General features: G+C 37.5%; 1 long non-coding RNA gene across 3 annotated transcripts; it reads left to right on the top strand.

Annotated features, from left to right (window-relative positions):
* Positions 1–19,889: 19,889 nt before the first annotated feature.
* On the top strand, positions 19,890–31,948 carry LOC134760534 (uncharacterized). 3 transcript variants are annotated; one of them, XR_010138147.1, is made up of 3 exons: positions 19,890–20,121; positions 22,731–22,877; positions 31,730–31,948. It is a non-coding gene; the product is annotated as an uncharacterized LOC134760534 (long non-coding RNA). The 3 variants fall into 3 exon arrangements; XR_010138145.1 differs by lacking the exon at positions 31,730–31,948 and having other exon boundaries at positions 22,731–23,519; XR_010138146.1 differs by lacking the exons at positions 19,890–20,121; positions 31,730–31,948 and adding an exon at positions 22,293–22,642 and having other exon boundaries at positions 22,731–23,519.
* Positions 31,949–72,089: the final 40,141 nt, after the last annotated feature.

Genomic DNA, 72,089 nt, shown 5'->3' with positions numbered 1-72,089 from the left:
TTTGCTTTTGTTTAGGATTTTATTTTTTGCTTCATATTTATTAAACACATTTTATTTTATTGAGAACAAAATGTTAGATTTTTGGAAATTCATTTAGTACTTGTAAGTGTACTCTAGCAATGAAATTCTTAGCCAAACAGTTTAGACTCTAGTTTATATTTTATTGGTCAGAAATATTGTGTAATTTTAAAAATCTTGGTATATGTCTACATATGTTTAGTTGCAATTTAACTTTACCTACAGTCAGGTTTAATAGCTATCCTTTTGTGAAAGGATGATATCTTACCCTTTGTAGATCCACAGTGCCTATCAACAATGTTTACTTGCAACATGTTGACAACTAACAGAAGCAAGGTATTAATTTGCTAATAACTTATTATCCTGGGGGACAGTACTATTCATTCCCAGGCACTTAAATTTCTACCAAGACACATTTATATATAGCTGGAAAGAAATTAAAGAAAGCACAAAAAAGGAAAGACATCCAGGACTGTATTATTTTAATTAATTAATTATTAAATTAACGTTTCAATTATCTTGAGTGCTTTCTCATATGAGATTTGTCTGGAATAGTAACATACCAGGACTTCTGCTTTGGAATTTCCTTTTTTCTGAATTTCTTTTTTTTGTGTGACAACTTAGCATTTTTTTTATATCTTTCTAAGTTGATACTGTTTTATTATTTCCTTCAAGAATTGAGAATGTACTTACATATTGAGCATACGAAATTTCCCGTTATATCAAATCTTTATTTATTACAAAATTCAAATAAGCTAATAGATCCTAATGTTGCCATTGTTTGCACTTTCCTCTAGCCTAAAATTATTTTTATTTCAATTTTTGGAAAATTATAACTGTTGTTTAATATCATCTCCCAACTCAAAACCAGATAAATAAAGCAATAAAGAAAACAGAGGCCAGGCACAGTGGCTCATGCCTGTAATCCCAGCACTTTGGGAGACCAGGAATAGTTGATCACTTGAGCCCAGGAGTTCAAGACCAGCCTGAGTAATATAACAAAACCCTATCTCTACTAAAAATACAAAAATTAGCCACGTGTGCTGGTGCATGCCTGTAGTCCCAGCTACTTGGGAGGCTGAGGGACAAGAATCACTTGAACTTGGGAGGCAAAGGTTACAGTGAGTGGAGCTGGTGCCACTGTCCTCCAGCTTGGGTGGCAGAGCCAGACCTTTTCTCTGAAAAAAAAAAAGAAAAGAGAAAAAAATGTTTCCTAATTAGTAAAGATAGTTTATAGACAAGATCAATAATAAACAAGATGTTTATAATCAAGATCATCAATAAACAAGATGTTTATGAACAGCCACAATTGCATAAGTTGGAAAACAATCATTTAGGTAAAGTTCTGGTGGTGTTGTATGTGCCTGTATGTGTGATAACATTTATCTATTAATCTTAATGTCATGCAAGGACAGTATCTTGATTTCTGCACTCCAAATTATTTCTTATTAGTAAATAAAAATAAGTTTATCAGGTAGCAAATATTGCTTAAAAACTTGAAACACAAAAACATTGATATTATATGTATATATTTGTCAACACATAAAATATTCTGCATTTGTCATTTGCTCAAGTCTGAATGCTTTGGTTAGAAAAAAAGCTTCTAAATTTTATTTCTAGAAGATCACAATCTAAATTTCATATTCCCAAAGTTAATAAACAAACATAGTTGATAATTTTTCACAGCTGAAAGATAGGCATTATGATATATAAAATAGAAAAAAGTGAAGATTTATGTGGTTTAGCTGAGTCAATGAGTCAAAAATGTGGAATGCTGAAAAAAATAATGAAATATTTTATCCCATTCATAGAAGCACTTCTTCAAATTATAATTTTCAGAGATGATCATAGTACATTCAAAATTAATTTTTAAATTTTGGTAACTGCTTTAATAAGGATGATTGAGAAACTGCAGTGTATTAAGAATATAATAGTAGGGAACTAGGAACATCAGCCCTGACTCAGATTTCACCCGTAACTACTGAAAATGATAAAGAGAGGTTGGGGTGACATGATTCATATATTTGAATGTCTATCATGCTGAAAATTTCATTTTATTTTAATTTCTTAATTGAAGGATAAAATTTTATGTATTTATTTTGTACAACATGATATTTTGAGGTATATTTACGTTGTGAGGTGACTAAATCTAGCTAATTAGCATATGTATTACCTTATATGGTTATGAATTTTGTGGTAATTAACATCCAAAATATATAAGAAATTCAAACAACTCAATAGCAAGAAGGCAAATGAACTGATTAAAATATAAGCAAAAGATCTGAGCAGACATTTCTCAAAAGAAGACATACAAATGGCCAAGTAGGCATATGCAAAAAATGTTCAACATCACAATTATTATGGAAATGCAAACTACAGCTCCACTCTGCTGTCATCTCACACCTATTATAATGGTTATTATCAAAAATACAAGAATTAAACGTGTTGATCAGGGTGTGGAGACCAGGGAACCCTTGTACACTATTGGTGGGAATATATTCACTTTGTGTAAAAGTAATTGCAGTTTTGCCATTACATTCAATGGCAAAAACTTCAATTACTTTTGCACTAACCTAATAAATTAGTACAGCCGCTATGTATTAAATATTAAGTTTTAGGCCGCTAAGTATTATGGTTCTCCAGAAATTTAAAAATTGAACTACTATATGATCCAGTGATCCCACTGCTGGGTATCTACCTATCCAAAGGATATAAAATCAGTATATGGAACAGATATCTGCACTCCCATGTTTATTGCAGTATTATTCACAGTAGTCATGATATGGAATCAACTTGTGTCCGTCGACGGGGGAATGGATAGAGAAAATGTGGCATATACATACAATGAAATACATTCAGCCACAGAAAAGAAGGAAATTCTGTCATTTGTGAAAACGTGGATGAACCTGGAGAATATTATGAGCTAGGCCAGAAAGACAATTATCACATAGTCTCATTCATATGTGGAATCTAAAAACGTTAATAAGTAGAGAGTAAAATGTTTTTTTGCCAGCAGCTAACGTGGTTGGGAATGGAGTTTGGTAGATGTTGGTCAAAGGATACACAACTATAGTCAGAGAGAAGGAGTAAAATTCAAGAGATCTATTGTGCAATGTGCTGACTATTGTTAGCAACTTAATGTATTTTTGAGAAATTCTGAGAGTGGATTAGTGTTCTAAACCAAAATGATAACTATGTGAGATGATGCTGGAAACTAATGGAAACATTTCTTTTTGTATGAAGACAGGACTGTGAACAAGGGTGATTGTAGCATTGTTGGTTGAAATGCAGATGAAGGCCATTGACTTCTTTCAGTGTTCTTCAAGAGCTTTGGAATGCAAGGAACCAACGTGGTATGGAGAAAAAAATGTTACATATAGTGTCAGAAAACTCAGATGATAAACTTAATAAATGCATGAATTTGGGAAGATAATTTACATCTCTCAGGATCAGTTACTTCATACCAAGGTTTATACGTGGGTTATTAGGAAGTCTGATTTAAATGATGTAAGTGAAATGTCTGAAACTTAAGTTATTCTCAGTAATATTATAGTTATTTAACACAACATTTTAATGGGCATATGATGTTAAAGATACATTAAACTATATTTTAATATTTTAACAAAATACTTTCATAAAGGAGTTTCATTCTTGTTGAACAGGCTGGAATGCATTGGCACGATCTCAGCTCACTGCAACCTCTGCCTCCTGGGTTCAAGCTATTCTCCTGCCTCAGCCTCCCGGGTAGCTGGGATTACAGGCATGCGCCACCATGCATGGCTAATTTTGTATTTTTAGTAGAGATGGCATTTTGCCATGTTGGCCAGGCTGGTTTTGAATTAGTGACCTCAGGTGATCCACCCACCTTGGCATCTCAAAGTGTTGGGATTACAGGCGTGAGCCACTGCAGCCAGCCGAAAATAATTTTATTACATTTAAAATACTAATAAAACTTATTTAATCTACATTTTCTTATGTTACAAAAATATGGTTGCAGTATGAATTCAGATGGTTTACACGTTAAAATTACTAACCTCTATGGCTGAAAAAGTTACCTATAAATGTTCATCACCTTTAAGTGATATTCGTTCATATATGAAAATTTATCACACTAATCAAATTGCAGATGTAGTAATAAAAAAGCAAAACTGTGCTATGAGTTTTGAACACCAATTTAATTTGACAGAACTTAAGTGACCAGAAAGAAAATAGAATTATTTGCAACTGCAGAAATTGCTGCTGGGTTAAAACTGACATTGAAAAAGCCCACCTTTTGACACCCCCCTCCCCCACATTGGCAACTGTTGGAATCAATTGTCATGCTCCCAAGGCAAATTATTGTCCATAACATCACAAAAAGTAATGAGAGCAAAAGAATTTCTGTAAGAACATGAGGCTTTCCTAAGCACTAAACTAACAAAGCTTGAACTTAGCCAAGAAATGGGAAGCTGCAGACACTGCACATCAGCAAAATGTCTTGGCAGAAGATGGACATGCAGAAGTGCAATCACTGACTTATTTATTTTCCACTCTAGGGGACACCAATATGAAAGTGAGTAATATCGGATAATCATTCCCAGAACCAATTAAACATAGCATGCCATTTCTTGTGGAGAATATTTCATGCTCAGGGAAATTAAACCATTTTATTATGATTAAGTTTCCTTAGTCAAACATGCTTTAAACTTACATTCTCACACTGTTAACTAGGTGGGTATGAATTTACTTTCCTATGGTGTACAGGTGATTTCTGGAGGGAAATAGATGAAGTGCTCACGTGGAATGGAACTAGAGTGTGGTTCTTTTTGTATTCTACTTTGCATTAATTGAAATATGTAGTGTATTGATCTCATTTCCCAAATGAATAAAACGGAGTTCTGAAAGCTTATGCGATTTGCAAATTGAGGCAGAGCTGATAACACACAGTGTTGTTTTGGCAGTGCAAGTTTCTGACTTCAAATCCGTTTAGACCACACAGTGTTATCTATACAGCATAATTATGACCAGATCTAAAAAATCAAATTCTAAAACAATACAGACTATATTTTGATGACGTTTTACTATATGATCAAGAACAATAAGTAAGGATACATTTAATTGACTTTAGTGTGTTTCATCGGTTTAATTTTTATGACTGCACTGTGAATTATAGGCATTTTAAACTTATTTTAATTGTATTTTCCAAATGTGAATTGGACAAATATTTAAAATTGTTGTATTCTCACCACAAAAATGGTATGTAAGGCAATGCATATGTTCATTAGCTAGGTTGAATCATTCCACAATATATATACTTTAAAATATCATATTGTACACAACATGTACAATGGTATCTACAAATTAAAAATGAAAATAATAATAATAAATTATGTCTTAGGCAAATATTCACTGATATTGGAAATAATATTTATGCATCTCATTGACTCAATTTATACTAAAAGGCAAATAGCCATCTTCCTTAATAATAGTTGTAGTATTTTCATAGCCATCTCTGTTTATCTCTGCAGTTTACTGTGGAGCAAATTTTCATACTTCTCTTCAACACTCAGAGGAATACTTCAAAGGAAAATTGAGATATGAAAGTTGGTTGAAGGTTTTATGGGGTAAACTGGGTTATTTGTGGATAGATGTCATAGCACACAACCGTGTAGCAACTTATACTCAAGTACAATTCAAATATCTCCTCCTCACAAAACGTCTTCTGCTCCCTCGATTCCTTTCTTTAGGCATCTCCTGGTCTCTCATGGGAAGAATATATAATAATAGTCAAGAGGGCTTGGGAGGAAAACAGACTAGTATTGGCTAATCCATTACACACTCTGGGTAAATTGTTTGAACCATATTCACACCCTGTTAATAAAACCTATCCCATATGGTTAAAATGGATATTCAATAACATGTCTTTAATGTGTTTAGCACAACACCCAGCTAACTGTACCAATTGTGATAATGGTAACAAAGAAGTGGTCTGAAGCAAACAGAGAGGGAAAGCCCTTATTCCACTTCACATAATCTCCATCATTCTTGCCCCAAAGAGTATGTAACATACAATATAATTAAAAATGAGTATACGACATTTAAGATTTCCAGGCTTATCTTCTGATCAACTTGCCATTAACTTCTTCTGCTGCAGATATTATAGACACTTTATAAAGTAAGCACTCAAAATCCTCGTCTCCCTGGTCGTCCTCATGTTTGTTTGCCACTGGCATCCTAGAGAATGAACTGGCCTTCTCAATAACACTTTTTTTTTTTTTTGAGAAGGAGTCTTCCTCTTTCGCCCAGGCCGGACTGCAGTGGCACAATCTCGGCTCACTGCAAGCTCTGCCTCCCGGGTTCACGCCATCCTCCTGTCTCAGCCTCCCGAGTAGCTGGGACTACAGGCGCCCGCCATGGTGCCCGGCTAATTTTTTTGGTATTTTTAGTGGAGACGGGGTTTCACCGTGTTAGCCAGGATGGTCTCGATCTCCTGACCTCGTGATCCGCCCGCCTCGGCCTCCCAAAGTGCTGGGATTACAGGCATGAGCCACCGCGCCCGGCCCTCAGTTACATTTTGACTTGATCTGTCAAGGCGCTTTCGTCAGTGCTTCTGGGCCGCAGCCGCCACCTACAGCCTCCACAGTGCCCTGCGTCCCGGAACTGGCCCCACTCCAGCTCCTGAGCACCAAGGCCACAGAAGCTGAGGCCCCTGACGGAGGCGCCAAGGCCCTGGGGGTGGTTGCCCGAGTCCCGCACCTGTCTCCTGAAAGGCCAAGGGTGGCCTGCACCTCGCTGACGGCTGTTCCCTGCGGTGTTCAGCCCCTCCTGGGAAGCCAGTGGCAGCCCCTGCAGCATGCACTCAGCTGCTCCTGCCCCGCAGGTGGGGCTCGCTTGCCTCCAGCCCCACTCCAGCTCCTGAGACTAGAAGGAACCGGACGAGGAGGTGTGCAACCTGACCAAGGTGGTAATAGCGGGGAGCTTCGCTCCAGCGCTCTTCCGGGGAGGCTGGCTCACTTCTGGGACAGTGGCCAACCAAGGCCTGCGACCATCTGCCGAGCCGCTGCCCGACGCCGCCCGACCCTCCCTCGCCCGCCAGGGCCCAACTCCCGTTGGACGAATCCCTGCTGCACAGCGGGCTCTGGTACCTGCCGTGCCTCATTTAACGGGACGCCAGGGCCAGGCGCCTCTGGCTGTGCTTTCAGCCCCAAGATTTCTGCGGCTTGGATCCCGCTGTGCGAGCTGCTCAGTGAGATCTGCTGCTGGAGGGTTGGCCTGCATCTAGGAGGGGTTGATGGTGTCTCATCCCTGCAGTCCTATGGAAACAGGCTGTCTCAGAGAGGGGAGATGGGCAAGCCAGCTGTGGATACCCGGCTGGATGGCCTGGACGCAGCCCTCAGCAGCCTGGAGGAGAAGCTGGAGGGCTAGGTACCCACAGACGGGCTGGAAGCCTGGCCACTGTCACAGAAGTCAAGGAGTGTCCCCAAATCTCCCAGCCCCAGAAGCTGACCCTGAAGGGCTGAGGCCAGCACTGGGAGCTGTTCAAGCAAGACATGCAATTCTGCCATGAGAGCCAGGCCACGCCCCAGTGGACACCCACCCCACACCCTCGGCAGCTCAACCTCAAGGGCTGTGAGGGCATTTCTGGTGTTAGCGTTTCTGGCTGCAAGTTCTGCATCCAACTCACAGGAGGCAAGCGACTCCCACCTTCGGGGCAGGAGCAGCCAGGTGCATGCCGCAGGGGCTGCCACTGGCTTCCCAGGAGGGGCTGCACCATGCAGGGAACAGCAGCCAGCGAGATGCAGGCCTTCCAGCAGAAAGGCACCAGGTTAGGCAACCACCCCCAGGGCAGTGGCGCCATTGTCAGGGGCCTCAGCCTCTGTGGTCTTGGTACTCACTCCACACCCCTAACCCTGCACTTCCACAAAAGTTCAAGGCCAAGCAGCTCATCCCACGGATCCTGGAAGCCCCCAGAATGTGGCCTGGCTCTTGCCGACCAGGCCCAGTTGTGCCTCTATCAGGCCCGGCAATCCTTGCCTGACTTTGGCATCTACTACCTCATGGTCAGGCTCAAGAGCAGAAAAGATCCTGGGACTCGTCAACAATCAATAGTTCACATCGACTTGACCGTTGGTGATGTGGTGACCTGGCGTTTCAGTGATATGTGGTACTGGGATGTCAAACTGGGATACCAGCAGGCGGTTATCAACATGGCCTTCAGCTGCGTGTCTCCCATCTGTCCAGTTATGCACAACCACATCAGGGGCTACATTTTCCTGTTGATCCAGTGTGGGCCCCTGGGGAGGAGCTGGATGAGGGGATCTCTTCCTGCAGCTCAGGGGTGGAGGCCTTCTAAGGGCTGTCTGACTGTGCCCGTCCTGCTCATCCTCTGCGGCTAGGCTCCCAAGCCCACACCCACTGGTTCTGGCTGCCCCACACCTGCTCCAGGCAATCACTGAGCTGGGCATGTTCACCTGGTGCCACTGGCTTTGTGCAGGCCAGGGACCTGGCTGAGCCAGACTCTGCCATCATCCAGGTTAGGGACAGGGGTCCTGAGCTCATAAGGCACCCGCTTCCCTTGTCCAAGAGGCTGAGGCCAACACCCCTGACCTCTCTGTAGTCCCTGAGCACACAAAGAAATCCAACTCTAGCTATGGGATGATGAGTCCTGGTTTCAAACTGAAGTTTATGTCTTCTTACTTTTAAAGACTAGTAATCACTGTAACTCCCCAAGAAGATAAGGTGTCATGAATGTATTTTTTAGTTGTCGTAGACTTATTGAAGTGAGTTTTGCAGTTCTAGTAATCCACAGAACACATTTTAAAAAATTGAATAATCTACCTTTGTTTCAGTGTCAGGTACTGATCTTGGTATGGCATTGGAAAGTAAACATGATGTAAAAAATTGCTGGTCTTATATAATTTATATTCTAGCAGGTAAGAGAAACAAACTGTGCATTAGTAAAATATACAGTGCATCAGGTGGTTCTAAGGAGGAAAACAAAGCAGGGCAGAAAAATGAAGTGCTTAGAAAAACTTTTAGTAATACGATTAAGGTAGGCACCACTTTGAGGAAACATTTGAGCAAAATGATGAACACGGTAAATATTCATTAGGAAAAAATGGAATTTTTGTAAACTGAGAGATGATGTAGGTGAAGAATTTGACGGTTATGGATATATTAATTTTGGGATTTCCATTAAATAGTTAATTGGAGATGTTAAGTAAGCATTTAAATATATAAATCTGAAACTCAGGGGAGAGTTCTGGCCTGGATGTAAAATGTTGAAAATCATTGCTATATTGTTCTTTTGGGCATGTTCAGCTGCATGGGTGCTGGCAAGGATTAGACACACAGACAGTTGCATTTAACCAAGGTTGTAATTTTGGCAGTAGAGATGAATAAAGCAAGGGAAAGATAAATGAATTGAAGTTGCATAAGCTCTACAAATTTCAAGTTGATAATTAACTTCAATTTGTTTGAGGTAGATGGGAAGCAAAGGGATTATGGATAGTAAAAAGTTGATAGAAACAGTAGATCATTGTTTCTTTGAAGCTCACACTTTGTTTCTAGATATATTGTTTTATGGCCAAATGGAGATACTAGCATAAAAAAATAGAATGGTTTTTATTAAATAACATTAAATGGAAAAATGTATTTGGAGTTGTCACTTTATATAAAAAAGTTGAAGAGACATAAGAGTTTTAGTGATTTACAGGTTTATAAGGTATTTTTAAAGAGAGATTTGAGGAATGATGAAGGTTAAATGATTAACACACAAACTAAGATTAAATGAGCTGGGCATGGTGACCCATGCCTGTAATCCCAACATTTTGGGAGGCTGAGGTGGGTGGATCGCTTGACCCCAGGAGTTTGAGACCAACCTGAGTAACATAGTGAGACCCTGTCTCTACAAAAAATACAAAAATTAGCCAAGTGTTGTTTCATGCACTTGTAGTCCCAGCTACTGAGGCTGAGTTGGGAGAAATGCTTGAGTCTGGGAGGTTGAGGCTGCAATGAACTATGATTGCACTACTGCACCCCAGAGTGGGTGACAGACTGAGATCCTGTGAAAGAAAAGAAAAGAAGATGAGAGAAGGGAGAAAAGGGGAGGAGAGGGGAGGGAGAGAAGAGAGAAGAAGAGAAGAGAACGAAGAGAAGAGAGAGAAGAGAAGGGAAAGAAAAAGTAAAAAGGGAGAGAGAAGAAAGGAGAAAGGGGAAGAGAGAAAATAAACAACAACAACAACAACAAAAATGACAATCAAATCAAACAACACATAGATTTACTGAAGCAGAAAGAAAGACCTGAGTCTATAGACCAACAGGTTGGAGCTCCAGATGACAGTGCTGAGAAAAAAAAATCCCCATGGAATCACATGCTAAAGAATACGTGTTTGATTAGGAACTCCAGAGAAGGGGTAGATGCCAATAATGAAATGGAAAGAGTAACAAGGGAAGAAAAAGGAAATTAATAACTAGAGTGATCAATAACCAGAGGAAAAAACCCACAAGGTAAACCAATAAATGTAAAATAAGCCAAAAGAAATAAAATCAACTACAGTAGATCAATTGTTTAATGAAATGTGAACAGATGAATTCCCACTGAAAGACAAAGGTCAGCTTGGGTTTAAAAATACAGTGATAACTGGGCAATATGGTGAGATCCCCATCTCTCCGAAAGAAAAAAAAAATACAAAAAATTAGCTGGATGTAATGGTGCATGCCTGTAGTCCCAGCTACTGTAGAGGCTGAGGTGGGGGGATCACCTCAAACTAGAAGGCCAATGCTGAAGTAAGCTGTGATGGTGCCACTGCACTCCAGCCAGGGCAACAGAACAAGATCTTGTCTCAATCAACACCATCACCAACAAAAAACCCCAGTGATGTATATATACAAGAAAAACACTTAAACAATGATAATGGTGGAAAATAAAAGAATGCCAAGAGATACCAGGAAAGTGCAAAAGCTAAAGTAAAATAAAGAGTGGCCATAATAATAATAGAGGGGTGGAATTTAAGGTTAAGCACTGAAATGGGATAAAGAGGGACACCGTGTAATGACAGGCACAATTTGTAATGAGAGAACACTCGAAATCTGCATGCTCCCAACAGCATCATGGTAAATACAAAAAGCAAAATCTAGTAAAAGATGAGATTTATAGAGAAAATTATAGAGAACACTCAAAATCTGCATGCTCCCCACAGCATCATAGTAAATATAAAAAGCAAAAACTAGTAAAAGAAGAGATTTATAGAGAAAATTTGAGTGGAAGGCTAAATCTCTGTTAGAACTAGAGTAAAAGCCTCCTCCCTCAAAGGATACAAAAGAAGTGAAAGTTTGAATAACCAAAAACTTGATTTGGTATATATGGGACCTTATATCCCTTAAATAGAAAATACACATTTTTTCTATATCTATGAAAATCTGAGAAAAATCATTTGTTTGGCCACAAAGAAATTCATAATAAATTTTAAAAGTGGAGAGTTTACACATTTGGAGAAAATGAATGCTTTCCTAGTAAAATATAAAGTGCCCCTAATGAACTAGATAATGAGTAGAAACTTAATTACCACTGACGAGAAAAACATCTCCCACTGAAAAAAGTACCAGGTCCAGATGGTTTCATGAGAAGGAACTGTACAAACCTTTAGAATTCACCTTTGTCAACACCTTCCTCCTCTGGGAAGCACTCCTGGATTTCCCTCTTGCTGATAAGATCCTGGGAGAATGGCTTCTCCATCATGTCCCTGACACAGCTCCTTGAAGATGTACCATATCATATCATAACCATATGATATCATATCTGCATATCACATCCTAACTGGATTTGATGGCCATTCTGTCTGGGACAATAAGCTACCTGAGTGTAGGAATGACACTTTTTTATTGGTTCCTAGTGCCTGGTACAGCAGCTGACACTGGCTGACTAGGTGAATACGGTAAGTGAAAAAGCAGAATGCACAATCATCAGTACTCTGTGATGCCCCTATGGGAAATCCCCAAGACACACACATAGGAAGGAGAATAAATGAAAAGAAACCAAAATGCTAACAGTAATTAGATTGAGACTTCCCCCATTATCCAAATATTTGTGATGGAGTTAAACAATTTTTATAGGGGTGAATAGTAATTTATACAACCACCTGGGCCAAGGAGTAGAAAAGGAGGAGGAAGGCTCAGAGGATCTTCAGGCAGGCCCTTCTGCTACCTCGGCTTCCTTTCTCCAGCCAGGTGGTCCAGCCCCCAGGCAGACATGAAGGCCCTGACAGGGGCCTCTGCCCCACCACCTTCATGCCTCATAGGGGACCTCTAGCTAGGAGAAGGTGATGAAAAAGGGTGGGTACCCATCGGGAGCCTAAGCTGGAGAGAAGGGTCCCGTGGGTTTTACCTGGCCCAGGCAGCAGCTCTGGAAATTCTATCAACACTAGATTCCTTCAAACAGAGCCTCCTAAATTTTAGCAAGAGCTCCTATGCCCTTCGGCCCCAGGGCCTTAGTCCTGTCAGCCCCATCTTCCCCTCAGTATAAACCAACAGCCACTGTCCCCTCACTCCATGGCCCAGATCCAGCTCTGAGTCTCCCTGGCATTCAGGCATGGAGCCCCAACTGCATTCCTGGTGATCAGCTACCCCTGGTCATGACCAAGGTCTTTCCTATGCCCCAGAGCCTGGCACTGACCATCCATCTAGGCTGGCATTCCAGACTAATGCCCACCCTCCCTCTACTGGACACAGTCAGCTCTAGGAAGGGCAGAGAAAATCCATCTAGAATGAGGGCAACTGCTGTGGCTGGGGAAAGATGCGACAGGGCAGATGAGCTTGTCCTGGTCCATCTCAGGCCCCTGCAGGCTGCAGGGAGCCAGGGACTAAGAGGTGAATAACAGGTGTAGCCTTCAGGGAGATCCCCAGAGGACCATGGGACCTGAAAGGAAGGGAGGGGTGGATGGAGAGAGCTCTTGGTGGACAGGAATGTGAAGCGAAGATGGAGGGAGACCCAAGAACCTGCTCTCTCAGAGGTCAGACACTAGACAGGCAGCGGGGCTTCTGGGTCAGCCTGGGTCAGCAGGTGAGTCTGGGGAGGGAAAGGTTGGGCCAGGCGTAATCCAGCTGAACCACCCCAGGGAGGCTTCTCCAGCTTGGGGGAGGGGGAGTTGCTGTAGGAAGAAGTACAGGCAAGGGGACTCACTGGAGTCCCCTCAACCTGGCTTCAGCTTCCTGCTGATACCAGCTTCCCTTTCCAAAGGCCCCCAGCTGGCCCCAGAGTAGAACAGATGGGTCTGTCCTGAAGCCAGTTTCTTTCTCTCAATCACAGCGACTTTGGGCTGCCCTTGAAGTTTGACCTAGGAAGTGGGTGCAGGGCCTGGATCCAGAGAGGAGGGGTCACCGGATGGGTTATAGGATGGGGGAAGGGGAGGTCCAGGTGGAAGTTCAGGAGGGAGGGGAGAGAGTGAGGAAACTGCTGCGGCCCTCTCCTGGTCCTTCATGGGTGAGGGCTCACTCACAGTTCCCACAAGAGGAGGAGGAACAAGGGCTCCCAGCTCCTTCCAGTCCGGGCTACCAGCTCAGATGTGGGGCCTCCAGAGCTACTTGTACAAGAAGTTGCAGCAGCCAGGCTCCACCATCCTGGGCTTTCCCCTATTGAGGTGGGAATGATGACTGCACCCTGAAATCCCCGAGTCAGGACCACAGCAGTGGGGAGGAGGCTCAGAGGCCCCTTTATTCCACAGGCTTTTGCCTGGCTTCCCTGGGATTCCTGAGTGGCCTCCTTTGAGGGAGGGGAAGAGTTGTCCCTTCTTACCTTCCCCTTGCCACCCTCTCTCTCCTTCAAGAGGGCTTGCTTTCTGCCCTCTCCTAGGCAGCCAGGGAACAGGAGACATCCCTCTCCTGGGACATCAAATTCTCCAACTACACCCTCAGCTGCAGATGGCAAGGTCATGATTTGGAATTCCTGTCTCCAGCCCTGCTTCCCATGCCCACAACAGGGCTGGGCACACAGAGGATGCTCAGAAGAATGAGCACGTGCTTGCCTTTGGCTTGCATTCTTCTTGCCGAGTCGAACAGCGTGGTCAACCCTGAAGGCCACCTGGCTGAAACTGAACCCGGTGGCCTGGGTGGGTTTTATGGGCAGGAGACCTGGAACTGTCCTGGACACAGCCATTTCCTGGCAGCGTGACCTTCGGCCAGTCACTAAACCTCTCTGAACATCTGTTTGTACTCAAGGCAAATGGAGGTGCCTATGTCTGCCTTCCAACTTGTTAGAAGCTTAACCCTGGGTTCAAGCCTTTGAGTAAGAGGCCACAGTACTCTTCGCCCCTTTGGGACTGTGTCTTATCATATTTTATGTCCCCTGTGTCCAACACAGTGACCAGTACATACCAAGTACTCAATATGTGAAATTAGAGTGCATGGTGAATGACAAGACTGTGCCATACATGGCAGGAGCTCCTCTCTTCTAGGGGTCTGTGGGCTTGCCCAGTAGCCTGCCCTAAGCCATGAGCCGATGCCCAACAGACAGGTGTCCCCACACACTCCCCAATGACCCTGTGTCACTGCCACCCTCACATCGTTGCCCCCTCTGTTCTGCTCCACCTCTCCTTTCTTACGAGATCCCTTCTCAGCAATGATCTCCTGCCCATCCACCTAAACTTGGGGATATTTCCATCTATGACCCTACACCCCGTCTATCCACACCATCTCTCTCCCCTTCTGCCTGTTGTCTACACTCTCGATCTGCATCCTCACCTTCACTCCTGACCCACTGTCCTCTGCCTTCAGCAACACCCTTGACCAGCTGGCCTTCTGGTGGCCACATTGGATAGGTGTACTATGGCCTTCATCTAACTTGACCTTTCTGTAGCCCCCTTCTTCTGGACACTTCTTGCCCTTTGGGCCGGCACTCTTGTGCTTCTCCTCCTTGATCTGTGCCTGCTGCTTCCTCTCAGGCTTCTCTTTTCCTCCCTTTGTCTGGCATCTACCTTCAGGCAGGCCCGGTGTTTCCTCCATTCTACTCTTCCTTAAGTCATCTCCCCTCAGTAAATAGCACCACTGTCTGCCCATGACTGCAAACTGGGAAGCTAGAACTTGGTCTGATTTCCCTTAGATGCCCCTTGACCACCAGACCCTGCCTACTCTACTTCTCAAAACCTCCGGTCATTGCCACGTGCCCATGGTACCACCAAGGATCTTAGCCATTCTTGCAGCCCTGGCCATGGCAATTTTTTTTTCTCAATCCCACTCCCTTCTCTGCTAAAAGCCTTACAATGGAAACAGGATGGCATGCACATTCCTGGCAAGGGCCCATGAGACCATGCCCAGGTGGGCACTAGCCACTTGCAACTCCCTACTCCACTCTTGAACCCGACCCACATATCCTCTCCTGCTGGCCTCCCATCTAAGAGGGTGAGACCCCCAGGACCATGGCTGTGTCTTAGTTCTCTCTAGATGTAAAAGCTCACCTGGGTCTTGGCAGGTGTTCAATTAGTTCATGCCTAATGATTAGGTGAACGGACCTGGAGGATCATGGTGGGGAAAGGGGATAGAGAGGGCCGGCTTTTCCTGAACCCTCTGAGGAGATAACAGGCAGGCTCACCTTTCAGGATATTCCTTCCCAAAATGCTGCTGGAAAATATAAGATCAGGGGTGGAGGTCCAACTAACTCCCGACACTGGACTTTGTTGGGGATAGAGTGTCAGGGAGGCCCACAGCTGACTCCTGAATAAAACACAGTCACAGGGACTGTGGTATTATTGTACCCATCACATAGTGGGGGTGGGGGTGGGGGAAACAGGACCAGAGATACTGAATGACTTGTGGAGGTCACACAGTAAATTAGGGACACAATTGGGCTCAGGGAGCAGCCTCTTTGGCCAATGTCCTAGTTCCTTCCTGCGAAAGTCCCTGGCCCCATCACCTGCACCCCTCCCACACAGGCCACTGCAACCATGAACCTGCTGGGAGACAGAGGAAAGATGGGCAGAGGCACTATCCAACAGGGACCCTGGTACTGGGATGATGTCTTCTCAGAAGATGCTGGGACCTGGGATGCGGCGTTCATCTTAGGGCCTGGGCCCTGGGATGTTGGCCCTTGGGCAGACCTGCAGAGCACTGGCTCATAGGTAAAGGGCTGCCACTCCTCCACCCTCCTCAACACACACCCTGTGCACTCTGTCTGAGCCAGATACTGGGCCAGAAGTGAGGTTCAAAGGTCATGGCCATTTCCCAACCTCCAGGGACACATTTCAGAGGGGCAGACACTCCCACCATCACCAGGACAGAGAATGTGGAGAGGCCTGGAAGTCTGCCACCACGAGCCAGTGCAGGAAACAGAGGGGTGCCAGGACAAGAGCACTGGCATCCAGCCACCCATCTCAGAGATGCTGCCTGGCCGACTGGCAGGGGCTCCAGACAGGGACCCGCTTAGTCCCTATGCCCTCCTGCCAGTTGCTGTTTTCCAGCCTGGTCACAAGGTGACGGGCTGCCTCTGCAGGAGCCTGAGTGAAGGTGGCACAGACCTGGAGGGAAGCAGACCAAGGCCTACCCAGAGAGTCTGGGTAGACCACCTGCTGCTGCCAAGCACGTCCAAGTCTCCCCTTGCATAAGGCTCACAGCAACCCTAATTGTGTATTGTGCTTACATATAGGGATGTTGGGCCTGGAGGAATTAAGTGGCTGTCAGCAGCTGGCAGGTGACCCAGTGGAGTCAAATTCACGTTTTCCTAGTCTCAAAACCTGAACTCTGCATTATAATGAGAAGGGTGGATGGAAGACCTATTAGCAGGCTCAGGGGAACGGTGCCTCCTTCCTCTGGGCATCCAGGACTCAGGCCTGGCACATGGCAGGCATCAATGTTCATTGTAATGACATCAACTACAAAGAAAGAAATCAAAGGCACCCAAGGTTCAGAGATAATCTGTCCACCCCACTCCCTTTGGGCGAAAGAACAAGCCAAGACCCTGAGAAAGGAAGTGAAAGCCAGGAAAATAGGAGGCCAGTGCAGAGGCCACATTCCACCCGGCATCCATCCATCCCAATCTCAAGTGGAATGAAAGCCCAAATCAGGAGCTGACCAGAATGACCCAAGTTTGCACTCCAGCTGTTCCCTGCACGTTGGAGTGCTCCCAACTGGGCACCGGGCTATGTGTGGACTGCCTTTGTAATGAAGGGAATGCGAGGATGGACATGGAAGCACCTTCTGTGTCATCTGTCTGCATCTTTTTTGCAGGTGAAGGTGCAGGACCCCATCCACACCTCACCAGATTGTATCCTCTCCCCTACCTGACCTTATTGCTGCTCACACTCTCCATCCCTAAATGTAATCCCGATACAAGGGAGGAGTGTCCCCCTCACGATGGGAAGCACCTGCTTGGCTGGAAACCCAATCCGAGGTAAATTCAAGGAGCTCTGTGAACAGGACTGCTAGGGTCTGGCTCTGGGTTGGCCACAGGATAATGAAGCACTGGGAGTTGTCTGTTCTTGGGTGTAGTGTGGTCCTTTTCTTTCTAGAAGGTTGGCTCCTTTGCAGGGGGAGGTGACTTAAACCCCGGCGGGTCTCAGCCAGCCTCCCAATTCATCGCGGATTCAGGAACCACGGAAACACAAAGGACATGGGGTCCCACAGCCCACACAAAGCCACACAGATAGGCTACCAAAAGGTGGGGGAAAAAAATCTGTAGTGCGTTAGCCACATTCATTTAAGCCGACTCCACTTACAGGCGCGCACACACACAGGCACACACACACGCACACACATACACAAAGTCACACACACACGCAGACATCCAACACTTGCAACACTCCCTCAGAAACACACAGCCCGGCAGCTTCTGAGGCTGGGTGGTTCTGAAGGAAGCCCCACGTGGGAGACAGCAACCCCGTGGAAAACAGGGGGCTATACCTAGAAATCAAAGTGGGGCAAGTTTCAAAAAGACTCACCCTTACAACGACTAGGCAGGCCGGAGGCATCCTGCAGATCCTTTAGGATCCTTAGAGATTTCGTGGTTTAGTCCTGGGGCTCTGCCTTACGTTTCTTCAGGCTCGTTCACATCTGCCCTCTCCTAGGATCGTCGGACTATCCTGTGGATCCCACGGAGAAGACAGGCGAGAGTCCACCGCCTTCGCACCTCCACGGTGGTCTCCTTCCCAGGTAAGCCGCAGGGATTTGTCATTAGGCAACAGTGGCATTCATCGTGATGCTAGCCAGAGCTCACAGCTCAGGCCTGGTGCCCTGAAACTGGCGCATGCGCATTAGCGAGGCAGGCCGGAGCACCGGACTGTCAGAGCTGTCAGCCTGCCCAAGCAGAAGAAAATGGTACAGGCAGAGCCGGCCTGGTATCGGGAAAAAGGCTGCTTGACATAACCCACTGCGGGACCCTAAAAGTCTTGACCTTAGGGACCCATCGGGTCGTCTCCGTTGTCGGGTCCCGCTGGACGAGGAGGCGTTTCAAGAGTGTGAGTTGGTCGCTAGAAACTGCTCTTCTGACACCCTTCCTGAAAGAGGCTGTTTGCAGGAATCAGGTCCCATGGGGATTGGAATATAGTCTGGTGAGTTGTTGAGGGGTCTTTGGGTGATGGAATCTAAACTGAGACCCCAGAGGCAGGTGTCAGCAAAAGATGGCCGGGCCCTTGGCCTCACTGCGTTACTTCATCCCGGGCCTCGCAGAGGATCTCTAGGAAAGGCAGAAACCATGACAAATGCAAGTCCAAGGTGGAGCAGTGTTCTCACACCTCGAACTGGCCTCTCATGGCTGCAGATGAGGTTGAGACATTGTCTCAGAAGTTGTCTGTGGTGATTGAAAGCCTGAAAAGGGTGCCCAGCAGTGCTGTTGACGGGCACTGTTGACCCTCCATGAAAGCCAACAAAAATCAAGGCTCGCCTGAGAGAGCGAGCTGACTTGTGCTGGAGTCCAAGCAATGTTCAAAGATTCCTGTCAGAAAACCCAAAACGCTCCTGCAAAGTTCAAACAACCTCAGCCCCAAAAGGAGACCACGACCCACAACCTGGAGGGCAGCCTGCCTACCTGAAGTCCCTTTAGCTGCCTGAAATCCCTGGCAGCCAAAAGATTTATGGCGAGAGGCAGTCCCATCTAGCAACAGCCCAATGAAAGAACCTCTCCACAATGAGAAAGGACGTGCCGATGAAATGAAACAGAGCCTAGATTATCAGGCAAAAGCCAGCCATGGCTGCCTGCTACTCATCCTATAGTAATCATGCAGCCCTTCAATAGAAGTGGGAGAACGAGAATTTCCTTGATGGCAAATGTAATGGGAATTTATGGTTGTAAAAGTATAACAGCTGCCAGTCATTAAAACGTGACAGCGTTTAGAAGAAAACACTCATGTAATGGATTCCCATGAGGATCGTCCTCTGTGAAGTGGGAAACATTTAGTGTGTAAGACGTTGAGCCAGCCCCAGGAAACCCTAGGCCGACAAGGAACACGGAAGTCAGCAAAAGAAGAGGCAAGTGCGGTGGCCACATCCCACCCAGAATCAACCCATCGCACTTCCATTTGGCTCTAGGTATGAAAGCCCCCAAATCGGGAGTTTGCCAGGATGGCCTCAGTTTGCACTCCAAATGTTCCCTGCACCTTGGAGTACTCCTACCTGAACACCAGGCCATGGGTGTACTGTTTGTGCAATTAAGGTATTGAGGGGATGCAGTTGGAAGCACCTTCATCTGTCTTCACCTTTCTTTGCAGGTAAAGGTGTGGGACCTCATCCACCCCACAACAGATTGTGTTCTCTCCCCTATCTGACCATATTGCTGCTCACACTCTCTGTCCCTGAATGAAATCTGAAGATGATGGAGGAGTGCCCCCTCACGACGGGAAGTACCTGCTAGGCTGGGAACGGAATTCGATGTAAATTCAAGGGGCCCCGCGGACAGAACTGCTAGTGTCTTTCCCTGACTTGGAAGCAAGACAGTAAAACACTGGGAAATGTCCTTTCTTGGGTGTGGTGTGTTCCTGTTCTTTCTAGAAACACGGCTTTTTTTTTTTTTTGCAGTGGAGGTGATTTTGACCCAGGCCGGTCTCAGCCAGACTCCCAATTCACTGCGGATTCATGATCCACAGAAAGATAAAGAACACCGAGCCGCGCAGACCAAGCAGAGCCACACAGACAGGACAACAAAAGGTTGGGAGACTTAAAAAAAAGAAGCGCTGCAGTGCATTAGCCACATTCCTTTAAGTCGACTACACTTACAGGCACACACACACACACACACACACACAGCCACACACACACGCAGACTTCCAACACTCATAACACCCCCACAGAACACACAGACCGGCAGCTTCTGAGGCTGCATGTTTATGAAGGAAGCCCCACCTAAGACAGAGCAACCCTGAGGAACACAGGTGGGCTGTATCTAAAAATCACAGTGGGGCAAGTTTCAAAAAGACTCACCCCTACAACGACTAGACAGGCCTGAGACATCCTGCAGATCCTTTTGGATCCTTAGGGATTTCGCGGTTTATTCCTGGGGCTCTGCTTGACGTTTCTTCAGGCTGGCTCACGTCTACCCTCTCCTAGGATCATAGGACTATCCCGTGGATCCCATAGAGAAGATAGGCGAGAGTCCACCCCCTAGGCACCCTCCACAAAGGTCTCTGTCTCCGCCAAGCTGCAGGGATTTGTCGCTAGGTGACGGTGGCATTCATTGTGACGCTAGCCAGAATTTACAGCTCAGGTCTGGTGCCCTGAGACTAGCGCATGCTCATTAGCGAGGCAGTCTCGGGCGCCCAGATGTCAGAGCTGTCAGCCTGCTTAAGCGGAGGAAAATGGTACAGGCAGAGCTGGCCTGGTATCAGGAAAAAGGCTGCCTATGATAACCCAGTGCAGGACCCTACAAGTCTCGACTTTAGGGCCCCCTCGGGCCGTCTCCGTGGTCGGGTCCCACGGGAGAAGGAGGCATTTCGAGAGTGTGAGTTGGTCTCTGGAAACTGCTTTTCTGACTCCCTTCCCGAAAGAGGCTGCGTTCAGGAATCGGGTCCCATGGGGATTGGAATATAGTCTGGTGAGCTGTTGAGGGGTCTTTGGGTGATGAACTCATACCTGAGACCCCAGAGGCGGGTGTCAGCGAAAGATGGCCGGGCCTTTGATCTCATTGCCTCCCTTCATCCTGGGCCTCGCAGGGGCTCTCTGGGAAAGGCAGGAACTATGGCAAAGGCAAGTCCAAGGTGTAGCAGTGTTCTCACACCTTGAACTGGCCTCTCACAGGTGCAGAGGAGGTTGAGACATTGTCTCAGAGGCCGTCTGTGGCGATTGCAAGCAGGAAAAGGGTGTCCAGCAGTGCTGTTGAGGTGCACTGTTGATCCCCCATTAAAACAAAGGAAAATCAAGGTTCGCATGAGAGAACCAGCTGACTTGTGCTGGAGTCCAAGCAACATTCAAGGATTCCTGTCAGAGGACCCAAAAGTCTCCTGCAAAGTGCAAACAACCTCAGGCACCACAACGAGATCATAATACACAACCTGGAGCACAGCCTGCCTACTGGAAGTACCTTTGATCCCTGAAATCCCCAGCAGCCAATAGAACTGTGGCGAGAGGCAGTCCCACCCAGCAACAGCCCAATGAAACAGCCTCTCCGCTCTGAGAAAGGAAGTGCAGGTGAAATGAAACAGAGCCTAGATTACCAGGCAAAAGCCAGCCACGGCTGCCTGCTTTCCATCCTATAGGAATCATGCAGCCCTCCAATAGGAGTAGGAGAACAAGAGTTTCCTTTTTGGAGGATATGGTGACAATGCTTTGTGATGTGTGGATTTATTATATAGAGTTAAACCTTTGTTTTGATTCGGAAGGTTGGATACGCTCTTTTGAAATGTCCCCTCATTTGGAATGTCCCCTCATAGATTTGTACAATCTTTTGAAATGTCCCCTCATTTGAAATGTCCCCTCATAATTTTGTACTATCTATGAGGGAACATTTCAAAATTTTTTGAGGCATATAGTGAAAAACTGAATATCCTGGGATAAAAACTACAAAGAAGCTATGTATGAAAATGCTTTCTGATGTCTGATCTCATCTCAGAGTTAAACCTTTCCTGAGATTCAGCAGGTCAGAAACACTTTCTTTCTAGAATCTATGAAGGGACATTTTTGAGAAAATTGAGTCCTATAGTAAAAAACTGATTATCTTGTGATAAAAACTAGAAACAAGACTTCAGTGAAATGATTTGTGACTTCTTGATTCATCTTATGAAGCTAAATCTTTGTTTTGATTCAGCAGTTTTAAAGACTTTTTTTGTAGAATCTGTGAAGGGACATTTGGCGGCCCTTTGATACCCATTGAGAAAAACAGAATATCCCCTGATAAAAACTTCATGCAAGCTATCTGTCAAAAGGCTTTAGAATGTGTGCATTTATCTCACAGAGTTAATCTTTGTCTTGATTCAGCAGGTTGGAAGCACGTTTTTTGCAGAACCTAAGAAGAGACATTTCAAAGCACATTGAGGCCTATAGTGAAAAACCGAAAATCCCGTGATAAAAACTACAAACAAGCTATCTGTGAAAATGCTTTCTGACGTGTGAAACTATGTCACACACTTAAAGATTTGTTTTAATTCAGTAGTTTGGAAACACTCTTTTTGTAGGATCTACGAGGGGACATTTCAGAGCCCATGCAGTCCTATAGTGAAATAACGAATATCCCATGGTAAAAACTAGAAACAAGCTATCTGTGAAAATGCTTTAGGATTTGAGGGCTCATCTCAAAGAGTTAAACCTTTGTTTTGATTCAGCAGGTTGGAAACACTCCTTTTGTAGAATCTACGAATAAACTTTGTGGAACCCATTGAGGCATATAGTGAAAAACAAAATATTCTGCGATAAAAACTAAAAGCTTGCTATCTGTGAATATGCTTTGTGATGTTTGGATTCATCTTACAAAGGTAAAACTTTCTTTTGATTGAATAAGTTAAAAACACTCATTTTGTAGAATCTGCAAAGGAAAGTTTCAGAGCCCATTGAAGCCTATACTAAAAAACCAAATATTTCACGATATAAAGTAGAAACAAGCAATCAGTGAAAACACTTTGCTGTGTGTGAATTCATCTCACAGAGTTAAACTTTTTTTTTTTTTTTTAGTAGGTTGGAAAAACTCTTTCTGTAGAATCTGCGAAGGGACATTTTAAAGCCCATTGAGGCGTATAGTGAAAAACTGTATATCCTGTGATAGAAATTAGAAACAAGCTATCAGTGAAAATGTTTTGCAACGTGTGGATCTATCTCACAGAGTTAAACCTTTGTTTTGTTTCAACAGGTTGCAAACACTTTAATTGTGGAAACTATGAAGAGCCTTTTCGTAGCTCATTAAGGCCTATAGTGAAAAATTGATTATCCCACGATAAAAACTAGAAACCCTATTTGTAAAAATGCTTTGCAATGTGTAGATTCATCTCACAGAGTGAAACTTTTGTTTTCACTCAGCAGGTTGGAAACTCGTTTTTCGTAGAATTTCAGAAAAGTTATTTGGAAGCCCATTGAGGCCTATAGTGAAAAACTGAATATTTGCAATAAAAAACTAAAAGGAAGCTTTTTGTGAAAATGCTTTGTGATCTGTGGATTCATCTCACAGTGTTAAACCTTTCTTCTGATTCAGCAGATTGTTAACACTTTTTTTTGTAGAATCTAGGAAAACACGTTTCGGAACCCATTGAGGCCTATAGTGAAAAACAATATCTCGTGATAAAAACTAGAAGCAAGTGATCTGTGAGAAAACTTTGTGATATTTGGATTTATCTGACAGAGTTAAACCTTTGCTGTGATTCTGCAAGTTGGATACACTCTTTTTGTACAGTCTACGAAGGTACATAGACCCATTGAGAAGTATAGTGAAAAAACAAACATTCATCAACAAAAACTAAAAAGAAACTATGTCTGAAAATGCTTTGCAATGTGTGATTTCATCTCACAGAGCTAAACCTCTCTTTTATTCAGCAGATTGTGAACACTTGTTTTATAGAATATACAAAGGGACATTTCACACCCATTGATGCCTATAGTAATAAACCAAATATTTTGTGATAGAAACAATAAAAAATCTATCTCTGAATATGCTTTGCCATGTGTGGATTCATCTCACAGAGTTAAACCTTTGTTATTATTCAGCAGGTTGGAAACAATTTTTTTGGAGAATCTAAGAAGGGACATTTGGGAGGTCATTGAGACCTGTAGTGAAAAACCGAATATCCCGTGGTAAAAACTAGAAACAAGCCATCTGTGAAAATGTTTTACATTGTGTGGATTCATCTCGCAGAGTTAAACCTTTTTTCTGATTCAGCAGATTGAAAACTTTCCTTTTGTAGATTCAACAAAGAAACATTTCAGAGCCCATTGACAAACCGAACATCACACAATAAAAACTAAAAACAAGCTATCTGTGAAAATACCTTGCAATGTGTGGATTTATCTCACAGAATTACACCTTTGTTTTGATTCAGCTCTTTGGATACACTCTTTTTCTACAATCTACAAAAAGAGTTTTAGAAGCCTGTTGAAGCCTACAGAGAAAAGCTGAATGTCCCACTGTAACAATAACAAATAACTATGTCTGAAAATTATTTGCGATGTGTGATTCCATCTCACAGAGTTACACCTTTTTGTGATTCAGCACATTGATGAACAACCCATTATCCCATGATAAAAACTAGAAACAGGCTCTAAGTAAAAATTTTTTGCAATGTGTGGATTCATCTCATAGATTGAATCCTTTGTCTTGATTCAGCAGATTGGAAAATATCTTTTTGTAAAATCTATGAAGGGATATTTTGAAGCCTATTGAGGCCCATAGTGAAACACTGATTATCCTGCAATAAAAAGTAGAAACAATCTATCTTTGAAAATGCTTTGCAATATGTGGATTCATCTCACAGAGTTAAACCTTTGTATTTATTCGACAGGTTAAAAAATACTTTTTTAAATAGAATATACAAAGGACATTTCATACCCATTGATGCCTATAGTAAAAAACTGAATATTTTGCAATAAAAATAATAAAAATTCTATCTCTGAAAATGCTTTACAATGTGTGGATTCATCTCACAGAGTTAAATCTTTGTTTTAATTAAGCAGGTTGGAAACAGTCTCTTTGTAGAATCTAAGAAAGAACATTTTGGAGCCCATTAGGGCCAATAGTGAAAAACCAAATATCCCACAATAAAAACTAGAAAAAACCTACCTGTGAAAATGCTTTGTGATGTTTGGATTCATCTGATAGAGTTAAACCTTTGTATTTATCCAGCACATTGGAAACAGTCTTTTTGTACCATCTCTGTGGGACATTTCAGAGGCCATTGAGGCCTACAGTGAAAAATCGAATATCCCACTAAAGAAACTAGAAACAACCTATCAGTAAAAATTCTTTGCCATGTGTATATTTATCTCACAGAGTTAATCCTTTGTCTTGATTCAGCAGGTTGGAAACACTCTTCTTGTAGAATCTGCAAGGGTACATTTTGGAGCCAATTTTGGTCTATAGTGAAAAACCAAATATCCTGCAATAAAAACTAGAAACAAGCTATCTTTGAAATTGCTTTGTGATGTGTCAATACTTCTCACAGAGTTAAACATTTGTTTTGATTTACCAGGTTGGAAACACTCTTTTTATAGAATCTATGAAGGGACATGTTAGAGTCCATTAAGGCCAAGAGTAAAACACTGAATATCCCACGATAAAAACTAGAAACTATGAAAACGCTTTGAGATGTGTGAATTCATCTCAAAAAGATAAACCTTTGTTTTGATTCAGCAGGATGGAATCACTCTTTTTGTCCCTTTGTCTACAGAGGGACATTTCAGAACCCATTGAAGCCTACAGTGAAAAACTAAATATCCCACAATAGAAACTAGAAACAAGCTATCTGTAAAAATGCTTTGCCATGCAGGGATTCATCTCTCAGACTTAAACATTTGTTTTGATTGAGCAGAATAAAAAGACTGTTTTTGTAGTATCTACAAAAGGACATTTCGGAGCCCGTGGACGAGTATAGCAAAAAATCAAATATCCCGCAATGTAAAATAGAGAAAAGCTATCTGTGAAAACGCTTTGAAATGTGTGCATTCATTTTACAGAGTTAAACCTTTGTTTTGATTCAGCAGGTTGGAAACTCTTTTTGTAGAATCTATGAAGTGATATTTCGGAGCCCATGGAGAAGTATATGGAAAAAGTAAATATCCTTTGATGAAAAGGAGAAAGAAGCTATTTGTGAAAATGGTTTGGGATGTGTGGATCCATCTCACAGAATTAAACCCTTGTTTTGATTCAGCAGGCTGGAAACACTCTTTTTGTAGATTCTATGAAAGGACATTCCAAAGCTAATTGAGACCTATAGTGAAATCTTGACTATCCCACGATGAAGACTAGAAACAAGCTATCTGTCAAAAGATCTTGGATGTGTGGAATAATCTCTTATAGTTAAATCTTTGTTTTTATTCAGCAGGTTGGAAACATTCTTTTTGTAGAATATACCAAGAAACATCTTGGAGCCCATGGATGAATATATTGAAACATTGAATATCTTGCAATAAAAACTACAAAAAAGCTATGTGTAAAAATGCTTTTTGTTGTGTGGATTCATCTTACAGAGTTAAACACTTATTTTGATTCAGCAGGTTGGAAACACCCTTTTTGTAGAATGTGCTAAGGGCCATATCAGAGCCCATTGAGGCCTACAGTGAAAGACCGAATACCCTGCCATGAAAACTAGAAACAAGCTATCTGTGAAAATGCTTTGCATTGTGTGGATTCATCTCACAGAGTTAAACCTTTTTTTCAGTCAGCAGGTTAAAAAAAACTGTTTTTGTATAATCTATGAATAAATATTTAAAAGCCTATTGAAGCCTGCATTGAAAAACAAAATATGTGGAGATAAAAACTAGAAACAAGCTGTTAAAATGCTTTGCAATGTATGGATTCATATCACAGAATTAAAACTTTGTTTTGATTAAGCAAGTTGTAAACAGTCTGTTTGTAGAATCTACAGGACATTTTGGTACACATTGAGGCCTATAGTAAAAGCTGAATATCCCATATCAAAAACGAGAAACAACTTATCTGTGAAAATCCTTTGTGATGTGTGGATTCAACTCATAGAGGTAAAACTTTGTTTTGATTTAGCCGATAGGAAACACTCTTTCTGTAGAATCTATAAAGGGACATTTCAGAGCCCATAGAGAAATAAATGGAAAAAGTGAATATTCTTTGATAAAAAGTAGGAACAAGCTATCTGTGAAAATGCTTTGGGATTTGTGAATCCATCTCAAAGAGTTAAATTTTTATTTTGATTCAGCAGACTGGAAACACTCTATTTGTAGATTATATGAAAAGACATTACAAAGCTTATTTAGGCCTATGGTGAAAAGCTGAATATCCCATGCTGAAACTAGAAACAGGCTATCGATCAAAAGATATTGTGATGTGTGGAATCATCTCTCAGAGTTAAACAGTTGCTTTTATTCAGCAGGTTGGAAACACTTTTTGTGGAATATACGAAGAGACATTTCAGAACCCATAAATGAGCATATTGAAACACTGAATATAATATCCTGCAATAAAAACTAAAAACAAGCTACCTCTGAAAATGCTTTGCATTGTGTGGATTCATCTCACAGAGTTAAATATTTATTTTGATTCAGCAGGTTGGAAACACTCTATTTGTAGAATCAACTAAAGGCCATTTTGGAGCCCATTTGGGCCTACAGTGAAAGAACAAATATCCTGCAATAAAAACTAGAAACAAGCTATCTGTGAAAATGCTTTGTGATGTGTGGATTCATCTCACAGAGTTAAACCTTTGTTTTAATTCAGTAGGTTAAAAAAAATCTCTTTTTGTAGAATCTACAAAGAAACATTTCAAAGCCCATTGAAGCTTGCAGTGAAAAACAAAATATGTGGAGATAAAAACTGGAAACAAGCTATCCGTCAAAATACTTTGTGATGTGTGGATTCATATTACAGAATTAAAACTTTGTTTTGATTAAGCAGGTTGTAAACAGTCTGTTTGCAGAATCTACGACAAGACATTTTGGTGCACATTGAGGCCTATAGTAAAAATTGAATATCTGCATTAAAAATGAGAAACAAGCTATCTGTGATAATGCTTTGAAATGTGTGGATTCAACTCACAGAGGTAAACCCTTGTTTTGATTTAGCATTTAGGAAATGCTCTTTTTTGTAGAATCTATGAAGGGACATTTCGGAGCCCATGGAGAAGTAAATAGAAAAATCGAATATCCTTTGATAAATAGTAGAAACAAGCTATCTATGAAAATGCTTTGAGATGTGTGGATCCATCTCACGAGTTAAATGTTTGTTTTGATTCAGAAGGCTGGAAATGCTATTTCTGTAGATTATACAAAAGGACATTACAAAGTTCAGTGAGGCCTATAGTGAAAAGCTAAATATCCCGCAATGAAAACTAGAAACAGGCTATCTGTAAAAAGGTCCTGTGATGTGTGGAATCATCTCTCAGAGTTAAATCTTTGTTTTTATTCAGCAGATTGGAAACACTCTTTTTGTAGAATATACAATGGGACATTTTGGAGCCCATAAACAAGTACATTGAAACACAAATATCCTGCAATAAAAATTAAAGACAAGCTACTTCTGAAAATGTTTGCATTGTGTGGATTAATCTCACAGAGTTAAATATTCTTTTTCATTCAGCAGATTGGAAATACTCTCTTTGTAGAATCTACTAAAGGCCATTTTGAAGCCCATTTAGGCCTACAGTGAAAGACCAAATATCCCATGATAAAGACTAGAAACAAGCTATCTGTGAAAATGTTTTGTGATGTGTGGATTCATCTCACAAAGTTAAACCTTCATTTTAATCCAGCAGTTTGGAAAACTCTTTTTGTAGAATCTATGAAGAAACATTTTAATGCACATTGAAGCCAATAGTGAAAAAAATGTGGAAATAAAAACTAGAAACAAGCTATCTGTGAAAATGCTTTAGAATGTGTTAATTCATATCACAGAGTTAAACCTTTGTTTTGATTAAGCAGGTTGGGAACTGTCTGTTTGTAGAACCTACGAGAAGATATTTTGCTGCACATTAAGGCCTACAGTGAAAAACCAAATATTTCACAATAAAAATGAGAAACAAGCGATCTGTGGAAATGCTTTCCAATGTGTGGATTCATCTCATGGAGTAAAACCTTTGTTTTGATTCAGCACATGGAAAGCACTCCTTTTGTACAATCCACAAGGGGACATTTGGGAACCTATTGAGGTCCATACTGGAAAACCAAATATCCCATGGTAAAAGCTAGAAACAAGCTATTTGTAAAAATGCTTTGCAATGTGTGGATGCATCTCACAGATTTAAAGCTCTGTTTTGTCAGCAGATTGGAAACACTCTTTTTGTAGAATCTACGAAAGGAAATTTGGGAATCCATAAAGGCCAATAGTGAAAAACTGAATATCTGGTGACAAAAACTAGAAAAAAGCTATCTGTGAAAATGCTTTGCAATGTGTCAATTCACATCACAGAGTTAAACCTTTATCTTGATTCAGCAGGTTGGAAACAGTTTTTTTGTAGAACCTAAGAAGGCACATTCAGAGAACATTGAGCCCTACAGTTAAAAACTTTATATCTCAAGATAAAAACTAGAAACAAGCTATATATGAGAATGCTTTGTGATGTGTGGATTCAACTCACAGAGTTAAGCCTTTGTTTTGATTCAGCCAGTTGGAAATATTTTTTGTAGAATCTATGAAGGGACATTTCAGATCCCATGAAGAAGCATATGAAAAAAACCAACATCCTGTGATAAAAACTAGAAACAAGGTATTTGTGAAAATTCTTTGAGATCTGTGGATTCACCTCACAGAGCTAAACCCTTGTTTTGATTCAGCAGGCAAAAATCTCTCTTTTTGTAGGCCTGAATGGACATTTTGGAGCCCAGTGTGGCCTGTAGTGGAAAACTGAATACCCACGATAAAAACCAGAACCAAGCTATCTATGAAAATCCTTTATGATGTGTCTTTTCATGTCACAAAGTTAAAACTTTGTTTTGATTAATCATGTTGAAAGCACTTGTTTTTGTAGAATCTATGAGGGGATATTTGAGAGCCTATTGAGGTCTGCAGTGAAAAACCAAGCCAAATATCCAGTGATAAATACTAGAAACATACTATATGTGAAAACGCTTTGTGATGTGTGGACTCATCTCACAGAATTAAACCTTTGCTTTGAGTAAGCAGGTTTGAAGCACTCTTCTTGTAGAAATCATGAAGGTACATTTTAAAGCCCATTGAGGCCTATAGTCAAAAACTGATTATTCTGCAATAAAAACTTGAAACAAGCTGTCACTGAAAATGCTTTGTGATGTGTGGATTTCTATCTCAGAGTTATATATTTGTTTTGATTCAGCCAGTTGGAAACACTGTTTTCATAGAATCTATGAAGGGACATTTCAGAGCCCTTTGAGGCCTATATTAAAAAACCAAATATCCCACAATTAAACCTAGAAACAACCTATCTGTAAAAGTGTCTTGCGAAGTTTGGAATGATCTCTCAGAATTAAACCTTTGGTTTGATTCTGCAGGCTGGAAACACTCTTTTTGTAGAATCTATATAGGGATTTTTCAGATCTCAATGTGGCCTCAAATGAAAAACAGAGTATCCCATGGAAAAACTAAAAAGAATCCTTCTGTGAAAATGCTTTATGATGTGTGCACACATCTCACAGAGTTAAACCTTTGTTTTTATACAGCAAATTGGAAACTTTTTTTAGAATCTACAAAGGAACACTTAGGGGCCTATTGAGGCCTCTAGTGGGAAACCAAATATCCCGTGATAAAAACTAGAAACAAGCCATCTGTGAAAATGTTTGTGATGTGCAGATGTTTCTCCCAGAGTTAAGCCTATATTTATATACAGCAGGTGGAAAACATTCTTTTTGCAGAATCTAAAAGACGACATTTCCGAGCTCTCTGTGGCCTATAGTAAAAAACAAAATATCCCCCTATAAAAACTAGAACAAACAATCTGTGAAAATGCTTTATGATGTGTAGATCTATCTCATACAGTTAAAACCTTGTTTTGATTCAGCAGGTTGGAAATACTTTTTTGTAGAATCTACAAAGGGAAATTTTGGAACCCATTGGGCCTATAGTGAATAATCAAATATCACACAATAAAAACTAGAAAAAAACTATCAGTGAAAATGTTTTGTGATGTGTGGATTTACCTCACAGAGTTAAACCTCTGTTTGTATTCAGCACGTTGAAAACCCTCATTTTGTAGAATCTACAAAGGGACATTTCGGAGACCTTTGAGGCCTATAGTCAAAAACAGAATATCTCATGATAAAAACTAGAAATAATCTATGTCTGAAAATGGTTTGCAATGTGTAGATTCATCATACAGAGTTAAAACTTTATTTTTATATGGCATTTTGGAAACACTGTTTTAGTAGAATCTAAGAGGGAACAATTCTGAGCTAGTGAGGCCTATGGTAAAAAAAACGAATATCTCGTGATAAAAACTTGAAACAAGCTATCTGTGAAATTGCTTTGTGATGTGTGGATTCAACTCAAAGAGTTGAACTGTTGCTTTGATTCAGCAGATTAGAAAAATTCTTTTTGTAGAATCTTTGAGGGGCATTTCTGAGCCCACTGAGGCTTACACTTAAAAACTGAATATTCCATGATAAAAACGAGAAAAAATGATATTTGTGAAAATGCTTTGCAGTAGGTGGATTCACCTCACAACATTAAAACTTTTTTTTTATTCAGAAGGTTGGAAACTCTTTTTTTGTGCAATCTATGAAGAGACATTTTAAAGCTGATTGAGGCTTACAGTGAAAAACCAAATATCTCATGATAAATCTATGTGAAGCTGTCTCTGAAAATGCTTTGCAATGTGTGATTTAATCTCACAGAGTTAAATCTTTCTTTTGATTCAGGGGTTGGAAACATTCTTTGTGTAGAATATTCAATAAAACATTTCAGAGCAAATTGAGGCCTACAGTGATAAACTGAATATCCAGCAATAAAAGCTAAAAACAAGCTATCTTTTAAAAATGCTTTGCAAATGTAGATTCATCTTACAAAGTTAAATTTTCTTTTGCTTCATTAGCTTGGAATCTCAGTGTTTGTAGAATCTATGAGGGGACAATTCAAAGACAATATTGTCCTGTAGAGAAAAACCAATATCCTGCAATAAAAACTAGAAACAAGCCTCTGTGAAAATGCTTTGCGATGTGTGGATTCATCTCAAAAAGTTAAACATTTGTTTTGATTCAGCAGATTAGAAACACTTTTTTTTTAAGAATCTACAAAGGAACATTTTGGTTTCCATGGATGAGCATATTGATAAACAAAATATCCCATGATAGAAACTAGCCACAAATTATTAGTGAAAATGCTTTGTGTTGTGTGGATTCATCTCACAGAGTTAAACCTTTGTTTTGATTCTGCAGATTGGAAACCCAGTTTTGTACAATCTACGAAGGGACATTTCAGAGCCCATTGAGGTCTCACAGACTGAAAACTGAATATTTCACTATGAAAACTAGAAACATGCTCTCTGTGCAAATGCTTTGCTTATATAGATTCATCTCACAGAGTTAACCTCTGTTTATATACAGCATGTTGGAAACACTCATTTTGTAGAATTCAATAGGGGGTGATATAGAGTCCATTGAAGCCTATTGTGAAAAACCCAATATTCCATGATAAAAAGTAGATAAAATCTATTTGTGAAAATGCTTTGCAATGTGTGGATTCATCTCATGGAGTTAAATCTTTGTTTTTATTCAGGAGGTTGAAAACAGTCTCTTTTTAGAATCTAAGAAGTTCCATTTTGGAACCCTTTGAGGCTTTTATTGAAAAACCGAATATCCCATGATAAATATTAGAAACAAGCTATCTGTTAAAATGCTTTGCAATGCGCGGATTCATCTCACAGAGTTAATCCTTTGTTTTGACTAAGTATGCTGGAAACACTAATTTTGTTTACTCTATGATAGTACATTTCAGAGCCCATGGAGGCGAATACTGAAAAAACAAATATTTCATGATTAAAACTATTTAAAAAACTATCTCTGAAAATGCTTTGTGATGTGTGATTTTATCTCATAGAGTTAAACTTTTCTTCTGATTCAGCAGCTTGGAGAAACTTTTCTTGTAAAATCTATAAGGGGACATTTCAGAGCCCACTGAGGCCTACAATAAAAAAAAGAACAACCCTTGATAAAAAGTAGAAACATACTATCTGTGAAAATATTTTGTGATTTGTGAATTCATCTCATAAAGTTAAATCTTTGTTTTGATTTAAAAAGTTGGAAACAATTTTTTTTGTAGAATCAATGAAAAAACATTTCTGAGCCCATTGGAGCCTAGAGTGAAAAAGTGAATATATCATGATTAAAAACTAGAATACGCTATCTGTAAAAATGTTTTGAAATGTGTAGTTTCATCTCACAGAGTTTGTCCTTTGTTTTGACTTGGGAGGTCAAAAACACTATTTTTGTAGAATCTACAAGGGGACATTTCAAAGCCCACTGAGGACTATAGTGAAAAACTGAATATCTGGTGATAAAAACTAGAAACTAGCTATCTGTGAAAATGCTTCATGGCTGGGCGCAGTGGCTCACACCTGTAATCCCAGCACTTTAGAAGGCTGAGACTGGTGGATTACCTGCAGTCAGGAGTTCAGGAGCAGCCTGGCCAACATTTTGAAACCCCGTCTCTACTAAAAATACAAAAAAAAAAAAAAGTTGGGCATGGTGGCATGTGCCTGTAGTCCTATCTACTCAGGAGGCTGAGGCATAAGAATCGCTTGAACCCAGGAGGTGGAGGTTGCTGTGAGCTGAGGTCACACCACTGTACTCCAGCATGAGTCACAGAGTGAGATTCCGTCTAAAAAAAAAAAAGGCTTTGTGATGTGTGGATTCATTTCACAGAGTTGAATGTTAATTTTGATTCAGCAGGTTGGAGAAACCTATTTTGTAGATTTGACGAGGGGACATTTCTTAGCCCACCAAGGCCTATAGTGAAAACCAAATATCCCATGATAAAAACTAGAAACAGGTTTTCTGTAAAAATATTTTGCAATTTGTGGATTTATCTCACAACATTAAACCTTTGTTTTGATTCAGGAAGTTGTAAACTCTCCTCTGGTACAAATCGACAAAGGTACAATCCTCAAAACCCATTGAGGCTTACAGTGAAAAACAGAATATCCAGTGATAAAAACTATAAAAAAGCTATCTCAGAAAATGCTTTCTTGTGCATGATTTCATCTCATAGAATTAAACCTTTCTTTTGGTTCAGCAGGTTGGAAACACTCTTTTTGTAGAATCTATCTATGAAGGGACATTTAGGAGCCTATTGGTGCCTATAGTGAAAAACAGAATACCCTTCAAAAAAAAAAAAAAAAAAACTAGAAATAAGCTCTCTGTGAATTAGATTTGCAATGTGTTGATTCATCTCAAAGAGTTAAACCTTTTTTTTTTTTTTTGTTTCAGCAAGGTGGAAACACTCTTTTTGTATAATCTACGGAGGGAAGTTTCAAAGCCCATTGAGGTCTATAGTGAAAAACCGAGTATCTCCTGATAAAAACTAGAAACAAGCTTTCTGTGAAAATTCTTTGTGATGTATGCATTTGTTTCACAGAGTTAAACCTTGTTTTTATACTGCAGATTTGAAATACTCTAAGACATTTTGGAGCCCTTGGGGCCTATAATGAAAAAACGTATATCTTGCAATGAAAACTTGAAACAAGCTACCTATGAAAATGCTTTGCAATGTGTAGATTCATCTGACAGTTAAACCTTTGTCTTGATTCAACAGGTTAGAAACACTGTTTTCATATAATCTATGAAGGGACATTTTGGTGCCCATTGAGGACTGTACTACAAAACTGAATATTACACAAGTAAAACTACAAACAAGCTTTTGGGGAAAATGCTTTGCGATGTGAAGATTTGTCTCACAGAGGTAAACCCTTGCTTCCATACAGCAGATTAGAAACACACTTTTTGAAGAACTAAGAAGTTACAATTAAGAGTCCACTGAAGCCTATAGTGAAAAACTCAATATCCAGTGATAAACACTAGAAACAAGTTATCTGTGAAAATGCTTTGAGATGTGTGATTTCATATAAAAGAGTTAAACCTTTATTTTGATTCAGAAAAATAAAAAAACATTTTTTTGTAGAATCTACAAAAAGACATTTCTGACCCCATTGAGGCCAATAGTAAAAATTCGAATGTCTCATCATAAAAGCTTGCGAATGTCTCATCATAAAAGCTAGAAACAAGCTATCTGTGAAAATGCTTTGCAATGTGTGGATTCATCTCACAGAGTTAAACCTTTGTTTTTTTTTCAGGGGTTTGGGAACATACTTTTTATATAACCTATGAATGGACATTTCAGAGCCCATTGAGCCTACACTGAAAATCCAAATATCCTGCAATAAAAACTAGGAATAAGCTATCTGTGAAAATGCTTTGTGAGGTTTGGATTAATCTCACAGATTTAAGCTGTTGCTTTGATTCAGCAGGTAGGAAACACTGTTTTTATAAAATCTACTATGAGACATTTCTGAGCCCATTGAGGGTTATAGTGAAAAACCAAATATCATGGTTTAAAAACTAGAAACAAGATATCTGAATATATGCTTTGTGATGTGTGGATTCCTCTTAAAGAGTTATACCTTTGTTTCAATTCAGCAGTTTGAAAACACTCTTGTTATAGAATCTACAAAGGGACATTTCAGAGCACTTGAGAACTTCAGTGAAAAGCCAAATATCCCATAATAAAAACTAGAAGCAAGCCAACTGTGAAGATGCTTTGCAATGTGTGGATTTATCTCACAGAATTAAACCTTCCTTTTTATTTTGCAGGTTGGAAACACTTTTTTTGTAGAATCTACAAAGAGACATTTCAGAGCTCATTGAGGCTTATATTGAAAAATCTAATATCCCATGATAAAAACTATAAAGAAGCTATCTCTGAAAATACTTTGTGATGTGCGAATTCATCTCACCAGCTGAACTTTTCTTTTGATTCAGCAGTTTAGAAAGTTTTTTTGTAGAATCTACTAGGGGACATTTTGTAGCACATTGAGGCGTACTGTGAAAAATAGAATATCTCTTGATAAAAGCTAAAAACAACCTATTGTAAAAATGCCTTGTGATGTGTAGATTCATCTTACAAAGTTAAAACTTTGTTTTACTTCAGCTGGTTGGAAATTCTTTCTTTGTAGAATCTACAAGAGGACAGTTCATAGCTCATTGAGGCATTTAGTGAAAAACCAATAACCCACGATAAAAACTAGAAACAAGCTATGGGTGAAAATGCTTTGTGATGTGTGGATTCATCTTACAAAGTTAAAACTTTCTTTTGATTCATCAGGTTGGGAACACTCTTTTTGTAGAATCTACAAAGGGATATTTCAGAGCCCTTTAATGCTTATAGTGAAAAACCAAATGTCCTGTGATGAAAACTAGAAACAGGCTATCTGTGAAAATCTTTGCATCTCATCTCACAGAATTGAACATTTGTTTTGAATCAGCAATTTGAAGGACTCCAAATTGCGGGGGAGCAACAACAACAAAAAAGGTTTAACTTAATTTAAAAAAAGGTTTAACTCTGTGAGATGAATCCATACGTCGCAAATTATTTTAACAGACAGATTGTTTCTACTTTTTATCCTGGGATATTAGGTTTTTCACTATAGTCCACAGTCGGCTCCAAAATGTCCCTTCATAGATCCTACAAAAGAGTGTTTCCAACCTGCTGAATCAAAACAACAGTTTAACTCTGTGAGATGAATCTGCACATCACATACGATTTTTACAGCTATATAGTTTTTAGTTGTTATCCCAAAGTGCTCAGTTTTTTACATTAGGTCTCACTGTTCACCAAAATGTCTTTTTTGTATATTCTACCAAAAGAGTGTTCCCAACCTACTGAATGAAAATAAAGGTTTAACTCTGTGAGATGAATCCACACATCACAATGCATTTTCACTAATAGATTATTGCTAGTTTGCATCGCAGAATATTCGGTTTTTCTTTTTTCTTTTTTTAAATAGAGTCTTGCTCTGTCACCCAGGCTGGAGTGCAGTGGTGCCATCTTGGCTCACTGCAATCTCTGCCTCCCAGGTTCACGCCATTCTCCTGCCTCAGCCTCCTGAGTAGCTGGGACTATAGGTGCCCGCCACCACACCTGGCTAATTTTTTTTGTATTTTTAGTAGAAACGGGGTTTAACCATGTTAGCCAGGATGGTCTTGATCTCCTCAACTCGTGATCCACTTGCCTCAGCCTCCCAAAGTGCTGGGATTACAGGCATGAGCCACCACGCCCGGCCTGGTTTTTCAATATACTTGTCCATGGGCCCCGAATTGTCTTGTTGTAGATTCTTTAAAAAGAGTGTTTCCAACATGCTGAATCAAAAAAAAAAAAAAAAGGTTTAACTCTGTGTGATGGATCTTCTCATCACAAAACTTTTTTACAGATAGCTTATTTCTACTTTTTATCATGGGACATTCAGATTTTTAATACGGGCCTCAATGGGCTCCACAGTGTCCCTTCATAGATTCTACAAAAAGAGTGTTTCCACCCTGCCCTTCATAGATTTTCCATAAACAGTGTTTTCAATGTGCTGAATGAAAACAATGGTTTAAGTCTTTGGGCTGAAGCTACTTATCTGAAAGCATTTTCACAGATAGCTTGTTTCTAGTTTGTATTGAGGGGTAATCGATTTTTCACTATAGGCCTCAATTAGCTTCTAAATGTCCCTTTGTAGATTCTTTAAAAAGAGTGTTTCCAATCTTCTGAATCAAAACAATGGTTTACCTATGTGAGATGAATGCACACATCACAGAGCATTTTCACAGATATCTTGTTGCTGCTTTTTATCATGGGATATTCCATTTTCCACTGTAGGCCTCACTGGGCTTCATAACGTTCCTTTGTAGATTCTACAAAATGAATGTTTTCAACCTGCTGAATCAAAACAAAGGTTTAAATCTGTGAGATGAATCCAGAGGTCACAAAGGATTTTCACAGATACCTTGTACGTGGTTTTTATCAAGGGAAATTTGATTTTTCCCAACAGGCCTCAATGGGCTCTAAATGATCCCATCCTAGATTCTACAAAGACAGTGTTTCCAACCTTCTGAATCAAAACAAAGTTTAACTCTGTGAAATGAATCCGCACATCGCAAAGCATTTTCACACATTGCTTGTTTCTAGTTTTAATGGCAGGATATTCAGTTTTTCACAATATGCCTCAATGGGCTTCGAAATGTCCCTTCATAGATTTTACAAAAGGAATGTTTTCTAACTGCTGAATCAAAACAAAGGTTTAACTCTGTGAAATGAATCTGCATATCTAAAAGCATTTCCACAGTTTGCCTGTTTCTAGTTTTTATCGTGGTATATTCAGATTTTCACTATAGGTCTCAGTGTGCTTTGATATGTCCCTTCTTAGATTTTACTCAGTGAGTGTTTTCTACCTACTGAATTAAAAGAAAGGTTTAACACTGTGAGATGAATCCACACATTGCAAAGAATTTCCACAGGTAGCATCTTTCTAATTTTTATCACAAAATGTTCATTTTTTCACAATAGGCCTCAATAGGCTCTGAAGTGTCCTTTCGTAGATACCACAAGAAGCTTGTTTCCAACATGCTGAATCAAAACAAACATTTAACTCTGTGAGATAAATGCATGCATCATAAAGTATTTTCAAATATAACTAGTTTTTAGTTTTTATCATGGGATATTCTGTTTCTCAATACAGGCCACAATGGGCTAAGAAATGTCCCTTTGTAGATACTACAAAAAAGTGTTACCACCCTGCTGAATCAAAACAAGGGTTTAACTCTGTGAAATAAATGAACATATCACAAAGCATTTTCACAGATAGCTTTTTTCTAATTTTTATTGTGGGATGCTTTTTTTTCACTATAGGCCTCAATGTGCTTTGAAGTGTCCCTTTCTAGATTCTACAAAAAAGTGTTTAAAACCTCCTGAATCAAAACAAAAGTCAAACTTGGGGAGATGAATGCACATATTTCAGAGAATTTTTACAGATAACTTGTTTCTAGTTTTTGTCACGGGATATTCATTTATTCACTATACGCCTCATTTGGCTCTGAAAAGTTCCTTTGTAGTTTCTAAAAATAAAGTGTTTCCAACCTGCACTTAGTAGATTTTACTAAAAGTGTTTTCAACCTTTTTAATAAAAAGAAAGGTTTAATTTTGTGACATGAATCTACACATCACAAAGTATTTTCACAGATAGCATGTTTCTAGTTTTTATTGTGGGATATGCGGTTTTTTACTATAAGCCCAAATCAGCTCTGAAGTGTCCCCACTTAGGTTCTAGAAGAACAGTTTATCCTACCTGCTGAATCAGAATAATGGTTTAGCCCTGTGAGATGAATCCACAGATCTCAAAGCATGTTCACAGATAGTTTGTTTCTAGTTTTTATCATGGAATGCTTGGTTTCTCACTATAGGCTTCAGTGGGCTCTGAAATATCCATTCATAGATTCAACAAAAAGAGTGTTTCCAATCTGCTTAATCCAAATAAATGTTTCACTCAGTAAAGTGGATCCAAACATCACAAAGCATTGTGATGGATAGCTTGTTTCTAGTTTTAATCATGGGATATTCAGTCTTTCTCTATAGACCTCAATGGTCTCTGAAATGTCCCATTGTAGATTTTATAAAAAGAGTGTTGCCAGCCAGCTGAATCAATACAAATGTTCAACTCTGTGAGATAAATCTTCCATCACAAAGCATTTTCAAAGATAGCTTGTTTCTGGTTTTCATGGCAAAATATTCTGTTTTTCACTATAGGCCCCAATGGACTCCAAAATGTTTCTTTGTAGATTTTACAAAAGAGTGTTTCCAACCTGCTGAAACAAAACAAAGGTTAAACTCTGTGAGGTGAATCCACACTTTGCAAAGCATTTTCACAAATTACTTGTTTCTAGTTTTTATCAGGGAATATTCGGTTTTCCACTATAGGCCTCAATGGGTTCCAAAGTGTCCCTTCGCAGATACTACAAAAAGAGTGTTTCCAACCTGCTGAATAAAAACTAAGATTTAACTCCATAAAAATGAATCCATACATTGCCAAGCATTTTCACCAATAGTTTGTTTCCAGTTTTAATTGTAGGATATTCGGTTTTTCACTATAGGCCTCAATGGCCTCCAAAATGTCCCTTTGTAGATTCCATAAAAAGGGTGTTTCCAACCCCCCCTTTGTAGATTTTACAAAAAGAGTGTTTCCATCCTGCTGAATAAAAACAAAGGTTTATCTCTGTGAGATAAATTCACACATAATGAAACATTCTCATATGTAGCTTTTTCAAGTTTTTATAGCAGGATATTCAGTTTTATGACTATAGACCTCAATGTGCTCCGAAATGTCACTTCGTAATAAACTGTGTCAAAAGAGTATTTCCAACCTGATGAATAAACATAAAGTTTTAAGTCTGTGAGATGAATCCACACATCACAAACCATTTTCACAGATAGCATGTTTCTAGTTTTTATCATGGGATATTTGGTTATTCACTATAGACTTCAATATGCTCTGAGATGTCCCCTTTTAGTTCCTACAACAGAGTGTTTCAAACCTACTGAATCAAAACAAAGATTTAACTCTGTGACATGAAATGACCCACTGTAAAGCATTTTTTCAGGTAGCTTGTTCCTAGTTTTTATTGCAGAATATTCAGTTTTTTACTACAGGCCTCAATGGGCTTTGAAATGTCCTTTCGTAGATTCTACAAAAAGAGTAATTTTGGTCTGCTGAATCAAAACAAAAGTTAACTCTGCGAGATACATCCGCACATTGCCAAGGATTTTCAGAGATACATTTTTCTAGTTTTTATCACGGAATATTTTTTTTTTACTATAGTTCTCAATGTACTCTGAAATGTCCCTTAATATATTCTTGAATAAGTATGTCTCCAACCTGCTGAGTTAAAACAAAGCTTTAGCTCTGGGAGATGAATCCACACATCACAGTGCATTTTCACTAATAGATTGTTTCTACTTTTTATCTTGGGATAATCTGTTTTTGACTATAGGCCTCAATGGGCTTCAAAATGTCCCCTCATAGATTCTACAAAAAGAGTGCTTTAAATCTTGATTAATCAAAGCAAAGGTTAAATTCTGTGATTTGAAATCACACATCGCAAAGCATTTTCACATATAGCTTGTTTCTAGTTTTTATCATGGGGGATTTGGTTTTTTACTATAGGCCTCAATTGGCTCTGAAATGTAATCTTTTATATTCTACAATAAAAGTGTTTTCAACCTGCTGAATCAAAACAAATGTTTAACTCCATGAGATGAGTCCACACATCACAAAGCATTTTCACAAGTAGCTTCTTTCTAATTTTTATCATGGGATATTCAGTTTTTCAGTACATGCCTCAATGGGCTCCAAAATGTTTCCTCATAGATTCTAAAAATAGAGTTGTTCCAACCTGCTAAATCAAAACAAACATTTACCTCTGTGAGATAAATCCACACATTGCAAGCATTTTCACAGATAGCTTGTTTCTAGTTGTTATTGTGGGATTTTTTTTTTCACTATAGACCTCAATAGGCTCTGAAATGTTCCCTTATAGATTCTAAAAAAAGAGTGCTTTCATCCTGCTGAATAAAAACAAAAGTTTAACTCTGTGACATGAAATGACACATCATAAAGCATTTTGACAGAGAGTTTTGTTCTAGTTTTTGGCAAGGCACATTCAGTTTTTCATTACAAGCCACAGTGGGTTCCAAAATGTCCTTTCGTGGATTCTATAAAAAGTGATTTTGGCCTGCTGAATCAAAACAAAGGTTCAACTCTGTGAGATGAATCCACACATCACAAAGAATTTTCACAGATAGCTTGTTTCTAGTTTTCATCCTAGGATATTAGGGTTTTTTCATATATTTCTTCATGGGCTCTGAAATGCCCCTTTGTAGATTCTACAAAAAGTGTTTCCAACCTGCTGAATCATAACAAAGGTTTAAATCTGTGAGTTGAATCCACACATCATGAAACATTCTCATATGTAGCTTGTTTCTAGTCTTTATCTCAAGACATAAAGTTTTTAACTGTAAGCCTCAATGTTCTCTGAAATGTGCCTTCTTAGATTCTACAAAAAGAGTATTTCCAACCTGTTGAATCAAAACCAAGGTTTAACTCTGAGATGAACTGACACATCACAAAGCATTTTCACAGATAGCTTTTTTCTAGTTTTTGTCACAGAAATTCAGTTTTTCACTGTTGGCCATTGTGGACTCCAAAATGGCCCTTTGAAGATTCTACAAAAAGAGTAGTTCCAACTTGCTGAATCAAAACAAAGTCTTCAATCTGTGAGATGCATTCACACATTGCAAAGCATTTTCACAGATAGCTTTTTTCTAGTTTTTGTCATGGAAATTCAGTTTTTCACTGTTGGCCTTTGTGGACTCCAAAATGGCCCTTGGTAGATTCTGCAAAAAGAGTAGTTCCAACCTGCTGAATCAAAACAAAGTCTTAAATCTGTGAGATGCATCCACACATTGCAAAGCATTTTCACAAATAGCTTGTTTCTGGTATTTATCACAGGATATTTGATTTTTCACTTTAGACCTCAATAGGCTCCAAAATGTCTCCTCCTAGATTATACAAAAAGATTGTATTCCACGTGCTGAATCAAAGCACAGTTAACTCAGTGAGATCAATCTGCACATCACAAAGCATTTTCACAGATAGCTAGTTTCTCATTTTTACCACAGGATATTCAGTTTTTCTCTATAGGCCTCAATGCACACCAAAAAGTCTTCTTGTAGATCCAAAAAGAGACCGTTTCCAACCTGCTTAATAAAAACAAAGATTTAATTCTGTGAAATGAATCCGCACATCCCAAAGCATTTTCACAGATAGCTTGTTTCTAGTTTATATCTCCACATATTTTGTTTTTCACTATAGGCTTCAATGGGCTTTGAAATGTTTCTTCATAGATTGTACTAAAAGAGTTTTTCCAACCTACTGAATTATAACAAAGATTTAATTCTGTGAGATTAATCTACACATCACAAAGTATTTTCATAGATAGCTTGTTTCTAGGTTTTATTATGGTATAATTTGTCTTTCATTGTAGGCCTCAAAGGGCTTTGAAATGGCCCTTAGTAGATTCTACAAAAAGAGCATTTCCAACCTTCTGAATTAAAATAATTTTTTAAGTCTGTGAGACAAATTCACACAATGCAAAGCATTTTAACAGATATTTTGCTTGAGTTTTTATTGCAGGATATTCGGTGTCTCAATATACTCTTCCATGGGCTCCAAAATGTCCCTTCGTACATTCTATAAAAAGAGTGTTTCCAACCTGCTGAATAAAAACAAAGGTTTAATTCTGAGAGATGATTCCAAACATCACAAGACCTTTTGACAGACAGCTTGTTTCTAGTTTTCATTGTGGGATATTCAACTTTTCACCATAGTCCTCAAGGAGCTTTGTAATGTCTTTTCCTGGAATCTACAAAAACAGTGTTTCCACCCTGCTGAATCAAAACAAATATTTAACTCTGTGAGATGGATCCACACATCCCAAAGCCTTTTCATAACTAGTTTGTTTCTACTTTCATAGAAGAATATTTGCTTTTTCCATATATTTAGCCATGGGCTCCAAAATGCCCCTTCATAGATTCTAAGAAGAATAGTTTAAATCTGCTCATTCAAAACATATGTTTAATAATCTGAGAGAGAAATCCACCCATCACAAAGCATTTTCACAGATAGCCTGTTTCTAGTTTTTAATTGCAGGATATTTAGTTTTTCATTGTACACCTCAGTGGGCTCCAAAATGTCCCTTCATGGATTCTACAAAAAGAGTGATTCCAGTCTGTGGAATCAAAACAAATGTTTAACTCTGTGGGATGAATCCACACACTGCAAAGCATTTTCACAGATAGATTTTTTTTTAGTTTTTATCATGGGATATTTGATTTTTTACTCTTGGTCTCAATGAATTTCAAAATGTCCCTTCGTAGATTATAAAAAAAGAGAGTTTCCAACCTGCTGAATCAAAACAAAGAATTAACTCTCTGACATGAATCCACACATCACAAATCATTTTCACAGATAGCCTGTTTCTAGTTTTTATCATGGGATATTTAGTTTTTCACTATAGACTTCAATTGGCTCTGAAATGTCCCCTCATAGATTCTACAAAAATAGTATTTCCAGCTCTGCTAAATCAAGACAAGAGATTAACTCTGTGATATGAATAGACATATGGCAAAGAATTTTTAGTGATAAGTTGTTTCCAGTGTTTTTGAAGTGATACTCAGTTTTTCACTGTAGGTTTCAATGGCCTCTGAAATGTCCACACATAGATGGTATAAAATGTCCCTTCTTAGATTTTACAAAGAGAGTGTTTCCAACCTGCTTAATCAAAACAAAGGTTTAACTCTGTGAGATGAATCTACACATTGCAAAGCATTTTTAGAAATAGATTTTTTATTGTTATTGTTGCAAAATATTCAGATTTTTACCATAGGCATTAATGAGTGTTGTTGGGAAAAGGTGAGTGTTGGGAGTAGCTGAGACAGGGCTTGCATGTCTGACATAATGTAAAAGAGTCTTGGAACATGTCCAGGATCCAGGGTCTAAAACCCCTTGTGGCATTTGGAACACCAAGGTCTGTGCTAAAGGGTGGAAGGCTATCCTGATGCACAATAATCTAAGCCCAGGGCATAAAATCCCTCATGGCTTGGATAGAATCCAGGGTTTGTGGCTCTGGAATGTGTCCAGAATTGCTGGCTCCTTGCTCCTTGCTCTCCCAGGATCGATTATATCTTGAGTCAAAAGAACCTGCTCTCCATTATCTCAAGTGGCAGAGCAAATGCTAAACCATCACAGCTGTAAATCATGTGCTTAATGCAACACACTCTTTTGACCTCCATTCTCACCACCTGTTTCTTTGTTGGATTACCAATAAATACTATGGGCTCCCAGAGCTTGAGGCCTTCACAGCCTCCATGATCGTGATGGCCTCCTGGTCCCACTTTACTTCTCAAACTGTCTTTTTCTCAATCATTTGACTCCACCGGACTTCATCAACCCCACAACCTGGTGTTGGGTCTGATCACCCCAACAGGTGTGACATATCCTTTCATAAATCCATGCATTGCAAAGGATTTTCACAGATAGCTTGCTTCTAGTTTTTATCACGGGATATTCAGGTTTTCACTATTGGCCTCAATGGGCTCTGACATGTTTCTTCGTAGATTCTACAAAGGGAGTGTTTCAAACTTGCTGAATCAGAAGAAAGGTTTAATTCTGTGAGATGAATCCACACATTGCAAAGCATTTTCACAGATACTTTCTTCTAGTTTTTGTCGCAGGATATTCAGTTTTTCAGTATAGGCTTCCGTGGGCTCCAAAATAACCCTTCGCAGATTCTACAAAAGGAGTGTTTCCAATCTGCTGAATAAAAACAAAGGTTTAAATCTGTGAGGTGAATCCATACTTCTCAAAGCATTTTCACAGATGGCTTGTTTCTAGCCTTTATAATGAGACATTCAATTTTTCACTATTGGCCTCAATGGGCTCCATAGTGTCTCTTCCTAGATTCTACAAAAACAGATTTTTCATTTCTCCAAATCAAAATAAAAGTTTAACTCTGTGATATGAAATCACACATCACAAAGGATTTTCACAGGTAGCTTTTTTTAGTTTTTATCATAGGATATTGGGTTTTTGACTATAGGCTTCAACGGACTCTTAATTGTACATTCTTAAATGCTACAATAATTTATTTTCAACTTGCTGGATCAAAACGAAGGTTTGAGTTTGTGAGATGAATCCTCACATCACAAAGCATTTTCACCCATAGCTTGTTTGTAGTTTTTACTGAGGGATATTGTTTTTTCACTAGAGGCCTCAATGGGCTCCTAATTGTCCCCTTGTAGATTCTACAAACAAAGAGTCTAACCTGCTGAAGCAAAACAAAGTTTAACTTTGTAAGATGGACCTACACATCACAAAGCATTTTCACAGATAGGTTGTTTTTAGTTTTTATCAAGGGATATTTGATTTTTCACTGTAGGTCTCAATGGGCTATGAAATGTCCCCTCGTAGATCTACAAAAAAAATTTCAAACCTGTTGAATCAAAAGAAAAGTTCAACTTGTGAAATGAAATCACACATCATATAGTATTTTCAGAGATAGCTTCTTTATAGTTTTTATCACTGGGTATTCGGTTTTTCACTATAGACCTCAATGAGCTTCGAAATGTCTCTTCGTAGATTCTACAACAAGAGTATATCCAACCTGCAGAATAAAAGCAAAGGTTTAACTCTGTGAGATGAATCCACACATCACAAAGCATTTTCAGAGATAATTTTTTTATTGTTTTTATTGCAAAATACTCACTTTTTTACTGTAGGCTTTTATAAGTGTGAAACTTCCCTTCGTATATTCTACAAAAAGCTATTCCAAACTTGCTGAATAAATGCAGAGGTTTAAATTTGTGACAGGAATCCACATATTGCACAGCATTTTTACTGACAGCTTTTTTTTCTAGTTTTTTTCACGGGATAATCAGTTTTTCAGTATAGGCCTCAATTTGCTCTGAATTGTACCCTAGTAGATTGTAGAAAAAGAGTGTTTCCAACCTGCTGAATTACAAGAAAGGTTAAACTCTGTGAGATAAAATCACACATTGCAAAGAATTTTTAGACATAGCTTCTTTGTAGTTATTATAGGACATTTGATTTTTTACTATAGGCCTCAGTGAGCTCTGATATTTCCCCTGGTAGACTGTACAAAAAGAGCATATCCAATCTGCTGAATCAAAACAAACATTTAACTCTGGAAGGCAAATCTACATATCACCATGCATTTTCACAGATAGATTGCCTCTAGTTTTTATCACGGGATATTTGGTTTTTCACTATAGGCCTCAATGGGCTCCAAAATGTTGCTTCATAGATTCTACAAAAAGAGTCTTTCCAACATGCTGAATCAAAAGAAAGGTTTAACTTTTTGAGATAAATACACACATTGCAAAACATTTTTACACATAGTTCATTTTAGATTTTATCATGGGATATTCCATTTCTCACTATAGGAATGAATGGGCTCAATAATGTCCCCTCTTAGATTGTATTAAAAAATTGTTTTCAATCTGCTGTGTAAAAACAAAGGTTGAATTATGTGATATGAATCCACATATTGCAAAGCATTTTCATATCTTGTTTCTAGTTTTTTTCACAGGATATTTGACTTTTCACTATAAGCCTCAATGGGCTCCGAAACGTCCCTTTGTAGATTCTACGAAGAGAGTGTTTCCAACTTGCTGAATCAAAACAAACATTTAACTTGTTGAGATGAATCCTCACATCACTAAGCATTTTCACAGATAGATTGTTTTTAGCTTTATCATGAGATATTCAGTTTTTGACTATAGGCCTCAAAGAAGACTGAATTGTGGCAAAGCAGATAGTAAAAAATAAGTGTCTCCAACCTTCTGAATAAAAAACAAAATTTAACTATGTGAGATACATCCATATATTGCAAAGAATATTTACAGATAGCCAGTTTCTAGTTTTAATCATGGGATATTCAGTTTTTCACTACAGGCCTTAATGGGCTCAAAAAAGACTCCTCTTATTCTATTAAATATTTGTTTCCAATGTACTGTATAATAACAAATGTTAAACTCCGTGAAAGAAATCCACAGATCACAATGCTTTTTCACAAATAGCTTGTTTCTAGTTTTTATCGCAGGATATTTGGTTTTTCACTGTAGGCCTCAATGGGCTATGAAATGTTCCTTTGTAGATTCTACAAAAAGTGTGTTTCCAACCTGCTGACTTAAAACAAAGGTTTTACACTGTGAGATGAATCCAGACATTGCAAAGCATTTTCACAGATAGCTTGTTTCTTTTTCTTATCATAGGATATTCAGTATTTAACTAGAGACTTCAATGGACTCTGAAATGTCCCATTGTAAACTCTATACAAAGAGTGTTTCCAACCAGCTGAATAAAAACAAATGTTTACATCTGTGAGGTGAATCCACACATCACAAAGCATTTTCACCGAGAGCTTGTTTCTAGTTTTATAGCGGGATTTTTTTTTTCAATATTGGTCTCAATGGGCTCCAAAATGTCCCTTTGTAGATTCTACAAATTTTTTTTCCAACATACTGAATCAAAACAGATGTTTAACACTGTGAGATGAATTTTCACATCACAAACCATTTTTACAGATAGTTCGTATTAGTTTTTATTATGAAATTTTGAATTTTTCACTGTTTGCCTCAAAATTGTCCCCTATTAGATTCTACTAAAAGAATGTTTCCAACCTACTGTATAGAAACAACAATTTAACTCTGTGAAATGAATCCCCACATTGCAAAGCTATTTCACAGATACCTTGTGTCTAGTTTTTATCAAGAATTTTTTGGCTTTTCACTATAGACCTCGATGGGCTCCAAAATGTCCCTTCATAAATTTTGCTAAAAGAGTATTTCCAACCTAGCTGAATCAAAAGAAAGTTTAAACTCTGTGAAGTGAAACTGCAAATTGCAAAGCATTTTCACATATAGCTTCTACAGTTGCTATCATAGAATATTCAGTTTTTCACTATCGGCCTCCATGGGCTATGAAATGTCCCCTTATAGGTTCTACAAAAAAAGTGTTTCCAACATGTTGCATGAAAACAAAGATTTCACTTTGGGAGATGAACCCACACATTGCAAAGCATTTTTATAGAAAGATTTTTTCTAGTTTTTATCACAGGATATTAGATTTCATACTGTAGGCCTCATTTTGCTCCAAAATTTCCCCTTGTCAATTCTACAAAGAGAATATTTGAATCAGCAGGTTGAAAGTAAAATGATGACACATATATCATGCAAATAATAAGTTTGAAAAGCAGGAATGGATATATTCATATCAGAAAAAGTAGTCTTCATAGCAAATAAAATTACCAGATGTATTGAGGGATATTATATTAATATAAATGGGACAGTCCTTCAAAAAACATAGCTATCCTAAATGTTTATGCACCAAGCAATAGAGCTGCAAATATGAAACAACCTGAAAGAGAGAGAGGTGGGTGGAGGGATTGATAGAGAGGTAGTGTAAACTAGCTGCTGAATATAAGTATATATATGTACATATATGGTATGTATTTTACATATTACTGATTATATCATAAATATTCGAGTACTGATATAGTCTTTTTCTGGTGCCTTCACTATAATAGTGCTTTTATTTTATTCTGTATACTTAAATTTTATGGAAAATGAAGTGAAGCAATATTTTTAAAGCTCTTTACTGTTAAGCTGTCACCTGATCTATAGTAGTTGCAAAATTCATGGACATTGAGAAAACCTTTTCATTAAAGGTACCAACTTCAAAAAATGATGTAAAAGAAGTGCTTTTAAGAGCTGAAATCTGTGGCCACATGGAACAAAAGAATAAATGGTAAGAGTTCTGTGTGATATTCATATTGAAGTTTCATGCTTTTATAGTTCAACAGATCAAATGTGATGAACCACTTGGTCCATAAAAGGTTATGGGGCTTTCACTTTCACAAAACTAAAGAATCAAATTGCTCTTCTTTTAGAAATACCCTGAGAGCTTAAAGATTTGGATTTTAAAAAAAAGCAACATCCTACCTTCTGCTACCAATTGTGAGTTGTGGGCTATTAGTGTCATGGATAGAATATACTTCTTTTAAAAACACCTAAAAGTGCTATATTATGGTAACATCTCATTTTGTCATCAAAAGCTATGAGATGAAGTTCTCTTACATAAAATGTGAATGAGATTACCTGAATTTTTCCATTTTCTTTTGGTTCTGAATTTGTCAACTGAACAAGACACACTGCACCTTCCATTATTATTATTGTGAAATTAATTTTTCTTAATTTTAATAATGTATTCTTTTAGATTTGAATTACAAAATCTAGAGACTATAGTCTCTACATGATTCTTTGTGAAACATATGACAAACATTATCAAATATGAAATATCTTCGTTAAATATCAATATTTTTGCCCATCTAATCTACTCCTCTGTTCCTCCCTCACTGCCTTATACCCTCCCGGGCCTTCTTACTGATCCTTGAACATGTGAAATTAGCTGTGTCATGGGGCTTTGCACAGATTTTTTTCCTTTGCTTAAATGCCCCTTACCAAGAGAACCATGTGACCAAAATCTTCTTCAATGTCTTCCTAAAATATCTTCTTATGGTTAAAATATCACTCTACTTCCCAATCCTCTTTATAATTGTAACTTTCCTCTCTATTATTTCTAAACTCACTTTCCTTGTTTCATTTCCCCCAAAATACTTAGCATCCTCAGCATAATATGTAATTTATTATATCTATTTGATTATCATTTGTTGCATATTTTCCATTAGCAGGAGTTAAATTTCATGACAACAGTGATGTTTTTATGCTTTGTTCACAGATACCATCCGAATTCCTTCTATGGTTAAAGACATGGAATGGGTACTCACAATATTTGTTGAATGAATGCTGCTGTACAATGTAATACATTTATTTGTATGTATTATAGGAAAAGGTTTCATATATGAGGGGACTTCAAAAAGTTCACCAAGAAATTAAACTTAAAAATAAAAATATAAGTATGAACTTTATTTCTTACTATGAGCTAAGACGCTTTTGTAAGTAATGACAGCAGCCATTTAGTTCGTCTCTAAATAAATGATGGTCCTAAAAATTTAACCATGTCAAGGTAGTCTTTTTTACATTATTAATTAAAGAAAATACATGCCCTTTACAGATGTTTTTCAAATTAAGAAAGAAACGAAGTCAGAAGAAGCCAAATCAGAACCCTAAGGGGGATGCCTAATGATTTTCCGTTAAAACTCTCATAAAATTGCCCTTGTTAATGAGAGTAATGAGCAGAAGCATTGTTATGGCAGAGACGGACTCTCTGATGAAGTTTGGCTGGGTGTTTGTGTGTTAAAGCATTGACTAACTTTCTCAAACACTCATAATAAGCAGGATTTATAGTTTTTGAACTTCCAGAGAATAAGCAAAGGGCCACGAGCATCCCAAAACATGATTCCATGCCTTTGCTCTTGATCAGTCTGCTTTTACTTTGACTGGACCACTTCCAACTCTTGATAGCCATTGGTTTATTTGTGCTTTGTCTTCAGGATAATATTGGTATAGCTATGTTTTATCTCCTGTTACCATTCTCTTAAGAAAGCCTTCAGGATCTTGATCTCACTTCTTTAAAATTTTCATTGAATGTTTTGCTCTTGTCCGCAGCTGACCCAGGCACAAGTTTTGGGATCTATTAAATGGAAAGTTGGTACAACTTTAATTTTTCAGTAGTCAGAATTGTGTAAGGTTAACCAGTTGAGATGTCTGTGGTGTTGTGTATTGCTTCTGCTGTTAATTGTTCTTCTTCTTCAATTAGGGCATGAACAAGATATTTTATTTCTAGCAAATTGATGTAGGTGGTCTGATGCTGTGGGCTTCAACATTGTCTTGTCCCTTCTTAAAACAAGTTAACCATTTGTACACTGCTCATTTCTCTAGGTTATTGTCCTCCTAAACGCATCATAAAGCATCAATGATTCATTATTTTTCTACCCAAGCTTCACCATAAATTTGATATTGGTTCTTCCTTCAATTTGAATAGAATACATGTTACTTTTCTAGGGTCTGTTTTCAAATTGATGCCTTTTTCTTCTTAATGCCTCAAACTAGATACTGTTCAAACATGTTATAAAAAGTTAGTACAGGTTTATTACTGTGCAAAAGTTTTGAAATTCATGGGTATTTTTTCAAAGTATGCATTTTTTTCCATTATCACTTTAAAGACCCCTTCACCCAATCTCAAATCTGATTTTGCTTAACTTGCATCTGTCCAGTGTATTCTTCTATAAAATAATGTTAGTGTCTTTTCTCCATTTACTTGATTTAAATATTTTGCCACTTATCTTACCAGAAGACGATGCAAAGTAACTGAAGGCTAACATAGCTTTCTTTACTGTAAGTAGTATTAATATATATGACCAAGCCATTTACAATTTCTATCATGTCTACTGTAAAATATGTATGCAAATATGGTGATTTTGATTAATGTATGTATTAAAAAATCTTCAAAGGAAAGCTGTTTAACCTGTAACATGGATGAATATTTATTTGACAAAAAAATTAATAAGTATGCATCCTTTCAAAAACTCAGCATATATGTTTTCAGTATGTAAACAATGCCAAGTATTGGATGATGTTAGAAGAATATATAAGAATACAGGACAATCAAGATGGCTTCTTTTAGGAAACTTATGTTTGGAGGGATTAAAATCAACATTTAGGAATAAATGGAAATTTCATTACAATTAAATATAAAATAAATAAGTTAATAATCACTAGTTATAAAAATCATTTTTAAAACTAGAAAATAGCTAACACTTTATTTACACATACCCAAAGAAAAATGCTATATTAATAGATACATTTCTGAAGAATAATATAAATGTAAATGCACATTTTATCAGAAAGTGGCACAATATTTTAGATCTTTACAAATAGTACACTGGTTGTTCAATCATTCGGTTTAATATTTGTTCATCTATGGAGGGTTATTCCAGTACCAATTATTCTATCATGGCCATAAGTAGAAGTCTCCATGCTTTTTAAAATATAACAAAGTTTTATGTGATATTGCCTTTGTAGAATGAATATATTCACTAGTTTTAAAACTGAGTAGATATGAGGAAACCATGTGATTCTGAAATATTAAAGTCACATAAAATAGATATTGTTTTCTAGGAGAGTCATCTGACGAAGGACAGATTCCTAGTAATAGAAACCATTGGAGAAACTGTTGAAATTATACAGACAAGCAATGATTAGGACATGAAATGGAACAGTAGTTGTAGGAATGAAAAGTAATAGAATGTTTAATATTGTCATCAGAAAACATAATATAATTTTTTATTTCCGGTATATTTAAGCATTTCCAAATATACAAAACTACAGTGACTCTGAGATGCCTAGAGCAGGAACTGTGTTTTCATGAGACTACTTATTTTAATATAGACTATCGAATTTTTAAACCCAACTCATCACAGTGACAGTTCTAAAATCCCCTTGGGCTTCAAAACTGTTAAAAATGTTTCTCCTGTCCTGATTCTATTTATGAATCTATATATTGCAGTTTCTTTTTACAGCCTAATTAGAGAAGTAAGATTTACAAAGGCCCAGAAGTCAAATCAATGCAAAGAGAACACTGTAATTTGTTTCACTGGGTCATATGAGTGAGTTGTGACCAAGAGTGAAAAAATTATGGTTGAAACTGTTTCCAGTGATAGATTAACACCCAGAGGATGAAAACTTTAGATAAGACACTATACTAAAGTAGGCAAGTAAGCAGGTTATTGAACAGTACATAATTAAGGTTGGAGACTACAGGTATTGACAAATGAAAACATGGGCCAAGTAGTTTCCTAGAAGTTACAGATTAGGGCTCATGACATTTATTTTCTCCAGATAATATTATGATGCTCAATTTGTAGGAGGCATGCAATGTGTTGCGGCTGACTATAAAATTAATGCTCGTCTCTCTTCTAAAAAAATCCAAAATGTTCAATGCGGTATGAGAGTCATATTATTTAAAAGTTCCACATTTTCCTAATAGTTTTTTCACTCACCAAGTACTCATGTAACAAGTATTAAGTCAGGTGGATTATATTTGGGATCATTCAAAACTTGTTCCTATCACTGTTTCACACCCATTCTTAGTCACATTTCTCCTTTCAGATGGTAAGGGTGTGTGCTCATTGGAGTGATTACCCACCTTTGAACAGCTATCATGCCTAGAAGTATCTTGGTGTGATATGCTACATGTGGATCTATGGACATTGGCTTATTCCTCTACATGTTTTAATAGATAGTGGATCCCCTGTGCTTATGTAAGTTTACGTATAATGTGATGCCAACATATTAAACACATTTTCAGATATACCAAAGCTGTGCAGGCAGTAAATATATAAATTTATCCAGATAGATATCTATTGCTTGAGAGTAATCCACTGGTCCTTACCACCAAGCTGCTGTTGGCTCCCTCAGTGGATCCTGCCACTGGTTCCTGTTCCTGGCAGGTGGATCACTGGTCTCTAGAAGCTGCCACACTAACACTGGTCATGTGAGTGCAGGCTGTTTATCTCAGGCATCTCCTTCATTGCTGCCACGATGGCCACTTTATTCATGTGCCCATCGTGCTAGACCTGTGACTGCCAATTACAAAGGCGTGTGAAGGTTCCCTTGCTGAGTCCTTTTGACTTCTTTGTGAATTGGTCCATTTTCAGAGGTGAATGCATTTTTTGATATGTGACATATTTACACATCATATGCTTATAAGCCAGACTTTAAGCAAAAAATACAATATTTTTCATCCAGGCTACTCAATACTAATCACGAGCCTCTGTTTACTGCCTCTTTGAGACAATTCTCTGTCTACACAAAGTGGATGATTAGGGTCATTGTCTGAATTTATACCTACTGGGAAGATTTTCCTCTGTCACTTTTTTCAAGGCTAATAGCATAGGATGTTATAGTGCAGTTTTCATTGATATTGACTCACATGCTAATGCCAAGACAAATTATTGATAAACCAAATTGAGATGTGTTCTTATCTTTCATCCGGTCATAAGATATTCTCATAGACATAGGCCAAGGAAGGGATACTGGTGTAACAATATTGGATATCATGGGCATCTAGGCTTCCCTCATGTGCTTCTGGCTGTGCACCCTGTCACTGATGTAATGCATTCCAGGTGTCCTGCTTCATTCACCTGTCAGGGTTTTATATCAGAGATGGTTTGTACAATATTCAGATAGTTCATATCTCTCATGACTAAGCTATGACAGAGGTGGAAGCGTTAACGTAGCTTTGGGACAAAATTGTGACCGTAAGGTGTTGTTTATTCCATGTGAATGTGAACTGTTTTAATCCTTTTCTTATCATAATAGAAAACTATATTTTCCAAATCAATGGTCTCTGAGGCTATACTAATTATCTTTAGCAAAAGTGTCACATCCTCATGGGATTTGGGATTTGGTCAACAAGAAGGTTGATCCTATAGTATTCTACAGTCATTCTCCAGCATCCACCCTATTTCTATAGGAGTCACATAGGTGAATCAAAAAAGATATAATAAGAACTGCTAATCCACTAATCTGGCCCTTTTTAGACTATCAAGGGTGATATTAGATTTTTTAAGCCACCTGGGATGTAATATTGTTTTTGAATTTCTTGTTTTACAGGGAGTAATAGTTTTTGAAGACTTCCCTAAAGTTTTATACCATGATAGCTTTTCCTCTCTGGACTAAAGAAAGGTATAGCGTGATGAAATGACAACCAGGTTACCATTGTAAGGTCTGTAGGCCAGTCCCTGGCTAGAGCTCTATTTATATTATTTCCCTTTACCACATGTGTCACAATATATTCCTTTTCTGACAGCGAAGGGGCATGACAGCATGATGATGTTATTGACGTCAACAAGGCCTTGTTTCTGACATCCCTCAACATGTCAGAGAATCTTCTGCTTTCCAGTCCACAGTTACCAGAGGAAATTAACATGAGTCTCTTTAGTGAAGCACTAGGATATACATTTTGTGTAGGTTACTCACTATGGTTTTCCATACTCCTTTCCCCTGGGGATTTCTCTGCTTCTTCAGGCAATGCATTCTAATTGTAAAACTAGCTTAGCTCCAGAAACTGGGCAATCAGTACTTTTAAATGGGTCAATTGTCTTCAGTACACAGTTATTTCACCCTTCAAGTTTTCTGTTGGCACAAATTGAATAGTAACTTAGTTGACTGCCCACTTGTGTTTCCCTAGATGTTTTGTGTTCTATTGACCATATTTATAACCCTGTGCTCTTTGTTACCCTTTGGCTGCCGCTCAAACTTGCCAGTTATTATTATGGTTATGATCCCTTCTCTTCCAGTGGTTAAACACCACTGCCCTGCCTCTATTGTCTTGCAATAATTAATCAAGTTTTGTAGTAGCTTCTCCTACTGATATGATTTAGCTTTGTCCCCACCCAAATCTCATCTTGCATCACAGCTCCCATAATTCCCACATGTCATGGGAGGGACCCAGTGGGAGGTAACTGAATTATGGGGGTGAATCTTTCCCATGCTGTTTGCATGATAGTGCATAAGTCTCACCAGATCTGATGGTTTTATAAAGGGGAGTTCCCCTGCACAAGCTCTCTCTTGCCTGTTGCCATGTAAGACATACCTTTGCTTTTCCTTTGTCTTCCCATCATGATTGTGAGGCCTCCCCAGCCATGTGGAACCGTGAGTCCATTAAACCTCTTTCTTTTATAAATTACCCAGTCTCAGATATGTCTTTATTAGCAGTATGAGAATAGACTAATGCATCTACTTTTAGCCTTGGTATCAGAAGGAGTAATTCTTTTACTTGTGCACCGCTTAGTGTTGTCACCTTCCTACGGGACACTATCATCTGTGAGCCTTCTGACAGCATGTCCAGTTCAGCAGGGTTTCTCTTTCACCATCTGAGAGGCAACTCTGGCATCTCATATTTATTCAGCATGGACAGTCACTTTTCCATGGTTCTAGCGAGCATTATATAAGTGGGTTTATCACCTTCCAAGGTCCTTTTTCAGAATGTTAGATCTTGTAATTTGGGATAATGCCACAAATTCAATTTTATATCCCAACTCGCTTTATCAGCACCCTCAGAATTTAGTCTTATGACTAACTGGAGAGCTTCTACCTGTAAAGGACAGCTAGATGTTTTTACTTTATCTGGCATGTAGTGATATTGACAACTAATATATCCTCAAATGGAGTATGCTGTAAATTAACCCTATTTAGACCTACTGTTCAAGAGAGAAGATGGAGCATATCTTAAGGTAAAATGTGGTGGTTTTGTACTCCAGCAAGGTATCTAAGAAGAAATCTCTTCTTATCTTAAAGTAATTATTATTATTATTATTTTAATTTGTTGATTCAAAAAAATATACTGGGGTAAGAACATTTAACATGAGATCTAGTTGCTTACCAAAATTTTAAGAACACAATAGACTATTGTTCATTATAGGCACAATGTTGTACAGCAGATCTTTTAATCTCATTCCTCTTGCATTATTAAAATTTATGCTCATTGAATAACATCTCCCCCTTTTTCCCTCTCCCCTACCCCTGGCCATCTACTTTCTACTGAGATTCTAATGGTGCTGACTATTTTAGATAGATGATGTAAGTGGAATTATGTGGTAGTGGTAGTTCTGTGACTGACTTATTTCTCTTAGCATAATGTCTTCATGGTTCATCCATGTTGTTGCATATTACAAGATTTCCTTATTTTTAAAAGCTGAATAATATTTTATTGTATTTGTATATAACATGTTCTTTATCCACTAATCAACTGATGGGCATTTAGGTTGTTTCTGTATCTTATCTACTGTAAATAATGTTCCAGTTAACATAAGGGTGCACATATCTCCTCAAGATCATAATTTTTTCTTTTGGATTAATTACCCAGAAGTAGAATTTCTATATTCTGTGGTAGTCTATTTGCATTTTTTTAGGAAACTTCATACTTGTTATTCATAGCACCTGCACCATAATACATTCTCATCAACTTATATTAATATTGCAATTTCTCACATACTTGCTAACACTTTTTACATTTTGTTTTATTCATTTTTTGTAATAATCATTATAACAGGTATGAAGTGCTATCTCATTATAGTTTTGATTTGCACTTCTCTGTTGATTTGTGATGTTCAGAATATTTTCATATACCTGTTGGCCATTTTTATGTTTTTCTAGAGAAAAATGTCCATTCAAGTTATTTGTCAAGTTCTTTTAAATCAGTATTTTTTTTTTTTAGTATGAGTTGAAGGACTTAATCATGTACTTTGCATATTAACCTTTAACAATTGCAAATATTTTAGCTGCCTTTTTTCACTCTGTTGATTGTTGCAGTTGCTGTTCAGAAGCTTTTTAGTTATATGTAGTCCCACTTGTCTATGATTGCTTTTATTGCCTTCAATTTTGGTGTCTTATCCTTAAATTCATTGCCAATGCCAATGTCATGAATATTTTTCCTTATGTTTTCTTAGAGTTTTACAGTTTAGGTCTCTGTTTAAGCCTTTAATCTATTTTGAGTTGATCTTTGTATATGATGTAAAATAAGTTTCCAATTTTATTTTTTATTATGGGAATATCCAATTTTCCCAACACCAGTTGTTGAAGAAACTATCCCATCCCTATCGTGTACTCTTGGCACCCTTGCAAAAGATCAATTGACAGTATATTCAAGGGTTATTGTCTGGGGTCTATTCTGTTTCATAGTTTTATATGTCTATCTTTATGGCAGTAACATTATTGTAATTACTGTAACTTACAGTAATATACAATATGCCATAATATACAGTAGTATCTCCCTTATCTGTGGGTTTGTTTTCCACCATGTCAGTTACCTGCAGTAAGCCACAGTTCCAAAATATTAAATAGAAATTTCAGAAATAAACAATTTATATGTTTTAAATTTTAAGTCTTTCTGAATAATGTAATGGCATCTCAAACTGTTCCAACCATCCTACCTAGGATGTGAACCATCCGTGGGTCCAGCATATCTACACTGTGTATACTACCCACCCGTTAGTCACTTAGTAGCCTTCTCAGTCACTAGATGAAAAAATTATAATATATAGAGTTTGGCATCATCTAAGATTTTAGGCATCCACTAGAGATCTTGAAACATATCCCTCACAAATAAGAGGAAGCCACTGTATTTTAAAGTCAGAAAGTATGTTGCCTTCAGCTTTGTTCTTTTGGTTCAACATTGTTTGGACTATACAGAATTATTTATGCTTTCATATAAATTTTATAATTTTTTCCACTTATGTAAAAAGTGGCATAGGGATTTGAATAGAGAGTTAACTGAACTTAAAGATTGCTCTGGGAATTATGACAATTTTAACAATATTAAGTCTTCCAATCCATGGACACAGGATATTTTACATTTATTTGTGCTTTCTTTAATTTCTTTTATTAATGTTTTGCCTTTACCGGGTCTCAAGTCTTTTATTCCTTTGTTAAGTTTATTTCTAACAATTTTATTCTTTTTTATACTATTGTAGAAAAAAATCACTTTCTTTACTACCTTTTCAAAGAGTTTGTTTTTAGTGTATAGAAACACAATTGTTTTTGTATTTTAATTTTATATCCTGCCATTTTACTGAATTCACTTATTAATTCTAACAGTTTTTGGTAGAAATTTTAGGGTTTTCTACATATAGGATTATGTCATCTGAAAAGAATAATTTTATTTCTTCCTTTCCTATTTATTCATTTATTTTTAATACTTTCTTGCCTAATCACCCTTGCTAAAAACTTTTAGTGATATAATGAACAGAAGAGGCAAAAGTGGACATGAACGCCTTGTTTCTAATCTTTGAGAGAAAGCTTTCAGTTTTTTACTGTTGAGTATGATGTTAACTGTGGTCTTTTCACATATGACCTTAATTATGTCATGTTAATTTTTTCTGTTGCTGGTTTGTGGAGAGTTTTTATAATGAAAGGTTGCTGAATTTGGTCAAACACTTTTTGTGCAACTATTGCAATGATCATGTGTTTCTTTGTCCTTCATTTTCTTAGTGTTATATATCACATTTATTTATTTGTGTGTGTTGAACCATTCTTGCATCCCAGGGGTAAATTATAGTTGGTTATGGTGAATGGTCCTTAAGTTATTGAATTTGGTTTGCCAGTGCTTTATTGAGGATTTTTACATTGTTTATCTGGGATATAGACCTGTGATTTTCTTTTTTTTTTTTTTTTTTGTGGTGTCTTTTTCTTTGTCTGGCTTTATTATTTTAGTAACGTTGGCCTCATAAAAAGTTTGAAATTCTTCCCTTATCTTTTTTTTTTTGGAAGAGAACGAAAAGTATTCATGTTAATTCTTATTTAAATGTTTGAGAAAATTTACCAGTGAGGCTTTTCTTTGTTGGGAGGCTTCTGATACTTATTCATTCTCCTTATTGGTTATTATCTATTTAGATTTTCTATGTATTCATTAAGTTTTGGTAGTATTAAATCAAGTTTAGCTTAAAGCTTCTTCCTTACATGTTTTAAGTTCAGCCTAACAGTGTCTCTTTACATTGTGAACTATAACCTAAATGGAGTTGTAAACAGACTGTAGCCTACTCTTGTGACAGTCACTGAGTTTTGGCCAAAAGTGACCAACTGTTCAAATTGTGTTCAAGTAAGGCAAACAGAAAGCTGTAACCAATCCGGCTGTCTCTGTACCTCAATTCCATTTTCTGTACTTCATTTTCCTTTTTTGATCCATAAATCTTCCCACGTGGCTGAGCTGGAGTTGCTGAGCCTACTCTGGCTCTGGAGGCTGCCCCATTCATGAATCGCTCTTTGCACAAACTCTTTTAAATTTAATTTGACTAAAGTTTTCTTTTTAAACAGTATTTTTTTATTTTATTAAATTATTCATTTCTTCTAGACTATTTCATTTGTTGCCAAATAATTTTTCACAGTAGTCTCTTATTTCTTATGATTTTAGTGGCATCAGTTGTAATGTCTCCTATTTAAAAATTTTATTTAACTGAGTCTCTTTTTTCATGGTCTAAAGAGTCTTTCATTTTTTTTATTTCAAAACTAATATGCTTTTTAAGTAAATTTTGCTGTTTTTCTGTTCTCTATATTACTTACTTCCGTTATAATCTATGATTTTCTTTCTTCTGCTAACCATGAGCTTAGTTTGTTATTCTTTTTCTAGATCCTTAATGGGCAAAGGTAGGTTGTTTATTTAAGATATTTCTCCTGTTTTAATATAAGCATTTATTATTACCATCCCTCTTCATACCGCTTTTTCTGAATCTCTGAAGTTTTGGAGTTTTTGCCATTTTCGTTTGTCTCAAGATATTTTCTAATTCCCTTTTTGATTATTTGATGCATTGATTGTTCAAGAATGTGCCCTTTTTCATATATTTGTGAATTTTTAAGTTTTCCTTCTGTTATTGATTTTTAGTTTCATTCCACATTGGTTGAAAAAGTTGCTCAGTATGACTTCAATCTTTCTAAATTTGTTAAGACTTGTTTCATGACCTAATATACCACCTATACTGCAAAGTCTTTTGTGTATGCTTAAGTGGAATGTATCTTCTACTGCTATTGGGTGGGATGTTTTTGATATGTCTGTTTGATCCATTTGATTAATTGTGTTATTCAAGGCCTCTGTTTACTTATTGATTTTCTCTCAGTGCATTATATCTATTATTGAAAGTGGAATGTTGAAGCCTCTTACTATGTGTATTGCTGTCTCTTTCTTCAGTCTGCTAATGTTTGCTTCATGTATTTAGATGCATGAAGTTTAGTGAATATATACTTACAATTGTTATATCTTCAAAATGAATGGACTGTTCTATCATTAGTAACGTCCTTCATAGTCTGTCATGATTTTTTCTTTTTAAGATCTATTTTGTCTGATAAAAGCATACCTATCCCTGCCTTCTTTTGACTACAGCATTGGGTGAATTACTTTTATGCTGAATTTAGCACCTTTATCCTTGTGTTTTGTAAAATGTCCAGCTAAGGTAGAAGTCATCACAAGTAGAAAGAGGGATTTTAAATAATTGAGACAATGTGATGGATGAAGGATTAGAGAACTATCAAGTTGAGTGGGGGCAGGGAGGAGGCAAAATAATCCAGATGGAGGAGATCCAAGGGAGCATGCAAGATAATAATTCTAACTACTTTATGGAAGAAAGGATAAAACAACTCAAAGGGGAAGTACATTAAAATAGTGTTACCATTTTGACTAAAAAACATATAGCTTTATATTTTTCTTTGAATTTTACCCTGGCATTAAATTTCGTGTAAATAATTTAAAAATAGTATCTATGCAAAATGACAGATACTTCATTGTCTATCTTGTCAGAATCCAAAATAGTCAATTTTGTAATATAATGTAATACCCCCTACAGAATTCTATGCACATATGGCTTATTTATGTCTGTGTTTATCCTGAGTTACTAATGTTCCAAAATCACACATGCATGGAATAAATGCATTATCATAAAAAAGGAAAACTGTTCTTACTCACAGTTAGACTTGGCTGTTTGCTGTTATTGGCTTCAAGTAAACACTATGAAAACTTATTAGAGCTACTATAATAAGTTAGTAAACTTACAGTTTGCATATATTCCTGTACCTCACTACTATATCAATATTTTGGTATATCTTTCTGGAAGAAAAGATGTAATTTTCCCCATAATTGTTTTCTTCATGTCAGTATGTATTCAAATAGATCAGTGCTTTTTAGGTAAATGTTTTCAAAAGAATGAAAGCAATTTTAGCTACAAATAAAACTTTTTCTTTTGTAATTTCCCCACACTTTCACATGATCGCTTAAATGTTTTTTTACAGTGGAGTAAATGGTATTTAATTTGAGCAAGGAAAGCATAAAACTGTGGTACAAAATAGAAAACAAATAAATATTCCCTTCATAGCTATATCAACAATCAAGTGTTACATTTTGTTAGACTGTTGAAGAAGATAAGACAAAGAATTTTTTTCAGTTATTCTCCAAAATATGTATACTCTTAAAATTTGCTTTTCTATTATTATTTCCTTCCATTTACTAACCCAGAGCAATATATTTTCTCTTGGCTGTGTTGATATTTATTTTATTGAATACTTAAGGGACACAGAGATGAACTATGTGCCACTTTAAGATTCTTTTGTATCATATTTTCAAGAATAAAAGAGATATAAAAATTTTGGAAATGGCAGAGAGAAACTAAAATTTTCAGAGTTAATATAAACTTATATTTTTTAAAAAGAGAAATAATTTTTTTCTGTTAAAATTTCAGGATTGAAGTAAAAGAGCAATTTTATTTTAATGACATTTAAAAAACTCCAGATGCTTATTTAGTTGATTTTATTTAAATGTGGTTATTTATGTATATTATCATTGTCTAATTCGGCTGTCTACCTTATTATGATTTATTAAAACTGCAAAGTTTCCATAGACATTTAGCAAATTGCCAAAAGTCATCTTTTCCCTAGAGAGCTTGCCTTAACTCAGCATATCAGTTGAAAACACAACCATTCTGATACAAAAATCCCTCTACAACTGCACTTCTTGAGCCATGCTTGCTACAGATTGTTAGCAGAAAGGAAGAAGAATTTAGAGAACTGTAAAAGTATACCATTTGGCCTATGACATATCATTCAATTTATTGTAATATTTAAAAATACATTGAGTCATAATTATGAAAAATATTTCTGTAATTGCAAATAACTGGGAACTTAAAATGTTTTAATAAACAGTATTTTTATATTGGAGATATTTTCTATTCATATGGTTTAATAATTTATATATGAACTTTTAATTCTTGTTTTTTTACTTAATATTTATTTTTTAAAAATATACTATTCTACATGTCTGTTGGCCTTTTGAAAAAGAATATGCAGATTACAAAATTAAAACATAACTTGGTTCATATTGCCTTACATACATTTTAACTTTTCAAGTAAGTGACAGTTTTCTAATTTAGTCTGAGTAATATTTAGGTGTTTTTTAAAAATCTTTTAAATATATATATATTTATAGACTATAAAATAAGCAATGTGTCTATGGTTGAACTGTTTATCAGATAATTGTCATACATCTAAGGGATTTATTTGTATTATTGAGTTATATTAAATTGAACAGATATTTAACTTTTGGAAACTATTTTTCTACTGGTGGGAATTCACATTGTTTCCACTTTTATATTAAAAATATTCTGTAATTGGACACTGGGAATATGGTAGAGTAGAAAGAAGCACAAATCTGACTCCACATCTTGAAAATAATTACACAGAATCTGTCTGATGATTTTGGAATTCTGAAGTCGATGGATTATTTGCAACTTCCAGGGGAAAGCTAGCACACTACATTGCAGACAATTTTGGTCCAATTCAGCTCTTAGTTCAGCAATGGCTCCCCAGCTTTCATTCCCATTGCAGAAAACCGCACACGTTCCTGATACAAGCTGGCAAGTAGGTTGTGGGAACCAAGGTGGGTGTTTAAAACACTGTTCTTTAAACATTGGGAATCTATGTTCTGGTCACCGATTGCTGCTTCTGATCACAGAGGTGCAGACACAGATGTGTGACCATTATGGTTGCAACTGCTCACATTTTCACAAGTTTCTCCCCCTCTGGCAGAAGTGATTTTCTGCAGAATTAAAGAGTCAGGAATTTTCTCCTTTTCTCCTTTTGAGAGTTAGACGTTAAAGACTATAATATTCAAAATTAACTGTTTATATGGCAGAGGGAGTAGAGGTTGTGGAGAAGGTTAGAAAATCATGGTGCTTGCCCAGAGAAAAATGTAAGCCCCAAAAGACCTAAAATGAAAATATTAAGTTTACACCACAGACTGATACTCAAGATACCATCTACAGCAATAAAAACAAAGCAGAACAAAATAAAATCACAACCTAAGAAAGGGAGGAAATGTGAGTTCTAGAGTTACCACATTGTTAAATTCAAATGTCCAGTTGTCAACAAAAAATTATAGAAAAGTCTCATTCACAGGAAAATAAATAAACAGAAACCGTATATTAGAAAAACCCAATGGCAGATCTACCAGAAAAAGACTGTATGACAACTGTCTTAAAGATGTTCATATTGCTAGAGGACTATGTGGAAAAAGTCAAGAATATGATATATTATAAACAATAGGATTATATCAAAAAGAAATTATAAAATATAAAAAATTGATTTAATAAGAAATTCTACTATGGAACAATATAACTTAAAAAAAAAGCCACAGAAATTCAAAGGCAGATTTGAGCAGGCAGAAGAAAGAATCAGTGAAATTTTAGACAGGACAATTGAAATTACTGTGTCTGAGGAATAGAAAGAAAAATTATTACAGATATCTGAACATATACTAAGGAACCTATATAACACCACCGTGCAGGTCAACAGATGATTATGAGACTCACATAAGGAGAAGAAAGAGGGAAGGGGGCATAGAGGATACTTAAAGGGATAATGGCCCAAAATGTCCAATTTGATAAAAGACTTAAGTATAAACATCCAAGAAGTTTAATGAAGTCTAAATGTAATAGAGACTTGCACCAAGAAATATTATTATACTCAAACTGTTAAAAGACAAAAAGAAAATTTTGAAAGCAGCAAGAGGGAAGCAACATATCCCATACAAGGAATTCTTCATAAGATTATCGGCAGATTTTTTATCAGAAACTCTGGAGGCCAGAAGGAAATAAGTGGATATATCTAACATGCTAAAAACAAAAACAAAAACACAACTGTTAGCCAACAATCCTGTGTCAAAATGACCATTTAAAAGGGAGAAACTGAGTCAGTTTCAGATAAATACAAGCTGACAAACATCACTACCACCAGCCCTGCCATGCAAGAAATGCTACAAGGAATATTGCAGGTTAAAATGGAAGGACACTAGACAGTAGCTCAAATCTGTGTGAAGAAATAAATATTGCAGTAAAAGTAACTGCATGAGCAATTATAAAAGCTGGTATTATTGTAACAGGTTTGCAATCATATTTTGTTTTCTACATAATTTAAGAAACTAATGATTTTTAAAAATCTTTAGCTAATAATATTAAACAATTTATGGTTTTGGACATGATGAATGAAGATGCAATTTTGTGACATCAATAACTAAAATGATTGGGGACAGTGCTGTAAAGGAGCAGAGTTTTGTATGTCATCAAAGTTTGAGTATTATAACTGTAGGATGTTGATTATAATCCCCATGGTCACCAAAGAAAAAGAAAGAGTATAGAATATAAAAAAAGGAAATGAGAAATAAAATATTTCAGTACAAAAGAAGAACTATACACAAAAGAAGACAACAATGAAGAAAATTAGGAAAAAAAAGCTACAAAGCATATCGCAAACAAATAGCAAAATGATAGAAGTATGTCCCTTTTGTCAAAATCACTTTAGATATAAATGGTTTAAACTCTCCAATCAAAATGCGGAGATTGACAGAATAGATAAGAAACAATAATCCACCTACATGCTGTCTACCAGTGACTCACATTACATCAAAGGTCAAAAATAAGTTGAAAGCAACACAATGGAAAAAGACATTTCCTACAAGTAGAAACTAAAAGAGATAAGATTGATTGCCTATAATAATATAAGACAAAATAGACTTTAAACAGAAAAAAATAATATGAGACAAAAGGATATTATACATTAATAAGAGGTGAAATACAGCAAGAAGATATAACAATGATAAACATTTATGCATCTAATATTAATTAGTGAAAATATATGAAACAGAATTCACAGAAATAAATGCAAAAATAGACATTTCTATAACAAAAGTTGAACATGTCAATATCCCATTCTCAATAACAAACAGAAAAAACAGACAGAAGACTAACAAGGAAATAGAGGACTTGAAAAACATAATAAACCAATTAGATCTAAAAGATATATACAACATACTCTACCCAACAACAGCAGAATAAACACTCTTCTAAAATATACATGGAGGGTTTTTGTCTTGTTTTGTTTCGTTTTTCTTTTTTCTGAGATGGAGTCTCACTCTGTCACCCAGGCTGGAGTGCAGTGGTGTGATATTGGCTCACCACAACCTCCACCTCTCAGGCTCCAGTGATTCTCCCACCTCAGCCTCCTGAGTAGCTGGGATTACAGGCAAGCATCACCACTGCAACGGCTTTTTTTTTTTTTTTTTTTTTTTTTTGTATTTTTAGTAGAGACGGAGTTTCACCATGTTGGCCAGCCTGGTATTGAACTCCTGACCTCAAATGATCCACCCACCTGTCTCAGCCTCCCAAAGTGCTAGGATTATAGACATGAGCTACTATGCCTGGCCACATGACAGGTTTTATAGAATAAACCATATGTTAGTTCACAAATTGTCTCAATTGATTTTAAAATTAGGTTACTATACAAATTACCTTTTCCTGATCACAGTGGGATGAAGTTAGAAATCAATAACAAAGGAAAACAGGAAAATTCACAGATTTGTAGAAAACAAATATTCTTATTTAATGAATCAAAGAAATCACAAGAAAAATTAGAAAATAAAGATAAATGAAAATGAAAACATAACATATTAAGACTTATGGAATGCAGCAAGAGGACTGTCCATGGAGAAATTTATAGCTGTAACTGTTTATATTAAAAAAGAAGAAAAATCTCCAATCAAAAACGTATCTTTGCAGCTTTAAAATTTGAAAAAAGAGAACAATCTAAACAAAAAGCAACCTAGGAGAACTAAGGAAATTACAGAAATTAAAGCAGAGATAAAATGGAAAATAGAAAAATAATAGAAAAAATCAATGGAAACAAAAGTTAGTTCTTCCAAGTACCAACAAAATTGACAAACTTAATCTAGATTGACTAAGGAAAATAAGAGAGAAAGAGAGAAAATTCAAATTACCAAAATTAGAAATCAAAGTGGGGATATTACAAATACAGATTCACAGAAATAAAAGTGGTTATAAGATAGTACAATGAACAATTGAATGCCAATAAATTATATAACCTTGATGAAATGAACAAATTTCTAGAAATACATAAACTACTGAAACAAAAACCTGGAGCACCCACACTTCTTTATTTCAAAACGTATTGAAATATGCAGTAATCAAAACACTGTGATACTAACATGAAGGGAGACACATGGACCAATGGAATTGAAAGCCCCCAAATAAACCTTCTCATATATGGTCAAATGATTTTTTTATAGGATGCCAAGGTCACTAAATAGGGAAAAAAATTATTTCAATAAGTGGTACCAGAGAAAACTGCATACTCACATGCGAAAGAATGAAGTTGGGCCGTTATATAACATCATATACACAAATTAACGCGGATTTAAGACATAAACATAAGACCTAAAGCTACAAAACTCTTAAAAGGTAAGATAGAGTAAAATCTTCACAACATTAAATTAGACAATAATTTTTTGAATATGGCACCAAAGGCACATGTCACAAAACAAACAGTAGGCAAATTGTACTCCATAAAAATCTTAGAATTTTGTGCATCAAAAGATATTATCAACAAAGCAAGAGGGCAACTTGCAGAATAGAAGTATTTGCAGATAATTTATCTGATAAGGATTACTATCCTGGATATGTAGAATACTCCTAAAAATAAACAACTCTAACAATGTAAATGACCAAATTCAAAAACGGGCAATAATTCTGAACGGTCATTTTTCCAAAGCAGATACACAAATGGCCAATAAGCACATGAAAACATGATCAACATCACTAATCATTAGGTAAATGAAAATCAAAACCACAATGAGATACCACCTCAAATCCATTAGGAGAGCTACTGTCAAATAAGAAGAAAATAAAAAGCATTGGTGTGGACATGAGGAAATGAGAACCTGTGTTGCACTGTTGGTGGGACTATAAAATGGTACAACTGTTAGAGAAAACAGTACAATGGTTCATCAAAATTTAAAAGTTGAATTAACATATGATCCAGGGATTTGATTTTTCCACAAATATCCAAATAAATTGAAAGCAGGGTCTTGAAGAGATTTTGTACACCCATGCTCACAGAAGCATTATTCTTGTAGCTAAAATGTTGAAACAACCCATGAACAGATGAATAGATAAGCAAAATGTGATATATACATACAATAGTATATGACTCAGCCTTAAAAAGAAAGGAAATCCTGATATATGCTACAACATGGACGGACCTTAAGGGTACTATGTTAAGTGAAATAAACTAATTACAAAAAAACAAATACTGTATGATACCGTATGAAAGTACAATGGTGGTTGCCTGGTGTTGGGAGCAAGGGAAAATGGAGAATATTTGTTTAATGAGTATACACTTTCAATTTTGCACAATGAAAAACTTCCTAGAGATGAACGGTGGTGAGATTTAGCAACAACCATATGAATGTACTTAATACCACTGAACCATACACTTAAAGATGGCTAAGATGGTAAATTTTAGGTGATATTTATTTTACCAAAATTTTTAAAAATTGAAAGATTAAAAAGATAAGTAGGGAAATTTGAATATAACTTGCTAATAGATGGCATCATCATCAGTAAAAAAAATTATTACTTTTGTTAGAAGTGTTTATGATATTATGGTTATGGTGAAAAATATTTTTATTTTTAGACATGGATACTGAAGTATAGATGCTCCTGGACTTACGATGGCAATACATACCACAATTCCATTTTTGATTTAAAATGTCCTAATTTGAAAATGCACTTAATACACCTAACCTACTAAACTTCCTGAAAATCAGAAGTTCCCAATCCGCCGGCCACATATTGGTACTGATGAGTGGCCTATTAAGAAGTGGGCCTCTGTAGGGACATGGATGAAACTGGAAATCATCATTCTCAGCAAACTATCGCAAGGACAAAAAACCAAACACCTCATGTTCTCACTCATAGGTGGGAATTGAACAACGAGAACACATGGACACAGGAACGGGAACATCACACACTGCGGAATGTTGTGGGGTGGGGGGAGGGGGGAAGGATAGCATTAGGAGATATACCTAATGCTAAATGAGAAGTTAACGGGTGCAGTACACCAACATGGCACATGTATACATATGTAACAAACCTGCACATTGTGCACATGTACCCTAAAACTTAAAGTATAATAATAATAAAATAAAATAAAATTAAATTAAATTAAATTAAAAAAGAAAACAGCACGGGAAAAAAAAAAAAAAGAAGTGGGCCTCACAGCAGGAATTGAGTAGCAGGCGAGTGAGCATTACTGCCTGAGCTCCGCCTCCTGTCAGATCAGCAGCGGCATTAGATTCTCATAGAAGAGCAAACCCTTCTGTGAACTGTGTGTGCAAGGAATCTAGGTTGCGTATTTCTTACCAGAATCTCACCAATGCCTGATGATCTAAGGTGGAACAGTTTCATCCTGAAACTATCTCCCTGCCCATCCCTGTCTGTGGAAAAATTGTCCTCCATGAAACTGGTCAGTGGTGCCAAAAAGGTTGGGAACCGCTGCTGAAAATCGTAGCTTAGCCTAACTTACCTTAAATGCGCCCAGAACACTTACATTAGCCTACAGTTGAGCAAAATCATCTGGCAACATAGTGCGCTGTAGAGTATCAGTTGTTTACACCTTGATGATTGCATAGCTGACTGGGAACAGTTGCTTACTAAGATTGCTTAGCAAGGCAAGACAGTATGCTACTGCTTTCTACCAAATGCATATCAGTTTCACACCATCGTAAAGCCGAAAATTATAGTTAATCCATCATAAGCTATGGACTATCTGTGTTTAGTGGTGAAATATCTTGATGTCTGTAATTTAAGGTATGTACTCCAACAACAATAAAATAGAGAAGTGTGGCAAAATGTGAACAACTGTTAAATCAAGGTGATGTGTATATGGTATTTATTTGATTTTTCTCTTTCTCTTTGTTTAAATATTTTCATAATAACTTCTAAAATTCTATTATTTGTTGAACTCATATGCTCTGTAACTTTGTCCTTTCTTAAAATATTTTATTTGTTCGTAAAAGTAATATGCTCAGAAATAAAAATAAAGTAAGTACTATTGACCTATGACTTATAGAGAGCTCTTGTCAATAGCATTTATCTTTACAGGATTTTTTCTCTGCTTATTTGTTTTATTTTGTTGTGAACAAATCATAACAATTTTTGTGATATGCTCCTTGTCAATATCATTAATATGTTCCATTAAACCCCTTTATAAATGTTCTGGAATATGAACAGAGAAATTTTCTGGAGTAGAATTGTTGGCTGAAATTGTATATGTATTCATAATTGTAAGCGATGCTGCTAGATATATTTCTAGGAATGTTATAACATTACATATACCCATTATTGGTCTTTAAGGAGGAAAATATTTTACCCAGTCCTCATGTAGCTTTTTAGTTCAAAGGAAGTTCAGTACTACAAATGTTTTAGGATTCTCTCTGATCTCTTGCTCAACCGCCCAAGGAAAAAAGGAATAATATAATCTTATTGATGAGATGGGATAGAAAGACTGGACATTTAGATTTGAGTCTCTTTCTCTTCCCTTTCAGTTTTAATTTGGCCTATCTGAAGGAAAAATGTATTTCTATTTTGCCATCATACACTAAGAAAGCTTACTTCCATGACAGAAGCCTGTAATTGTTAGATTACCTATGAGGTGGTAAATAAAATTGCCAATAATATAAGACACATTAAAAGATACCAGCTTTTATCTTTAATACAGATTATTTTTGATTCTCTATGTACCTACTTCCATGTAAACAGAGTTCCTTCCTAACTCTGAACTGTATAAGAAAGCGCAATTTATCTGGTTTCTGGCAAATCCCCAATTTCGTGTGCATGGGCAATAACATTGATACGCAGAGAAAAAGTGGAATTTCAGGGGGCAAGCATGAAGAAATTGTGGCTTTTATCAGAGACAGAGAAAGTCACTTCAATTATTACTAATTGTCAATTGGACACCCAATGACATAGGGTTTCCAAATTTTGGGATGACTCAAGTCTTTGTCCAGGATAGTGGCTGTTTGATGTAAATAGAAATGTAGGTGCTGACCTTAAGTACAAACTACAGAGCTCCATGAAAGAGTCCAGCACAAGGATGGGTGTGAGGAGCTCAGAATTTTTGCAAAACTTGAGCACAGGTTAACTTTGTATGTGCATTTGTGTGTTTACATGTGTAACTTGAAAATAACATACAGTAAACTTTATTTTTGCTGGAGGGGGCACATAGTACAGTTGTATGAACTTTAATATGCACTGTTCTCTCTCTGTATATACAGAGGATTGGTTCCAGGACCTCTATATACCAAAATCCATGAACACAAGTGCCCCAGTTGGCCCCGTAAAAACTGGATATACAAAAAGTCATCCCTCTGTAAAGGCAGTTTTGCATCCCTCCAATACTTTTCTGTGCCTGGCTTATTTCACTTAAATAATGTCCTCATGTTTACATATTCTGAATATTTAGTCGTGTGATTTGCAGTAAAAACAAGTCTCTACCGGTAAGACTCTACCGGTAAGACAAAAATGCTCTTGTTGCACTGTTC

Source organism: Pongo abelii, chromosome 19 (assembly GCF_028885655.2).
Source record: "Pongo abelii isolate AG06213 chromosome 19, NHGRI_mPonAbe1-v2.0_pri, whole genome shotgun sequence".
In the NCBI taxonomy this organism is placed as follows: domain Eukaryota; kingdom Metazoa; phylum Chordata; class Mammalia; order Primates; family Hominidae; genus Pongo; species Pongo abelii.
This window is presented reverse-complemented; position numbering and strand designations above follow the sequence as displayed.